Below are 72,089 nucleotides of genomic sequence, written 5' to 3'. Positions count from 1 at the left end.
ACATTCTAATAAAGTTGTTATGTCGGCACATTTTGATGCCTATTCTGATATCCAAACACAATTTTGGCTGTGAGTGTCATTTTCAGTTATGTATGTCATGTTTTGATAATATCAAAAAATTATTGTGTCAAAGTTTTGGAAAAAATCAATATCATGTGATGAAATGTGATAATGATATTGACATTTGCATTGAAATGTTCTCTATACTATACTACATGGCTTAATTGCACTTAGGTGTTGTCCAAATTACTTTATAGACTCCTATTATACAAAAATCAAATCCATGAGGTGAGTGAAAATTTCCATAATCGAAGGTAGAAACTTCATATAAATTTGAGTAGTACAAGGTACGAGGGAGAAATTAAATACAAGAAAATTTGCATAATGTTCCTCACACTAAAATATCTCCCAGCACACCTACAAGTCCTCACATCATGTCAGAGTTAAGATTGAAGGAATTACTATTATTGTTGCGGATTTTGCCAACCAACCGTAAATCCTTATCTTTAATGCGGTGACACGCTTGGCAAGGATGGCTGCCGATTGGCCATCATGCAATAAATCAACTAGACAATCTTAAGTTTGATGTTTGATAGTCATGAGTGATTGGGTTGACCACCAGCGATGATTGATGCTTGGGTTATTGTGGTATTGTACATAGTATCTACTTGTTAGATGTCCTTTAAAGATCTTGCATCACTTCCTTGACTAGCTTTGCAAAAGGTGTGTTTGGTATAATCAACTTTGCTAACTTTTGATACTTATCTCTCAGAAGGTGACAATGCATGGTCTCCATCTTCGTTTTCTATGAGGGGGGGCGATGGAGGACCCATTGGAGCTAGAGCTAATTGGGTGAGCCTCCCCTCTTCATCCCGAAATCATTAGGATTAAAGATGGCTGCAAGAACTGAGACCCTAGATCTTTTGGGCGAGCTGACATGCCCCTCTTCAGACTCGCCATGTATCGATCAAGTCCCCATTATGGGAACCAACTAGCTTACAATCTTCTACTCGGGCACGATGAAATTCTACAAGGATGGGCTAGCACACAAGGTACAAAGCTAGAGCTGGGAAAGCTCTTTCATTTACAAAACCTACTGATGATGGAGTAGCAACACCATTGTTATACGCTCACGATCCGTTTCCATTGTGAGGATTAGGAGGCAATTGTGGTCGTACTTTAACTAGGATTTTATGAGTAAACTTTTTTTAGCATGCTATACTATCCTAGGGCTCACAATCAAAGAGAGTGAAGTGGAATGGACTGAAGAAAGTGAGATGACTCTATCTTTCACGCTTTATATTCACAAGTTTGATAAGAGATAAGAGAGGGCATACATACATACATATAGATATCTATATATGTATGTATATATATATACACACACATACATATATATATCTATATATGTATGTATGTACACACACACACAGACACACATATCAATAAAAAATAAAGCAACATTCTCACAATTCAACACAACTACTAACATTAGTATCATTAAGTTTCTTGTTAATTATTGCATTAGCAAAGTTCTACATTTACTAAAGACTACCATCATTAGACTTTTTTCTACATTTCCATTTATTATCAATCCTTTCCTGAGTTGTCAACCAATTTGTATGGTGCTCTCTTGCTATTGAGTTCTCATTGGCATACTTAGATGTCTTGATCTGTAGACCGCTTTTGACTCCTCAAGTACCACCATTCGAGCAATTGTCTCATGGGATTAGCATCATGTATTCCACCTCCATGAGCTGCTGCCTTTTGAAATCTGCATCGAGCTTGCCAACATGATCTCTCCATACCTTGTGTAGACCATATTGCCAAACTTCCCTCATTAGCAAAGTATGGACCGTGAGCCTCCAAGATATGATGTATTCCCAGTCAACATATGCATAGTCAAAACACTAAAAAATGTATACATTTTTAGTGTTTTGATTATGCATCTGTAATGTGCTATTGAGCTCGCATTTGAGCTTGTCCCTATACCTATCTTTGAGCTCGCCTTTGAGCTTGTCCCTATACCTATCTTTAAGCATGCCTTTGAGCATAATTTACATTTTTTAGTGTTTTGATTATGCATCTGTAATGTGCTATTGAGCTTGCCTTTGAGCTTGTCCCTATACCTATCTTTAAGCATGCCTTTGAGCATAATTTACAAGTGTGTATGTGACAAGATGTACATGCTCACCAATGAGCTCTAAGATCTTATCATTCAATAAATTTTGTGCCTATAATACATGATAAGGTTATGGAAGTGGTAAAAATCTTCTTCTCTTTAACACATTCTTAAACCTAAAAGTTGAGGAGGCAGTTGAGTAAGAGGATCAAGTGGATATATTGATCTCTCTACCCAAAGATTATTTTTTTTAAACCTATGGTGAATAAGTGCTGAAGGGGAGGAACCAAGGAGGGGGTGCGAGGAGCAAGGCAAGGCAAAGGGAAGCTCACATGAAGGAAAAGGAGTGAAATAGAGGCAAGAAAAGGTGCACAAGAAGGCCTACAAGAGAAACTTAAAGGACAAGGAGGGATAAAATGGAGGCAAGGGAGAATAGGAGAGCTGGGGCAGGCGATGGGCAAAAAATAGAAAAAACAACACTGAGAAAGTAGGCTGAAGGTGAGGGTGCATTGGTGGAAGAAGGTGGCATATAGGAGAAGGGGAGGGAGGGAGAGGGTGACAACGATTAGAAGGGAGAATATGAGAGAGGAAAAGGTAGCTGAAAGGAGGACAATGGGAGAGGGGGCACAGGTTCACAAACCGGGGGAGGGGGGGGCTCATAGCTTCTTTTAATATAGGAAAATATTAATTGTTGGAATTAGGATTGCAGGAAAGCACACAAAGCTTGGAGAAGAAGAAGCAAAAATGCACACAACACACAGTGTATTAGATTGTTTCAATGTACAAAGATGAGTTAGCCCTAGAATAATGGGCGTATATACAAGCCGAGGGAAAAAACCTCCTAAAGAGGAAAAAAGTACCCCAGCGGTCCTAAGTGTGTTCACACACATCACTGCCTATATATATGGCAACAAATCCCCCCTGGGAGTGATGGTGTGAAACGAGAGCTGGCACTCATGTATAGGGAAGTGCCATGCCCGACGTAGATCAGTCCACAAAGGGGAGCAAGCCCAAAGCTTTGCGAAAAGCTTTGAACTTCTCACGAGGAAGCGTCTTTGTGAAAAGATCGACAAGGTTGTCCTGTGTTGGCACATAGGCCAAGCTGATCTCTCCTACTGAGAGTCTCTCCCTGACATAGTGATAATGCACCTCAATGTGCTTTGTGCGAGCATGAAAAATTGGGTTTCTCGCAACTGCCAATGCACTTTGACTGTTAGTGTAGATAGAGGTGGCAAACTCCTGTCCAACACCCAAGTCAGCCACCATAAGCCGTCTGAGCCACACACACTCAACCGTAGCTGTGAAAGCTGCCCTGTACTCAGCTTCACAACTAGAAGTGGCCACAGTAGGTTGCTTCTTACTCAACCAAGATATGCATGAGCTACCGAGCATGAAACAAAAACCACTTGTGGACACCAGGGATTTCATTAACGTCTTCACAATTTTGTGATCACGTTAACAAAACCTGTTGTTAACATATTAAAACTTGTGATCACATTGTATATTCACATGACCTAAGCAATGACCTGCCAAAACCTACTAGTCCCGTAACCCTGCCGGTTTCTTTGGTTTTCCCGGCGGGCCCGCCGGGATATTAGATATCCCGACGGGCCCGCCGAGAAAACAAAGGAAACCCGGCAGGGTACTGTCATGTTTGCCCGACACCCATCATGCAACTTTTGGGGAGATAGTCCTTGTTTTGGGGGCGTGATATCTCTCCTCAAAGTACTTGTAGAGCTCTCGAGTTGCTAGAAGTGTCCTCTTGGGAAGAACGTCCTTACTTAGGGGCTGTCGTCTTTCCTTGTAGGCACTCCTAAGGCCATTGAGCCACTCGTCCTTAGTTCTTTGAATTAGGGGCAGGGTGTGGTTCGTAGCTAATACTTGCGGAGATTTAGGGACAAAGTTGGAGTCATTCAGCTTTGCATTTGAGCTACGTAGGTAATCTACCTCATTCTGCTTTATGAATGGTTTGATGGAGCCAAGAGTCCTGCTTAGGGGCTTGTATTGGTTCTTGATACTTGATATAGTTTAGAGTAGACAAGGGTCTATTGTCCTATACTAGAGTATTGGGCAAGCATAGATCTTTGATTTTCTTTGTGAATGTTAGAGAAGGTCTATTGTCCTATACTAGAGTATTGGGCAAGCATAGATCTTTGATTGTGTAAAGTATCCTTAATTGGGTACAAAAGGCATCCTTCATTGGGGGTGCAATGTGCATGATAGTTTCGAAGTAGTTTTGTAGTCAGACCTTGCAAGATAGTTTCGAAATAGTTTTGTGTTATGTGATGATCTTTTGTGTTTGTCAAGATAGTTTCAAAGTAGTTTGTCTGCTAATGTATGTTTTGTAATACGTGAGTGACTTTGTTGTTTTTTCATTTGTGTATTCATTGTTATATGCTTGGTTGAATAGGTTATTTGAGATGGAGGACAATGTTGGATCCAGTGATACCTCCAATAGAGTCCAAATTCCAAATAGCAGGAAAAAAAAGGCGAGTGGCAATATGCAATTAACGTTGGTGATCGATTCATAGATTGGGAGTGTAAGCTATGCCACGCACTAAAATCAGGTGGAGCGCCTCGACTAAGAGAGCACTTTTTAGGCGGAGCGAAGAAAAAGTCATGTACCCACCCCTCTCTGCACCTGCAGTGGCCAAACGCATAAGAGAAGAAATTCAAAAGAAAGATTCAAGAAAACATTACACTCCTACCGTTAATGTATCAAGGCAGCAAGAACACTGTTGTTCTAATCATCAAACTGCGGCTACATCGCCTGCTTGTACTCCGAACGTCAATGTGCAACAAACCAGAAAGTAATCTACCCAGTGCATCTTCCTGCAAGCAGAACTTTGACGTAGGAAATATACCCATGCGTCAAACTTCATTGCAAGAAAGCCTACGTCAAGGTCGGCTCGATGATGCACAACTCGCCCTTGCTGAAGCGATTTACTTTTCTGGGAGTGCTATGATGATGGTGGACAGTGAGCATTGGAAGAGAGCATGGAAGAAAATTGGTGAGTTTGGACCAGGGTTTTCACCGCCTGCATACCATGCTATGCGAAATGATCTATTAGAGAAATGTTATGTGCAAGTAAAAGAACGTGTACAAAGAATAATTCTTAGCAATATAGAGCTTTCTGGATGTAGTATAGTAAGTGATGGATGGTCTAATGTACAAAGAAAACCATTAATTAATATAATGGTTATTTCACCTAGAGGTGAGACTTTCATCCGTGCCGTGGATTTTGCTAGTTCAAAACTGGGGCTTACATTGCTCAAGTCATTGGCTCTGTGAGATAGAGGAAGTGGGTGCCAAAAATGTAGTCCAAATCATCATGGACAATGCAAAGAATTGCAAGAATGCATCCAAAATCCTAAAGCGACACTATCCACATGTTTTTCCGATAGGCTGTAATACTCATAGTTTGAATCTTGTATTAAAAGATTGGTATAAAAGTGATGATACCAAATTATTTGCCTCAATCGTCGACACTGCTCGCCAGCTTGTGAGATTCATGCTCAAGAGACAGAGAGTGTTAGATATTTTTCGGCCTCGCATGTCAGTTATGTAAAAGCTTCCAGAGCGGAGACTAGGTTTTGCACTCACTTTTACACTTTTGAGTCTCTTCTTCGAAATAAAGATGCAGTTTGCGAAACATTTACATGCATGACATTTCATGACTGGGAGAGCACTCAACCTGAAAAAGTGAAAGAGAAAATCAAAGTCTTGAAGGCAGCGCTTATGAGAAGAAGTTGGTGGAACAGTGTGATGGATGCATACCATGTAATAAGTCAGTGCTCTTCAAACTCAGGCTCAGAAAGAAACTGGAGCATGTACAAATATATTCACAGTACTATTCGCAATCGACTTCTTGCAGATCGAGCAGATAAACTTGTTTACATGTATTGCAATGAAAAGATCTTACGAGACATTGAAAGCGAAGAGTATGAAGAAGATATGCCCAGATGGCTGTACGATTGTGATGATGTAGTAGACGAGAACTTTGATGTTGGACGTACATCGTGCACTAGCCTTGAGATAGAAGACAATTTGGACATTGACTTAGATGAGCTTAATTTAGCAGACGAGAGGGTAAACGGTGAAAGAATTTTGGAGCAAGATACTGACATAGAGAAAGAAGTCATTTCATTAATTTCATAAAAAATACTTGTACAAATGATTGTATTTGGAGAAATTATCAATACAAAAGTAGGATTTATGTCTTTCTTAGCTTTCATCTTGAAATAAATTGCGAATTGCACTAGGAGTTGCATCTAAAGGTCCTGGTGGTTTATATTCGCTAGCCATGCCGAACACTGTATAAATACCTTGATTTATTGGGACACTGCACAATCCACATGTGGAAATATTTTGTATTTGCCTCACTAAACATATTAAGTGGTAGTAGTGTCCACAGGGCAGTATATACTGGTCGCTCCACCCATCGAATACTTTGTAACATACAGGACATTGGGAGGTGGAGGAACTAGTAGCCTCAGCAGAAACTCCCACAAGATCAGGATGTATCAAAAAATGAGAGATGTGGTTCCCTTGGCGCACAGAAGCTATACGTGAAGAGATGGTCTGTACATCTTGGCTGATCTTTGTGAGCTGCTCTTGAATCCCTCTATTGGCCGGGGGAGGAGTTGACGCTTGAGATAATCGTACAGCTTCTTTCTCCTTCTCTGCTAGTTGTGCCCCTAAGCTTTCTTTGACCTTTTTTAACTCCAATCCAGCGCCCTCCACCATGAGAGCAAGTTCCTCCCTTGTGAATGTCACTCTCTTCACGTATGTCATGGGTGTTGACAGTGGCCTCTCTGGAGGCGAAGTCCACTGGAGTTTCTAGGATAAATTGTGCATATAGCATCTTAGCAAAATAGAGTGGAGCGTCGGCGTTATGGAGAGGACGACCGTACACCTCCAAGAAAATGCGCTCGGCATTAATTTTGATATCATTATGAGTGCAACGTGAAACCTTCCATCTTCCCTTCTTAATCTCGCCATCTGGACATGGCCATATTTCCTTTATCATCTGTGTGGTGGTTACGCGTTTATTTATGTCTTTCCATTGGGCATAAGTAGGATTTGTTCATTTCGACAGCCTGCATGCTGTTCTCGTAGCTTCGCGGGCTGTCAGTCCATGTGCAAGGGCCTTCATTCGCTCATATGCCTTCTTGGCTAACTCTCGATGCTCGTTTGCTTGCGCTTCTGCCATATCTGCATGAACGTAAATGACTTTAGGATTTTAATGAACTGTAAAGATCAACGTAAGATAAATTGACCATTACCCTCAAAAACTTAAAGTTTAACACCATGAGATGAGATATGTAATGCAAAGACTCAATGAGAAATATCCACTTGACTCAAAGAATACTTCAAACAATGCGCGCACATCAAATTTTGAAGAGAAAACATAAACTTAAACACCACAAGAGGAGAGAGATATTGCAAAGACGCAATGAGAAAATATTTCAAACAATGCGCACATATCAAATTTTGAAGAGAGACAAACAAAGAGCCATTCTTGAAACTTAATCTCCTGATACTGTATCATTACAAAATTGGGGTGAATGACACCGATAGCTCTACAAGAGGACGTTGTGCCCTCGTTGGGTCAGTATTTAGTGATCTAAAAAATTCCACTACTTGCAAAACAGATTTTCGCTCGTCTCGCGATTAGGTAGACACATCAAATTTTTGACTCTATAAATAATAGTATCCATGGTAACTTTGTCATAGGAACTATTGTCCATCCACAACTCTTGTACTTTCTGCCAAAAGTCATATAAAATTTGTAATAAATACCCTAAAGCACAAACATCAGATGCAGGAGTGTATGCATCTGCCAAAAATGGATCATAAATTTTCGGGGCTATCCACGGCCGTTTATTTTGCTCTCTGTCTGCGTAGGAGACCGCCTGTGTCACCTTCTCAGGGTTCTTGTCTGCTTCAAATACAAAATTGAGAGACATCCATTTTTTGGGCACTCTCAGCAGTAACCCCCAATCGATAATACCTATGCGTGGCTTCAACTCTTTTGTAAAATCCAACACTACATTGAATGGATGTAGATCAGTATGTACAATTCCTGCCAAATGTGCTGCCGCTAGGCCTTCCACCAGGGCATGCATAATATGTGGCATGGTTATTACTATTTGTTTTATTTTAGAAAGTTCTAGATGACTTAAAGGAATATTATCGGGCAAGGGTTTTCTCCATCCTCGAGATCCTCGATCCAAACGGAAAATTGCTCTGGTGAACTCACTGAATCTGAAGGGGACCTTCAAAAGAGTATCACCAAGCGAGCCGCCATTATAGTATGGAAAAATAGTGATCCAAGGAGATTCTTTTGTGAAGGCAATGCACCTGACAATTGATGGGTGTAGAACCTGCATGCCCTACTCTGCCTGGAAGCTCTCAAACTTGGCGTTGCCTTCTCCTTTGTAGTGCTTTCCGCAAAAAGTAATGTGCTCTGGCAAAAATGATATACCTCTAACTGTATACTCTTTTACTGTGCCAAAAACACCAGAGCCTATTGTTCGTCCTTCGAGCAGAGCCTTGTGCGAGAAGCCAATGAGGTGTGTGCACATAGAATTGTAGGATTGTGCGATTAATGGCACCCGTCCCACTCACATCTGCATGGCTGGATGTTGCGGTGACGTCCTGGGAAATGCGCACTCTTTTGGGGAGTGACTCTGCATCCAGTGCCTTCATGCGCTTGCTCTTGGCTCTTTTCTCGCTCCATACAGCGTCCCATAACTGTAGACGATGCATATTAGCTTCAGGCGGGGCAGCATCTCTAAGATCATTGCATGCTACACGCATGCTCCCCAAAATAGTTCGTGTTATATGTTGATGGTTGAAGACGCTGTGCATTTTTCCATATCTGCTCTAATAGATCTCGCATGAGTATCTCAGACTCATTGATCTTTTTGGCGATGTCTTCTGCACATTGTGACACTACGATGACTGCTTCAATGCAAATTGCTCGCAGAATGATTTTACGCTCTTCAGGGGAAAGCATGTTGGTCGTCTTCGCAAATCTAGCAAATATCACTAAACATAACAAAAACGGAATTTTAAACAACATTACTGAAATCAACATCAAGCAATACATCATCAAACATGAGAGAACAGCAACAAGTGTATCATTACTTATCAATGATCAAACAAAAATGGAATATCAAATAATATTACTGAAATCAACATCATCCAATACATCATCAAACGTGAGACAACCGCAACAAGTGTATCATTACTTATCAATGATCAAACAAAAACGGAATATCAATGATCAAACAAAAACGGAATATCAAACAAAATTATCAATGATCAAACAAAAACAGAATATCATTACTTATCAATGATCAAACAAAAACGAAATATCAAACAAAATTACTGAACTCAACATCATGCAATACATTATCGAACGTGAGACAACCGCAACAAGTGCATCATTACTTATCATTACTTATCAAGTGTATACATGTTGCACTCCTCATCTATACACCTACCGTGACAGAGAGAGAGAGAGAGAGTTGTGAAGTGTATCATGAGAGAGAGAGAGAGGGGGAGGAAGAGAGAGAGGTGTGACAGATAGAGAGAGAGGGAACATTAGATGACATTTTTAATAGTTTTGTGAGTTCCTAAAGAGAGGAAAATAATGTTTAGTATTCCTAAAGCACTTCTCATCTACACACCTATCGTGAGAGAGAGAGAGAGAGAGAGAGAGAGAGAGAGAGAGAGTTATGAAGTGTATCATGAGAGAGAGAGAGAGAGAGAGAGTTGTGAAGTGTATCATGAGAGAGAGAGAGAGAGAGAGAGAGAGAGAGAGAGAGAGAGAGTTGTGAAGTGTATCATGACAGAGAGAGAGGGGGGGGGAGGAAGAGAGAGAGTTGTGACAGATAGAGAGAGAAGAAACATTAGATGACATTTTCAATAGTTTTGTGAGTTCCTAAAGAGAGGAAAATAATGTACTGTTTTATATTTTAAAAAAATAGAGGGAGAAAAGGGAATTTATTAGAGATTATGTATATTTTAAGAGAAAAAAAACTCCTCGTCTACACACCTATCGTGTTGTGAAGTGTATCATGAGAGAGAGAGAGAGAGAGAGAGAGAGAGAGAGAGAGAGAGAGAGAGAGAAAGAGTTGTGAAGTGTATCGAGAGAGAGAGAGAGTTGTGAAGTGTATCATGAGAGAGAGAGAGAGGGGAGGAAGAGAGAGAGAGATATTCATTTTATCGAGTCACGTTATCATGAAATTAAACTTAAAGACAATATGATGTAAACTTTGATCTATGAAATACTCATGCCGTGTTACCAACCAAGTATCGCATGGATCATACACAATAAAAACAATACAAGTCGAATCAAGTAAATTTACGACATTTTTTCGACCGCGTTAACGATCAAATGCCGCAATATGCAAAAAACAATATATGCACTAGGTAGCGGACGACACCAACTTGCCGCGTTAACGACAAAATGCCACCCGACGATTTTATGGGAATACGAATAGGATACGGACATACACTGGCCGCGTTACCGACCATATGCCCGCATTTAACAAAGGGAAGGGAAGGGAAGGTGACATCGCCATAACGATACTATGCTTGCTGCGTTACCGCTATGGCGTGCCATACTTATCGTAGGACACAAACCAGCCGCGTTACCGACTATGTGCCCCAGGATAAGCACCATTTCGAAGAATGGCCTTACACACACACCCCTCGTGTGGCGGACCACCCACATCCTGCGGCACATTGCGACAATGGGCGGTTGCCCGTACGAACACACACACCCACACAAACACACACACCCACACCTATCATTACCTGTGTATACTGTCAATAACATGAACTCCCAAAGGGCCCCCCGGGCCTATATATATACAAAATTGTAGCCCGCCAGGCTAGGTGACGACCCCGTCTTGGGACCCGTCGGGGTTTTAGTATTCCCGGCGGGACCGCCGGGTATTGCAAAATCCCGATGGGATTTTAGCCGGTTACCAGGGAACCTCCCACCGGCTTTTTTGGGAACATGTTAACATATGTTATTAACAAAAAAAAATTTGTGATCACGTGAATATAAAATCATTGGTGGACACTCTTGTGTCATAGCAACCAGCCCAATCTGAGTCCGAAAAAGCATGTAAATCTGGCGACAACAATCCCCCCTTGGGATAAAACAACCCAAGATGTATGGTGCCACTCAAGTAGTGAAAGATGCGTTTAACTGCCTTCCAATGCTGAGACCTGGGCTATGCATAAACTTGCTCACCTGTGAGTACAAACTGAATGTCCGGCCTCGTAATGCATACATAAATGAGGCAACCAGATAGAGTGTGACATCAAAGTGATCTCCAGCATCATGAAGACTCAACTTCAAACCTGTCTCCATTGGAGTAGCAATAGGCTTGCAGTCTTCAAGGCCAAATCTCCGCAACAATGTCTCAATATACTTTGTCTGACACAAAGCAATACCTCCATCACACTACTTAAATTGTATCCCCAAATAATTATGCAAATGTCCCAAATCTGACATCTCAAAAGAGGCATTCAAATCAGCCTTAAAATCAGCAATATGACTCTCATTTGGTCCTGTGAGCAGCATGTCATCGACATAGAGAGCAATGATTAGATGTACATCATCCACGCGTTTAATATACAAAGTTCTTTCTGTTGGACTATTCTGAAAACCATGTGCAGTCAAATATGCATGTATCTTTTCATACCAAGCTCGTGGAGCTTGCTTTAAACCATACAAAGCCTTTTTCAACCTGCACACTTTGTTTTCCTGCCCTCTTTGACAAAACCATGAGGCTGCGATACATACACATCCTCATGCAAATCTCCATTCAAGAACGCAGTCTTTATGTCCAACTGATGTACATTCCAACCATTATGAGCTACCAATGCACAAATGCTACGAATGGTAGTCATACGACAAGTGGGAGCAAAGGTCTCATCAAAATCAATGCCCTTTTCTTGAGCATAACCCTTTGCAACAAGTCTAGCCTTATAGCGATCAACACTGCCATCTGGCTTTCGTTTCAACTTAAAAACCCACTTACATCCAATGACCTTTTTACCAATAGGCAAAGCACACAAAGACCATATACCATTCTTCATTATAGCATCATATTCACTTTGCATTACAGCCAACCAATTTTCTATTTTTTGTGCCTCATCAAATGAAAGAGGTTCTTCCTCTTCACACATACTAGACATAGCCAAAGCATAACAATCTGATGCATAAGAGGCATACTGAAAACCTGAACGAGTATGACTAGGAATAGGTGCATCAATTTTACTATCACGCAAGGTTTGCACCAGCCATTTAGGCATACCTCTAGCCTGCTCATTTTCAGCCCTATCCTCATAAATTACATCCTGTAAATTTGCATCAAAAATAGGCTGATCTATGATGTCGTTTGAAATCTGCATAGGCTGAATATTTGCCTCATTAGGACTTACATTCGAATTCCCATCTGTAAACAGAGGCAACAACGTATCAAATACATTCCGTGAGCTCACACCTGTCTCTTTGGTACATGATAACAAAGGCTGCACAACATATTCCACAAAAACAACATTCGACTAATCAAGATATGCTTTGACTACTGCAGATGATACAATCTGTAACCCTTGCTCTCAGCACTGTAACCAACAAAAATGCATTTGACAGCCTTATCATCCAATTTTCTATATTGTTGCATAGGCACTATAGCATAGGCCAAGCAACCAAAGACACGCAAGTGACCAATAGAAGGCTTCCTGCCATGCCAAGCTTTGTATGGAGTAACAGACTGCAAGGCCTTAGTGGGACACCTGTTGAGTACATATGCAGCACACATGCCAAAACGCATGTGGCAAAGCTTGGCTCTTGACCATACATCGTGCCATCTCCATAAGTGACCTATTTTTCCTCTCAGCAACACCATTTTGCTGAGGGGTATACGGCACTGTACATTGGTGTTTTATCTCATGACTAGCCATAAATGCATCAAACTCTTTAGACATGTACTCCCCCCCTCGATCAGAACGGAGGGTGCCCATTGTACAATTGGATACATTTTCAACCACCATAAGCAAAAACTGTTTGAAGCACAAAAACACTTCAGACTTTGCCTTCAGTGGATATACCCATGCATGCCTTGAGTAATCATCAAAGAAAGTCACGAAGTACAAGTGTTTACCAAATGACGGAGTTTGCATAGGCCCACATACATCACTATGTACAAGTTGCAATTTGCGAGTGGCCCACACAGAACCATCCTTTGGAAATGCAAAACGCTGCATTTTGCCCAAAATACATCCTTCACAAACATGTTTCAATGGTGCCTCAAGAGGGGGCAATGAAGCAACCATATCAAATTTCTACAAACGCAGCAAACTAGCAAAGTTCAGATGACCAAAACGAGCATGCCATAGTTTTGCATCTGAAACTACCTTTTCATCAGAAACTGCATTTGCTAAATCTTCCACACACTTGTCATAAGAATTGAGCCTATATAGCCCACGAAACAAGGTGCCAAATGTAATAATCGTATCACTAGAAGTCAAATCCTGAACAGTACATCTGTCATCCACAAATTTAACTACAAGTCCAAGTCTAGCAACAAGCGCAAAGACAGACAATAGATTCTTCTTTATCTCTGGCACATACAAAGCATCTGAAAGTGTGAAAGCGCTGCCATTTGTAGCAGTAAACATAATTTTACCAACGCCCTTCACTGGGTAAGAAGCATTATTAGTATTCCCATTAGGGACAACCTCAAAACAAGTGAACATATCATGATGCGAGGTAATGTGCTTTGTAGCACCACTATCAAAATACCATACATCAGAGTCAATAGAAACTGCCAAACATGCATCATGTACAGATGGGTCATACTGGCAATACACGCTAAATGCCCATTCTGTATCCTGCACAACATTTGCAGAATTTGCATTTGTAGAAGCATCTGCTATTGTGGCTGCATTTGACTCTTTCTTCTTTGCCTCTTTAGCCTTTAGCTTAGGGCAATTCTTAATGACATGATCATTTGCCTTACAATAGTTGCACCTAATCTTTTTCTTGCCTTTATCAAGAGCCTTCTCAGACCTATTGTTGCTACCTGTGGAAGGAGAAGAAGTTGCAGACCTACTAATAGGTGAAGAAACAATGGAAGGGGCTGCCTTACCACTTCTTCTCTACTGGGCAGCAACAACAAATACCTGATCAACTGCACGCTGCCTAGCCCTGTTTTGCCTGGATTGCGCTTCGCAAGAGCTTGTTGACTAAAGTATCATACTTGACAACATCAGGTCTGTCCTCAGTATAACAAGTCTCCACGTGGTGGAAGCAAAAGTCTGATATGACTCAGGTAAAGCATCAAGAACAGTCTGCACAAGAGAATGATCAGGAATAATCTCACCTACAGAAATCAATTGTTCCTTGAGATCTTTAATCTCAACAAGAAAAATATTCATGTCATCATCTTCCTGCATAATCTTCGATTCTAGCTCTTTATGCAGGTAAGAGATTTTTGCCTCGATACGACCTGCATACAAACCAGCTAGAATATCCCAAGCCTGTTTTGCTATTTTAGCTGAACGAATATGTGGAGTGAGGTTATGTTTGATAGAAAGTGCAACCAAGGCATGAGCCTACGCATCTTTACCATCCCAACGAGCTTGTTCAACAGAGTGGGTAAAAGCAGCAACAGTAGAGCCGCTAGAACCTGCAACATCCTCAACAGATCCTACATCCACAGAACCTAGACGTACATCCATATCCTGCACAATGTTCCACACTTCTTTTGCAACCAAAACATGCTGCATCATGTATGCCCAAAGTGGGTAGTTGCTGTCTCCATCCAATTTATCATCAGCAGGCAACATGCGAAATACATCATTGCTGTTATCAGCCATGGCCACTGACTGAAATTGATGCAAAAGCTACCTGTAATGGAGCAAAGACTGAACAGAAAACAACTCGTGCTATGTAGCACGGTCCACAATAGAATACGTATGCCTATTTTTGCAGAAAACTGCACTGTCAAAATTTCTCCATAAAATGACAAAAACACCTGTACAAAACTTGTAATACAAAATTCATCTTGGTTACTAAAGCTGCTAGCTTATTCAAAGCTATTCTAAGGCTGGTTATTTTCCTACCTAACATGGTAACATGACCATCTAGCTTGTCCTGTTGCACCTTCATTACTTCAATAGTACTTTTAAAACCAACACCGTAAAGATCTGATCCTCCTAATAAACCTCGACATGAATCTAACATACAAAGGTGTACCTCTTCCACAATCTCCTTGATTTGATGATTGCTAGTTACAATGAAAGCAATAGATTGTCTTGTAGAACTACTTTTACCATGTTTGCTACTTAACTGGTGACCCAAGCTACCAATCATACTCTCCTTATTAGACATGCAAAAGTTAGTATCACCAATTACCTATAGTCTTTTTTTGAAGTTGGAGACACAATATTCTTCACACGGCATGGCATCGCCTTTGCTGACCCTTTCAAGTTCCTTCTATATTGCCCATATTTATGCAATTTAATATGCTATAAACAAAACGACTTTCTTCTATCTCAGGTCACCTCACCTTCTAAGGTTCTACACACTCAGCAGTAGTAAGGCCTTTGTCCTCAGCTTTTGCAAAGAATAATTTCTTCTATCTCGGCTCACTTAACTTGCCAAGGTTCTACACAGTCTGCAAAAATAAGGCATTTGTTCTCAACTTACAAAGAACACTTCACATTATTTTCTTCGTTGTCCATACTATTAAACACATAAGAAAAATTAAGTACTTTTATTATGTTCAAAATCTTATTTAGTCCTTACAATCTTTATTTCATGTGTATAAGTGTGGTTTTATATAAATAAAAGAATAAATATATAATATAATTTTTTACATGACAATATATGAAATAAAACATTACCAACATACAAAATATCAAATTTTAAATTAAAATTTTTTACTAATTTTTGTATGTGTGTGTGCACATGGGACTGACCCATGTGTATTATTAATATTAATATTTACCTATACTATAAATATTGATATTTACATATATACTAAATATCAATGTCTAAATTCTTAAAAAATATCTTATTAATCTTTATTATTTTTTTATTAAATATAAAAATATCTATAAATTAGTATATATATATTAATATTTATTAATAAGTATAATTTATATTTTTATATACTAAATATTTACCTGTAGTATTAATATTAATGTTGCCATATATATAGGCAGTGATGTGTGTGTGAACACACTTAGGACCGTCGGGGCACTTTTTTCCTCTTTAGGAGGTTTTTTTCCCCGGCTTGTATATACGCCCATTATTCTAGGGCTAACTCATCTTTGTACATTGACACAATCTAATACACACTGTGTTGTGTGCATTCTTGCTTCTTCTTCTCCAAGCTTTGTGTGCTTTCCTTCAACCCTAATTCCAACAATTGGTATCAGAGCAAGCATCGGCTCCCAGGGCTACGCTGCTACTAGCACCCTCCAACTCACGTTCTCCAATTAAGGCGAGCTTTCACGAACGTTCTCAAAAATTGCATCTGAGGTCATTTCGAGCTCCGTTTTCTTAGATTTTAAAATCTCTTAGTTTGTATATGTGAGGTTTGAGATAGAGATAGAGGGGAGGGGGAGTTAGATTAAATTTGGTATATACATATAGGTACATAAATTCTTAAACACTCATAACATATGCATCTATATGTGTGCATACACAAATAGATGACTATGGATATATGTATAGACATATGTAATATATGCATCTATGTGTATAGACATATGCCGCTGTGAGGATAAGCTTGATGGGACCAACTACCCATTATGGTCCTATATGATGCGGCATTTATTGGTAGCCAAAGGGCTATAGGTAGCTAAAGGGATATGGAATGTTGTGGTTAGTATTGAGAAACGTCTTGGTTCCTCTAATGAACATGATGGTTGGTACTAAGAAATGTCCTGGTTCCTCTAATGAGCATGATGTAGAAGGAATATCTATAGACACAGACTCAATTTCACATGGTGCATTACCACAACCTAGCATACCTCCTACACATGAACAAACAAAGTGGGATGGAAGAGATGCGCAAGCACATGCGTTACTTGCTTTGTCAGTTTAAGAGGAGTATTATTCCTCACATTCAGTCATGTAGGACTGTTAAACATGCTTGGGATGCACTTGCATCATTGTACCAGGTATGTAATGAAGCACGTGTTGCCTATATATGAAAGCAATTAGAGTTAGAGCATATGGATGAGGGAGAATCCATGGATAATTTTTTTACAAAAATCAAGGATTTTAAGGAGCAGTTGGTCAATGTTAATGAAATATACCCTAACAGTTCTACTGTCTTGAATGCATTATCGGACTCTTATCAAGGTTTTGCTTTTCTACCCATCAGACTCTTATCAAGGTTTTGCTTTTCTACCCATCAGACTCATGATGAAAGGTAATCCAAATGCTTTGAAGTTTTAGAAGTTGGTTTCTGTACTCTTGCAAGAAGTGCAATCCAGGTAAAATAGATCTGTCATGCGTTTAGGAGATCAGGCTTTTGCTGCTGCTAGTCAACAAAGAGGCAAAGATAAATCCTTTCCTTAGGGTAGTTAAAAGCTGAAATTAGAGTCATCGGGTAAGCATGCAGACAAGGAAGGCGACAAGCCAAAGAAAAAGGAAAAATTGCAGGAAACGACTGGAGAAGGAGAAAAAGAAAGTCTCAAGTATGGCTGTATAGCTGATGCATCAACATCCAATGCAGAAAACAAAGAATCTATAAACTAGGCACATGATGATTGGGCTTTCAATGCAGTGATGACCCTTGCCATAAGGATCTATGCATGGTTATTTACAGATGTACATATCTAGTATTTTGACAGTGCTGCTAGTAAGCACATTACTTCTCATTGCAGTTTGTTCTTCTCATCACTTAAATTTGCTCCACAGGAAAATGTTGTAGCATGTGCAAATAACTCCTCATATCTTGTAAAAGGAGTTGGTAAAGTTGTTCTCACTACTGCAAATGGTGGAACAATCACACTTTTAGATGTATTATATGTATACCAGGGATCAAGAAGAACTTGTTATCCGTCTCTACCATTACTAGGCTGGCTTAGTGGTTTAGTTTGAGGATGATAGATGTATTGTTCATGATCGGCAAGACAATTGTTACTTTTGGTACTTTGTCTCATAAGGTAGATGCATATAAAAGACAAAGGTAAGCTATATGTATAGTTTCTACCACAAAGGTAATGGGTGGTGCTAATATTTGGCATGACTGTTTTGGTCACTTGAACTTTGGTAGTTTGTTGCATTTGCATAAACATGGCATGGTGTTTGAGCTGCCACATCTTAAAGCCCCTATTAAACATGTTTGTGAGGACTGTATTCTTGGAAAAATGCAGTGGTGGGCATCATTTCCCAAAGATGGTTGAGTTAGAGTTGTCCAAAAATTATAGCTTATACACAGTGATGTATGTGGTCCAATGAGGTCACATCTATATTGGGGGCTACCTCTATTTTGTCACATTTATTGATGATTTTTCCAGACATACCTAGGTATATCCATTGAAACAAAAATCGGAGGTTTTTATGTGCTTTAGGCACTTTGCTACTATGGTTCAAAATGCTTCTACATGTAAGATTGGTACCCTACATACTGATCGAGGGGGGGAATATATGTCTAAGGAGTTTCATGCATACATGGTTAATCATGGAATAAAACACCAATGTATTGTGACCTATATACCTTAGCAAAATGGTGTAGCTGAACATAAAAATAGGTCTCCCATGGAGATGGCACATTGTATGGTCAAAAGTCAGGAGTGACCTCCTCATGGTTTCTTGCTAGAAACAATCATGTCATGTGCAACATATATTTTGAATAGGTGTCCTACAAAGTCTTTACATACAGTTATGCCTTTTAAAGCTTGGAATGGTAGAAAGCCCTCTGTGGCTCACCTACGCATTTTTGGTTGTCTTGCTTATGCACTTGTGCCTGAGCAAATTCGCAGCAAGCTTGACGATAAGGCTATTAAATGTATTTTTGTGGGATACAGCTCGGAAAGTAAGGGTTATCATCTCTATCATCCTGCTACTAAGCGGATTCTTGTGAGTAGAGATGTTGTATTTATGGGGAGGATGTAATTCAACCCTTGCTTTCATGTAAAAAACAACAAAATATATGTTCGCAGGACATATTCAACACTCTCCTTTCATTGTTCAATGCAGGACACCTTGATGTAGAGCATTTGGGTAATCAAATAAATGATGAAAATCTACCCACATGTTACAAATCAATATGTTTTTCAGCCCACAATAAGCCTATTGATGAGGCAAATGTGGATGATGCAGTTGATAGGAAAGAAGGAAAATTAAGGAGTCTAAAAGTATGCCAAAATGGCTGGTGCAAACACTACATCACAGCAAATTGGCCACACTCCTTTGCCTAGTAGAACACGTGCATGCTCTCATCATGCATCTCTTGTTGATGTAAGTTATGCTCTTATTGCCAGTTTATGTGATGAAAGGAACCTGTTTTCTTTGATGAAGCAAAGGAATCCAAAAATTGGATGAGCGCTATGTAATTTGAGATGATTCAATACTCAAAAATGATATATGGGATTTCATAGACTTGCCTCTTGGCAAGAAGACCATTGGTACAAAATGGATCTATAAGCTCAAATGCAGAGCAGATGGCAGTGTTGAGCGATACAAATCTAGGCTTGTTTGTAAAGGGTTATGTACAAGAGAAAGGCATTGACTATGCTGAAACCTTTGCACCCACGTATGACTACCATGCAGACCATCATTGTATTTGTAGCACCACATAAAGGTTGGAATGTATGTCAGTTGGATATCAAAACTGCTTTCTTGAATGGAGATTTGCATGATGAGGTCTATGTATCTTAGCCTCATGGATTTGTTTAGAAAAGTCAAGAATCAAAAGTATGCAAATTTAAGAAAGCTTTATATGGTCTTAAGAAGGCTCCCAGATCATGGTACGAAAAGATACATGCATACTTGGTTGCACACGGTTTTTGCAACAACCCACCTGACAGTACCCTCTATATATTAAGGGGACTAAGGATGTTTTATTGGTCATCGTGTTATACGTTGATGACATGCTGCTCATCTCACAGGCCCTAATGATGATCATATTTCAGCTTTTATTAGCTGATTTAGAGGTGTCTTTTGAGATGTTAGATCTTGGACCGTTGCACTATTATTCGGGCATTGAGTCTTGGAAATGTAATGATGACATTATTATGCTGTAGAGGAAATGCATAGATGCATTGTTGAAGAGGTTCAATCTTGAAGACTATAAACCTATGGCTATACCTATGGAGCCAGGTTTATGACTAAGTCTTGAAGATGCAGGTGACCCTTTTGATGTTGGCTTGTATCAAGAAGCTATTGGCTGCCTTATCTTTTTGTGTAACACCAAGCTTGACATTCAATATGTGGTCTCAATATTGAGCAAATTTATACATAGCCTATGTACAAAGCATTGGCAGTCTATCCAAACGGGTGTTCCGTTACCTAAATGGCACCAAGCACTTTGGGTTATTTTATCCCAAGGGGGTAAATCATAGCTGTATGCATTTACAGACTCGGACTGGGCTGGATGTTATGACACACGAGTTTCCACGAGAGTGGTTTTTTCTTTCGCCTTGGTGATTCATGTATATCATGGCTCAGCAAGAAGCAACCCAATGTGGCCACTTCAAGCTGTGAAGCTTAGTACCGAGTGTGTTTGGCTTAGGTGCCTTATTGTTGCTGATTTGGATATTGACCAGTCCTCAACCACTACCATCTTCATTGATAGTCATCAGAGTGCTATGGCAATTAGGAATTAAGTTTTTCATGCCCACACAAAGTACATTGAGGTGCACTAGCATTATGTGAGGGAAAGATGCTCTACATGGAAAATGAGCTTGGCTTATGTGCCAACACACGACAACTTGGTAGATTTATTCATGAATGCTCTCCCATGAGAGAAGTTTAAAGCTTTTCACAAAGCTTTAAACTTACGTCCCTTTGGGGACTAGTCTAGGCTCCCTATCACAGTCCAAAGAGCCTGGCACATCTCTGTACTTCTAGTGCCAGCTCACCCCTTATTCACATCATCACTCTGAGGGGGGACTTATAGCCATATTTAGTAGTGATGAACACACTAAGACCAGCCGAGGCACCTTTTCCCTTTTTAGGAGGTTTTCTCCCCCGTGCTAGTATACACCCATGTTGGGGTATATTTATCATCTTTCGTACAACACACATTCATTATTTATTTATCATCTCATTGTGTGTTCTCTTGAGCTTCTCCACTATGTGTGTGTGTGTGTGTGTGCATTCCTGCAATCCTATTTCCAACATCATAGGAGTAGGTTGTAAAGGCGAAGAAATACATGCTCTGTTTCATGAGCTTGCAGTTTTGGATGAAGTTTCCTGCATGGGAAAGTTAATGGGCTCTAGGGAGAAATGGCTAGGCTTTGGTGGCAAAGTGAGATCTCTAACATGGTTATTTCTTCTTGCAAAATTGGAGGGCTGGCTTAGGTGGAATGCCTTCTAGGATTTAGGGGATACTTGATACGTTGTGTTTTGCATTATCTCTTGATGCTTGATAAGGGGACTATGGGCCTTTATGGATACCATGTAGGTGATAGTATCGACGAGTAATTTTTGAAAGTTTAATATTTATGCATTAAAAGTAAATTTTATTGAACATGATAAGTCTTTTTTTGGATATAATAAATAAAAAATTATGAATAATTTTAAAAAAACTATTAGATGGATTCAATAGACCAAGTTAACCCCTTAGAAAAAGTTTTATTTGTAGTGAGATTGATCGTTCTTTAGTAAGATAAGTTTGTTTATTAGTATAGATATCTTAATATTTAAAAACTTCAGAAGCTATTCGGACCTATCTTCAACAACTCAAACAAAGGACTTTAGAGTAACATTACACATATGAAGCCTAGTTTTGAGGTCCTATGGGGGAAGTGGGAGTTACACAGAATTTTCTTAAAAAAGGACAAATTTATAGGACTACATTCCATTATGAAAAGTAAGGTACATGGAAAATTCTGTTATGTATGAACAAGTAGGTGCAATTGAATGGTCAAGAAACTTGTTGGAAATAATTTCTCTACCATTGTAATTGCTTCAATGGAATTTAGATGAGCTAATTCCAACATATTTCTTTTAATCTCCTTCTTTGATATCCACCATACCACTGCACTAATCTTGTATATTGTCACTCTTATGTCTTTGCTAAGGTAATCCTTAATGGCTATTGGTAGCACAAACTGTAAGATTTTGTGCCAGTCATGAGACTTCAAGCCACTAATCTCTTCATCCTTTGTGAATGCTCCCTTCAAGAAATGCATACAACCAGTGGGAGTACAAAACTCACTTATGCACTTCTTTACACACCGCTTCTCTTCTTTGGTTAAGACCCAAGGTGCTCTAGGGAGAATCACCTTCCCATCAGGTTTGCTCCATGCCCATAAGTGTTGCATGCGATCCACCTCTTGTAGATCATCCCTTTGTGCCTTGCTCTCTTTAGCACATGTGATGGTTTTCCAAAGCATATTGGCTATGTTCTTGAAAATGTGCATAGAGTCACAAGATGATTGACTAGAAGATCACTCCAGTATGCGAGTAGATGCAAGATGGATAACCGCTTCATTCCGGGAGGTGAACAACTTGGATCCACTTCCCATGCCCTCGTCCAATCACTTGGCTTAAGCACACAAGGAGGCCTCCCTAGAAATCTCTCTCCCAACTCATGGTTGTCGGGGAGATACTCATCCCCTTGTCCAATCACTTGGCTTAAGCACTCAAGGAGGCCTCCCTAGAAATCTCTCTCCCAACTCATGGTTGTCGGGGAGATACTTTTTGTGGCCCTCATAGACAACCTTCTTCAAAGCTTTTGAGTACCGAGCCTCTAATCTAGGCCCACATATAGGGCATGCATTATAACCAGATATTGAAAGCCCTACAAACATGCTAATCATTGTGATGAGATATGCAAATAATACAAAAATATTGAAATCATGAAAATAAATCAGATCAAAAAATCTTTGAATAATTAACTTACCATAGCACAGCCAATCATGCATGGTCCACATAAGTATTTCTCGCACTGTTCTAGCCCTTTCTCCCAACCGCTTAGATGCATCATGAACTTGGATACCATCCCATAATGTGCGTAGCTCATCAACTAATGGAGCCAAGTAGACGTCCATGTTTTTAACCTTGTACTTCCCTGGAACTATCAAGGAAAGTAAAAGGTGCCCCTTATTTATTACTAACCATGGTGGTAGGTTATAGCTCACTAGGAACATGAGCCATGTACTTCATGATAAACTTTGTAAGCCAAATGGATTGAATCCATCCACCATCGCTAATCTGAGACAAATATGACAAGGCTCTTCCCTAAAGTCCACCCACTTCTCTTCGATATAACTCCATGCTAGAGAATCAATGGGCACACACATAATGTCATATGTGGATCTAGTGTTCCGATGCCAAGTTATTAAAGATGCAATGGATTTGCATCTGAACATTCTTTGAATACGTGGAATGATGGGGAAGTGTCGTAAGACTTTAGTAGGGACCCTTTTTCCTTGGACATCTTGCTGATATCTTGATAAACCACATTGTGGACACTCATGAAGAGTGGCGTACTCATGCCGAAAGAGAATACAATCATTTAGACAAGCATGGTGTGTGTTATAGTCCATCCCTATATGGAGCGCAACATTGATTTTGCTTGTGCATGGTTCGAAGGCATCTCATTGTCTTCTAGTAGAATTTGATCCTTCAATAACCTGTAGTATGATATAACAGAATGAATAGTAAAGGAGAAAGACAAGACATTCATTCATGGGAGCATGTGAAACATAGAGAGGGGAAGTGACACATGCTCCATAAGTTTTGAAACACTCATATCAGACCACCCATATATTGATTGTGCAAGTTCAATATAGAGAGGCGATTGCGGAGAATTGAAACATGTGCTCCATGGTAAAGTGGTAGACAGGCTTTTTCCATCGTTCTTCTCTAGTCTATGCATTACCCATTGCCCATTGTCTTGAATAATGGTTTTCCCGTTGATCATGATAACTCCAAAAACATTTCGCATGCCATTTTTTATGACAAACCCAAGGATTATCCCTTTATGCAATAGGCTTATGCAATAGCCCTTATGCATAGCCCATTATGCAATAGGCTTATGCGTAGCCCTTATGCAATAGGGTTTAGGGTTTATGTATAGACTTAGGCTTTAGTATTTAGGTTTATGCTTCTTCTCTTTTTGTAGGTTTATTTAAGACTGGAACTATCAAGCGTTTAGGCTACGGGACTCATACGACTTCTCAAAGAAGAGGTAAGCCCTATTTTTTTATTTTTTATTTATGCTTCTTCTCCTTGTGTTTTTGCGCCCTTGTTGCTGGGGATCATGCTTAGGTCAATAGGCTTACGCATAGCACTTATGCATAACCTTATGCATAGCCCTTATGCATATAGGCTTATGCATAGGCTTACGCATAAGGCTTATGCATAGGGTTATGCAATAGGCTTACGCATAAGGGTTATGCATAGCCCATATGCATAACCCTTTATGCATATAGGCTTATGCAATAGCCCTTTATGCAATAGGCTTATGCATAGGGTTATGCATAGACCTTATGTACAATAGGGTTTAGGGTTTAGTATTTAGGCTTATGCTTCTTCTCTTTTTGTAGGTTTATTCAAGCTTGGAACTATCAAGTGTTTAGGCTATGGGACTCATTCGACTTCTCAAAGAAGAGGTATGCCCTCTTTTTTCATTTTTTGTATATGCTTCTTCTTTTTGTGTTTTTGCACCCTTGGGTGTAGGGGAATAGGGTTAGGTTATGCATAGCCCTTATGCGTAAAGGTTATGCATAGGCTTACGCACCTAGCTTAGGCATAGTGTTATGCAATAGGCTTACGCATAAGGGTTATGCATAGCCCTTATGCATAGCCTTTATGCATATAGGCTTATGCATAAGCCCTTATGCAATAGGCTTATCCATAATAAGACCTTATGAATAGGCTTACACATAAGCCCTTATGCTACATGTTGCCTTGTTTGTTTAAGCTTTAAACAGTCTTCTTGTTTTGTTTGTGTAGACCATGGATCGTACACCTGGCAACACACCCGCATATAGCCCCAACCTCTCCACCTTCCCTATACCACAGGCAATGTCCCCAGAGAAATTTCACCATTTCATGTCGCAGATGAGCCCTACACAAAGGGCTATGGTGCAAGCCTACTTTGGGGGAGGTGCTGGCACTTCTGCACAGCCATCTCATAGCCCACCACTACACAAGCCACACCCTCAGATACTCCACGGCACATCACACAAACCCCGCCCACGACTCGCTCGACTACTAATCGTCATAGACGAGATCACTCTTTGGGTTGTTGTTGTCATGGTGGTGATTACACGGATGCTTCTTCTCCTTAGCGCATAGAGCATCCACCCACTGCCAATTGTGAGGGGACACCGCACCCGTGCTCATCTTGCCGCTTCAATACAAATCCGGCTACCCCCAATCTGGCTCGTTCTTGCTATGAAGTAGTGGATGGAAATATGGTCTTAGATGATGTTGGCAACCAGATAAAGTCTCGAATCCACGAGTTATGCCGTGTGGCCTTTTCTCATGATTGCATGATTACATGGCATAAACTTGATAAGGCCAAGAAGAAACGAGCCGTGAATCAAGTCAAAAGTGATTTTTTTCCAGCACCAGGTAATGAAGAGGTCCATCCTAGATGGATAAAAGATCACATGGTGAATGTGATGAAGCACTAGTACAACAATATCACACGTAAGGTAAAGTCAGGGGGACAAAAGCCTTGGAATTTCTCACAAGAGATTTGGGAAGAGAGGTGTAGAAAGCATAGTGCAAATCCCCAAAGATACAAGCAGCAAGAGCAGGCTGCAGGCAGCAAAGCGAATGGGGAGCATAGGGAGCTCCCATCTTGGAAGCAGTGGCTAGGATGCTTTCCACACCTACTTTGTAAGTGTTAATACACATATCACACACTTTTTGTGGCATAATGGGCATTTCATTTTTTTAAATAAGTACTCATGCTTCATGCTTTTAGCTCTGCGAGTGGTCGGTTATGCTGCGAGTGATGCGGAGGAAAGGTATGCCGCCCAAGTGCACGGGACGTATGCTCTCCTCAAGTAACTTGAGCAAGAGGGCCAGAACATGAATTGGATGGATGTGGTGAATATGGCAAACCTCTACATTTTTCACTCATCAATTAGTTTTTTCCTCAATTGTCATTTATAAGTTTTTGTCCCCTGAATACTCTTTTGTAGGGACCAGTGCTAAACCTTAAGGAAAACACTGATGATTAGGAGCTATGTATAGGAGTCGGGCCTCAGTGACGTTCTTCTTTTTATCGGTTCTATGTCTCTTTTTGTGTACTTTTTGTCAGCTCCATTATGAGCTATATAACTTTTGTTACTTAATAGAAATTATCGTTTTATGACTATTTAGTACAGAATATGGATGTAATTTGTAACAATGGTATACATGTACACCCAACTCCAAGATTGCACCTGGGTGTACCATTATTTAAAAATAAAATAAAACTTGCATCCATCGATATAAGTGTCAAAACACGCGTCAGAATATGTAAAAAAAAGTGATGTAAGCGTCGAAATGGGCATCTTAAATTTCATCCTTGTATTTCATCAAAACCTACATCGAAATAGGCGTCAAAATATACAGTTATTTTCGATGCTTTTATGGACGGTTATTTTGACTCATATATTGACACTTTTTTCGACATGCATATCGACGTTTTTGAGCAGTTTCTCTATGAAAAAGCATCGAAAATGAATCCGCCTCCTGTAATAGTGTTTATTAACATCCTTATTTAGAAATAACATATTAAGAAACTATTAGGAAAACACTATTGTTTTAAAATTGGTACACTCTAATAGGTTTGAATAGAATCAGATACATGTCAACTACTACATAAGTTATGAAATATAAATGTTTTTTTTTGTTCTCCTTCTTTTGTCTTCTTTCATTTTCCTTTTTTTTTTTGCTTTTGTTTTTTTTATCATGTAAGTTCATATGAACTGGGTCACCCCAAGTTTTGATGAGCTAGGCCACATCATGTCTAATCGAGCTCAGCTCACATGCGAGATCATGTCACATCAATAGCTTGGTTCGTGCGGGTCTTGTGAGCTAGGTTCATGTCACATTTGGTTGGGCCCTCACATGAATCTAGTGATGTAGGCTTATTTGGGTTTGGTGATCTAGGCTCACATACATTACGTCTGACTAGGCTTGCATCACGTCTAGACATCACATCTAGGTGGGCTTGTGTCTTGTTTGGTTGGACTCATATCATGTTTGATTAGGCTCACGTGTTTTTGGTGAGCTAGGCTCGTGCGAATCTAGTTTCTGGAGGCAAGTAGGGCCTATGATAAGGTTGATGAGAAATTATTGAGTAATAATTGGGCCTTTAAAGCTCATTATTTGTAAAGGAAAAAATTATTCCTTAGGATTTGATGTCGTACATATTTGATGATGAAAATGGTATTAAAAATATTTCTAGGACATGAGTAGGTGAGTCCTTACAAGTTTTCAAAGTGTTATTAATTTCCAAGCACAATATTAGATGCAACATGTCTTTGTATGTCTGGTTGGTCACATCATCAACCCAAGACCTATTTACACAAATTTGGGCCTGTTTTGGATTTTTTTAAAGTCTCTTGGACATGTATAGGGGTGTTTAATGTTATTAATCCTTATGAGGGATTTTACAGAAGTAATAGAATGTTTAATGCTTGTTTTTTTATTATTTTTTGCCACCCAATCTAAACAATGCATGAACAAGTGGAAAAACTAGGTTATGTAGAAACAGGTGATGATACTACGCATCTCGTTGCGCATGTTGGTAAAGTGCCATTGTTTATGCAGGATGGCAAAATGAAGTACTTGGCAGATGTACTTCATGTTTCAAATATTATAAAGAAACTGGTTTCTATTGGAAAGATGGTTGAGCAGGGTCTACAAGTGAGGTTTAATCCTCAAGGATGTTTTGTGGAAGACTTCAAAAATCAATGTCGCTTGGTTACAAAGGGTAACAGAAATGGTAGCATGTTTACTTTGGATGTGAACATACCTGAGGTAATGGCAACCATGTTTGTGCATGGAACATGTGTCATTGTAGATATTGACATATGGCACAAGCGTATCGCTCATATGAATATACAACAAGCTGAAGTCTATGCAGGCCTAAAATATTGTTGCAAGTTTACCAAAGTTTAAGGTTGATGGTATGCATAAAGTATGTGAAGCATGCCAGCAGGTCAAACATACTTTCCCACATGAAAAGCATGTTAGTACATGGCCATTAAATGTTATACATTCAGATGTATGGAAACCAACCAAGACTGTAACAATTACAAATTGTAGGTATTATGCTACATTCATTAATGACCACACTAGGAAAGTGTGGGCTACTTCATGAAGGAGAAAAGGGAGGTGTTTGCTCACTTTCAGAGATTTAAAGCCTTGGTTGAGAAGAAAAAAAGCATGCGAATAAAAGGCCTGAGATTAGATGGTGGGGGAGAATATTTCTCCAATGAGTTCAGCAATTTTCTGAGAAAGCAGGGAATCAAGAGATAGTTTACATATACGAGTACACCAGGGATTTAATATTCACGTGATCACAAGATTTTTTGTGATAATAACACATGTGAACAAGTTATTCACATGTTCTCATGTTACCGTTCACAAAATAACAGGTCACTTGCCATTTGGGAACCCCTTAAAAACTTGGCTACACATGGGAATAAGCTATTCACATGTTCTCATGTTACCATCTTCACATAATAGCAGGTCAGTGGCCACCTAAGAAGATTTTTTAAGCCCAAAAAAGATAATTTTTTAAGGCCCTTGTGAAAGCTTTGTGAATATAACATGTGATCACAAGATTTTTTGTGTTATTAACATATGTTATTAACATGTTCACATGTTTTCGTTTACGTCAGTGAAATCCCTGGAGTACACTCCGTAACACAACAGAATGGTGTTGTAGAAGGAAAACATAGACACATTGCAGAAGTGGCACATGCCTTGATGTTGACTGGAAAGAATATGCCACGTTATTTTTGGGAAGAAGCAATAGCAACTATTGTGTACATTATGAACATGACATCCACTGCAGCTATTCATGGTGTGACGCTTGAACAAATGTTTACAGGCATAAGACCGGATGTGTCTCACTTGAAAATGTTTGGGTGTGTTGCATATGTGCATGTTCTTGATGTAGTAAGAGCAAAGTTGGATCCAAAGGTAGAGAAATACATCTTTATTGGTTATACTATGGAGTAAAAAGATTATCGATGTTTTAACCCTACCACTCCTGAGATGCGAGTAAGCAAAGATGTTGTCTTTAACGAGATGAGTAGCTGGTATACACCTGCGGGGGGCAGTGAAGGCAACAGAAGATCCATATGTAAGAAGTGTTTATGTTGCAATACATGTAGAGAAACAATCATAGGTGCTTAGTGGACCTGGAGAGTCCTCTAGTAGTGGATCCAATGTTAGTCCATGGTCAGGCAGGTTAAGGACAAATGTACGTACACATGTATCACGCAAAGGGAAGGAAAAGGCAGATTAACCTTTTGTGCCTGATCTGTCAACGCAGGTCACTCATATGTGGATAGTGATTCTAGCAGCTCTGAGCAGAGCCTTGATGAGGAGCTTGACACTCCATCTGTGGCTACTCCTAGTGTAAGGAGGACCATGGCTGTTTTAAGAACACCTGGTAGTAATCCAGGTGTACACAAGTCTAGGAGAGTTAGCTACCCTATTGATAGGAGAGTTAGCTACCCTATTGATAGGTTTAGATATGATGGATATACAACCCATCATTATTCTTACATGGTTAAAGCAATATAGAAGTTGGAGCTCATTTGTTTTTTGAGTAGGCACTTGGAAATAAGAAATGGGAAGATGCCATGAATTAGGAGATGGCAGCACCACTCGATGCAAATGCAACATAAGAGTTAGTGCCTTTGCCTAAGGAAAAGAAGGTAGTTGGATGTAAAGTCAAGCATAATGTTGATGGCTCAGTGAGTTGGTATAAGGTAAGATTGGTTACCAAGGACAAAACGCAAACTTATGGCATTGACTATGAGGAGACATTCAGCCCGGTTACAAGAATGGCAATCGTGAGAGCTATCATTGCTATGGCTAAAACAAAGGGTTGGTCTTTACATCAAATGGATGTAAAGAATTCCTTCTTGTATGGTGATTTGCAAGAATAAGTATACATGATGCAGCCACCAGGTTATGAGAGTGATGCACAACGAGATTTTGTGTGTAGGTTATGCAAAGCCTTGTATGGCTTGAAGTAAGCACCCAGAGCATGGTTAAACAAGATCGAGGAGTATCTTGTTACCATTGGATTTCAGATAGCCAATGCACATTTTTTACTTTATATGAAAAAGACAAATAGAGGGATCATGCTATTAGTCATCTATGTGGATGACTTGATTATCACTACTGATAGTGATGCTGACATACATGATGTTAGGAGGCTTTTGAAGTAGAAGTTTGAGATGAAGGATTTAGGTGAGCTATGGTATTTCTTGGGTATAGACGTGGTAAGATTATCTCATGGCATTTTGTTATTGTAGAGGAAGTATGGCTTGGACATGTTGTCTAAGTATGGTATAATAGGCTGTAAGCCTATTTCAATGCCATTGCAGCATAACACAAAGCTTTTCGCAGATACAGGTGGGCTTTTGGAGGACCCCACTACGTATAGGCGCATAGTTTGTATCTTAATCTACATCACCATTACTAGGCCAAACTTAAGCTATCATGTTGGACTTGTGAGTCAGTTTATGTAGGCCCCTAGGAAGCCACACTTGGATACGACTAGACGGATTCTCAGGTACATAAAGTCCATAGTTGATTATGGACTTTTCTATGAGGCTGGTATAGAGATACATCTACATAGGTACACAGATGCTGATTGGGCTAATAGTGTTGTAGACAAGAGATCTACCAGTGGTTTTATGTTTTCATCTGGGAGTACTCCTGTGAGTTGGAGTAGTAAAGAAGCAGCCCACAGTTGCCTTATCGAGTACAGAGGTAGAGTACAAGGGTGCTGCTATGGCAGTTTATGAGGTAGCTTAGTTTTAGAGGCTACTTGTTGGTGATATGGGTGAGCCCGTGGGGGGATAGGGCAGTTTTCATTTATTGTGACAACTTATCAATTTGTGAGGGAGAAGGTTTTAGCAGCAGGTGATGTAGATCTGGTATATGTCAGCAAAAGAACAGGTGGCTGACATCTTTACGAAGTCACTAGGAACAAAGAATCTCCATAGGTTTAGGAGCTTACTTGGAGTGCAATGTGTGGAGTTGAGCTCGAGGGGGAGTGTTGAGATATCGAGATCAATTAGTGCTACGGGGCGGACATTGATGACCTGCCTGGGTGTGATAGCTTTCACACTTATGCCACTAGCATGGTTGGTGAGATTATGGTTGGTGTGTTGCCAGTGGATGACAACCTGTGAGACAGCCACTTTCGAGTACTAGAATTATGGCATAGTTATAGCGTCCAGTTTATATAGTCGGGTACACACTATGGACCAACCATTGTATGTTGTTGTAGGAGAGTACTTTCCCTTTATATCTGTACTCTTATCTTTTAGTTATATGGTTGTAGAGAAGAGAAGAAGATAGATGAAAATTCAGCCATCCATCTCTCTCTCTCTTGTGTCTTGCACTCTCTTGTGTGTGTGAGTTTGCTTGCAAGGAACTCAAGCTCTCCCTCTCCCCCACATTTTCTTTAAGTGGACACTCAACAACTTAGTGAGGTCCCTTCGAGTGGAAGCATTACAACAACGGTCTCCTTGACAAGGAGTTGATGTCTCTTTCTCTTGTTTGCACCATGTGCCTTAATATATACTATACACATTCTTGCCATCCCTCTTGGTTGCTATGTGGCTTTGATAGATAGTGTATACATTCTCTTCAAGTAGTTGACTTTTTGCAAAAACTACATTTTATTAAGCTTTGAAGGTTGTGCTATTGATGTAGCTCTATAAGCATTGAAGATAGAGGATGTTGGAAGAAGCACCATGTTGTACTTATACCCTACCAAATCACTATCCTAGCCTTGATCTTCTTGAGAGTGTAATAAAGCTACTATCATGACATATTTGGGCTAGAATACATATATGTACTTATACCATACATGTATGTTAGACTAACCAAAGAAAATTACTAGATTCAGGAAAGTGATTGAAAGAGTAGGCCATCAAATGTGCATGTTACAAATGAAAACTTTTAAAGATTTTACAAAACAAGGACTATCTTGATGAAGAATCGATTATTGTTCCAGTGGAAAGATTGTAAAGCATTTAATTGTCATCTTATTCATCATCCAAACACTAATCACCTTCATGACTCCTTGTGGTTGAGCCACGATAGGAGTAACAGGAGCAAGGACATCCATCTTTTAAATGTACAAGTAAGGTAGAGGTGTCTAAGATTTTGCTTAAATAAGTGCTTCTCTCATTGATTTTTATAGAGTGTACCCTATGATTTTTAGGGTAGTAGTGGGAGAGAAGTAAACATATTATCATAGTAGTGGTGGAGTGAGATCATAAATAGCTTGTTTTTCCATTGCATGTTATCATAGTAGTGGTCGAGTGGGATCATAAATAGCTTGTTTTTCCATTGCATGTTATCATAGTAAGGAGTGGTGATGGAGTGCGATCATAAATAACTTGTTTTTCCATTTCATGTTGATGTTAGAGGAGGGGAGACAGTACCACAATTTGCATTATCTTCAATGCATGCACCCACATAGAAGATACTAGACACAACCTTACAAAAACAAAGGCACCCAAAACACCCAAAGTTTCTATTCAATTAAAGGTGGATGATGTTTGTGTGTGTGTGTGTGTGTGTGTGTGTGTGTGTGTGTTGGGGTAAGGGGGGTATCATAGTGTCTTATGTCTTTTTATTTAGCAACTAAAGAATAAGTTAATAGATTATTCATGTTTTGTTTACAAAGCATGACGTATGATATGATTTGATGTGATTTGCTCATGTAACACTTATCAACGTACAAATTTTTTCTCTTTCTTTGTGAAATGTTGTCTATAGTTCTACACATTTTAATTTTGATGCTTGCTGGCAACTCAATCACACAATCATATAGGAGTTTAAATTATACTAATAGCACGATTTAACTCAAAAGATTCTTAACTTCCAATCAACTAATGAGAATAGTGTGTCCAATCTTTTATTTTGTTTTGACATTCATTAAAACTTCCTATGGATTAATATGCTTATTTTGTTTTTCATAAAATTAAGATGTTATTGATACTACCTATAGGAGGGCGTGGTTAATGGCACTAGTAGGAGACCAAGCTTACACATGTGAATGAGAGGAACGAGAGAGACCTATGGAAACAATGGCTATTGATAAAATGCAAGCCCCTTGCTTGTCATTAGCGAGGGGAGCTTGTCTTTGGTAATCGGGAACCCACCAACTTGAAATAGGCACTTTTGGCCCGTTAAAAAAGTCAGTATATTTAAAAAATACAACCACTTCAAAAATGGAAAGCAACAACTAGTCTTAGTGAGTTTAGTGCAAGTAGTTGTAGAGATGGAGGTGTTGGGTTCAATCCCCATGAGTTGCACTCACCCCTCATACACACCCTTAAATAATGGACCTTTTCAAACACACAAATTTCAATACTCTTTCATCCTTACACTGACCTTTTCAAACGCACACAAATTTCAACACTCTTTCATCCTTACACTGAAAATAAATTTCAAGTGTGAGGGTGTACATAATGGACCTTCTCAATTCAACATTGTTTCATCCTTACACTTAAAAGGAATCCTAAATGTGAGGGTGTAAGGTGTGTGGATAAGGGGCTGTAAGAGTTTGTATCAGGAAAAAAAACTCTAACCACCCCCAAAAAATTCCCAATGGTCATGGGCCTCGTCAGTTTTCACAAAGGACAAAGCAAGGAGCTTGGGATCTATCAAAGGCCAAAAACAACAACACCCCTTGCCCCCCGAACCCCTTGAGATCAATAATTGTGTGTGTGTGTGTGTGAGAGAGAGAGAGAGAGAGAGAGAGAGAGAGAGATGCCATAGAGTTGAGATCGAGGTTTCTATTCGACAATGCTTGTTCCTTCAATCTATAGTCTTGAGTTGTAAGAAGGAACACAAATCATTTTCTATCCACTCATTCGTGGCAAAAAAAAAAAGAGTGTTTTCAACATTTCACCAATAGACATAGTAGAGTTTTTGAGATTATTCAACTTTTGAAAAAACAAATAAGAGAAAATATGGTAGGATATTGAGGGGCTTTACACACTTGAAGTATGGTGAAAGATCTCACAAACAATATTTGCCGCGTACACCACCACTATTTTCCCTTACCTTTGTATGCAAGTGTGTAAAGGTCCTCGGGTTTACAAGAACCGTGTCCGAGCAAGCGAACCTCCTGACAACGGGCGGGGCGGGAAACGTGTCCGGGCCATTTGCATTGGCACACAAATGTGAACACTAGGCCAAAACCTATAAAGCCTAAATGCTTCAAAAATAAACCCACTATCAAAAATAGATTGTGCTAGAGAGATTTGGGCTCGAGTCCGTGAGAAGACCCGCTCAAAATCGCCCATTCAGCCCTAACATACCTGGAAATGATTCTAATGGCTCAGGTAAACTACTGCTTTTTATGGGGAAAAAAGCTGAAGCTTTTTGATGATATACTGATGGTATTGACAATGATGGTATGTCCATGATGATATATGATATACTGATGGTAATGCTAGATGGTATGTTCCATTGCGTTTAGCATAGCTTGTATGGGCACACATCATTTTGCAGGAGCTTTTGGATATAGCCACTGCCCCTTCAGCTCCCATTAGGGATTCCTGACATCCGGTTTGCCTCCTCTGTGTACTACCTGTGCTGGAAACTCAAGTATTTGATGCAGAAGGCATACATCAATGCAAAGAAAACTGAGAATCCCACCAGGACTGTTGCTACCACACCAAGAAAGTCGTGATTGTATCCCAGACGATCCTCCACGTACATCTTGACCGTGGTCGTGTTGCCGTTCAACAGATCTAGCTTGTCATTTACATCTCCGTACTGAGCAGTGATGATGCCATAGACAGTCCATGCTACTGGACACATCCAGTAGTACCAAATCCACCAGCCAGGTATCATCTGCACATAATAGGTCTTGCTTAGCCGTCAGTAAATGGTGTATAGAAGTCTAGCAAAAATGCATGTGTCCAGGGCTGCCACTGCACAGCCATGGGCTTTGATGACTGTTAAGCCTGCCCAGCTGAAAAAGGAGCGAGGTGCTTAGAAGGGATAGCTTGACTTACTGGTTTTGGAATGTAGAATCCCGAGAAAAGATTGAAGAGAGAGTAAAAGGTTGAAGCCACAATCGCAGCCACTTCTATGTTTGGTGTGATCGATACAGCCATCATGCCGTAGTATGTGAAGTAGAGGAATGTAAAGTACATCATGAAGAAGAACCAAAGGAATTTTGTGGCTACCCAAGGTAAGTTCATCATGGAGTACACAATGGCAGCATAAAGAAGCGTTTGCAAAAATATGAATGGGATCTCAATGACCACCTGCAATGTTGGGTAGTCAGTTTGCAAGCACATGCAAAAACAGGTCATCTTGCAAGCACATGCAAATAGGATTGTTTGGTCTTCAAAGGGCTTACATGGGCAAATGCATAGGGAAGAGCAGAGTACATTCCCGCAGCTCTTTCCCTGTAGAAAACAGTCCTCTCAACTGCCACCACAGGTTGTACGGTTGAACAGTTACTTATACCAACAAACATCACTGCACCATACATTGCCCCCATGACATTCAGCAGCCCCCCTTCTGTGTTCCTACACGTGTATACAAACATTAACTCCACATGACCAAATTCTTAACACCTGATACTTGGAACCATCATGGCATATAAAACTTACTGTTTCTGGCCCACGTTCCAAAAGATTGTGCCAAATAGCAAGGCACATATAAGTGAGAAGAAGAACCGTGTACAGTTGTAGTCCGGGCTACGCCAATATGTCAAGTATTGCTTCCATAGGCAGCACTTTATTTGACCAAAACGAGACTGTGAGTAGAGCGTTTTGAATGCGATGTCCTGGGCATCTAGAGCCGGCCGGCTCAATTCCTCCACGAGTATTTTGTTCTGCCTGTCAACAAGAATAGCAATGTATGAGTGCCTCATTGAGATGTTGGTATCATGAATTTCAAGGGTTGTCATTGATACATACTGGAAGAGATCAGAGTTTTGGTACAACATAGCAAAGTCTATGTGCAGGTGGGTTTCCACGGAAGCAGCAGTCACTTCTAGAATCCATGTGGCGGGATTATGGCCGTCTTTGATCTTTGGCACTCCAGGGATGGCCTGCTTGTATGATATCAAATGCATTGTTAATCTTTGGTGATGTGGAACAACACCAAAGGTTCTTCACATGTAGTCTTCCTTTTACCTGAAAATACTCGATCACGTTGGATGATTTGTCACCCAGCGGTCCAGCATAGATTACCTGACCTCCCCTCTTTAGTAGCAGCAGCTGAGATTAACGACAATGTAAGTCTAAATCAAAACAGTCATAGCAATCATATCTGTTTGACATTAGATAAGGACCAACCTCATCAAAAGCTTCAAAGATATCAATGCCTGGTTGGTGGATGGTACAAACGACTGTCCGGCCAGTATTCACTGTATTTCTTACAGTTCGCATAACAATTGCCGCAGCTCGTGCATCAAGCCCTGATGTGGGCTCATCCATAAAGATGATAGAGGGATTAGCAACCAGCTCCACTGCAATGGTAAGGCGCTTCCGTTGCTCAGTTGACAAACCAGTCAGTCCTGGAATCCCCACGAGAGTGTCTTTCAAGGTGTCTAGCTCAACAAGCTCCATAACTTCATTGACAAAGGCCTGACAAAATGATGGCATTATATAGTAACTCAAGCTTGTAGATGTTGCAAACCAAGGTTTTGCAGATGCAGACATTTTTCTCAATAGTAATGGTTTACCTTCTTTTTGCTTGCATTGACATCAGGGGAGAGACGGAGCCATGCAGAGAAGAGAAGGGATTCATTGACTGTTACTTGTGGAGAGTGGATATCATTTTGCTCACAATATCCTGAAATCCTAGCAAATGTTTCTTGTCTCTTGGCAAAACCCGAGATACTTATGTCCCCCTCAATGTAACCACCAGTCTTCCGGCCAGCGAGCACGTCCATAAGTGTTGTCTTTCCTGCACCACTAATGCCCATCAATGCAGTGAGGATGCTAGGTCTAAAAGCTCCGGTAATGCCTCGGAGAAGCTGGAGTCTGGAGTCTGTTACACCTTGCTCTCGTAGTTCCTGCATTAACCATTTGGGGGAGGTCAAGACTATTAAATGCAAGCCATGTTTGACCTACTTGCAAGAAGAGAGGATTGTAGATATACCCGGGGCATGTCAACGGAGTAATTGATGTTGGCAAAAGATATTGTTAATGGCTGGAAAGGCAAAATCATTCCTTTTTTCTGAGAGACTTTGATTGTGGTATCGGCAGCAACCTTCAAGGAAGTTGCATATGTGGTGGTCGTAAGCTCACTCATTTGATACCACTCTGGGACCACGTCTGTCATGGAAAGGGTAAATAACTTGTAGCTTTGTAAAGATTATACAACTAAAAGCATGCATACTTTTTTCTAAATTGTGGAACCACTAAAAAACTTGCATTGGCATGGGTCTAGAGGGATACCATAGCTTTCTTTTTCAGGAAGTGACTCCTCATTCGGGTCCACTTCCTTACTTTCTTGATTCCTTCTAATCTCACCAAGGGTTTCTTTTGAAATAACGGCTTGTGACCTTCCTGGTGCTGCAATCAAAGAGTTTGGCGTTAGTGCAAGGCTAGTGCTGCAGCTTATGCTGACAGAAATCTGTGCTTGTTCTCCAGTTGAGTTGGAACATGCCTTTTATATGTGCAAGTGCTACAGTAAAAAGAATATTGAACAATATTGCCATCCCCAAGAGAACTCCAGTGCCTAGCCAGTACCAATAGCCTTCTGCAGGTATATCATGATTTCTCAACACTTTAACACCGAGCATTGTGTTATTGCCTATAGCCTGTAAATTTGTCAAGAAACAAGGAGAAAATTTAGACATATAGTGTACTTTAGAGCATAGTTGTCTACAATCCTCATCCTTAATCCTGTGTTTTAAACAGTATGTCCGGCACTTTACATGCCTGTGGATTCTTGTATTAAAAAGATTTCGACTTTGAGACGATTGGATTTTCGTATCTTTTTTTTGAAGGCACTCACACACACACACACACAGTGAAGGAGTTGGGCAAGCCGTCTGGACATGTCCCACAAGTATGTTGCTTGGTGGATTGATTTGTACCCATGACCTCTAGGGGAAAGCTCAAACCACTGGGCTAATGCCTTGGGGATTGGATTCACAATTTTATGCTTCGTCTTGATTGATCAATGGACACATGAGATTAAGGCCTCAAAACAAGTGTGCATACATAGGTGTGTACGAGTGCATACCAAGATTGTTAGAGGCATATGGTATGACGCGGGTATGGTACGTGCCCGGAAAGACTCGTATTTATTAGAGACGCTAGAGGCGTGTTAGAGGTTTATATATATATATATATGTGTGTGTGTGTGTGTGTGTGTGTGTGTGTGTGTGTGTATTTAGTGATAGATAGATAGATTATGAGAGAGAGAGAGAGAGAGAGACTAGAGTGTGTATGTATGAGCCTTGAGGGAGGGAGAGAGAGAGTGGAATGACAAGTGTGGCCCGTGGGAGAGGGTGTGTATGAGAGAAAAAATGTGAGAGAGTAAGAGGGCATGTGTGAGAGAGAGAGAATGTGTCGTGTATGATGTGAGAGGGGGAGGGGGAGTGGTAGGGGGGCTGCCTTGGCCCCTTAAAAGCCCCCCATAAAGTCGTCTAGAGACTCAAACAGGCAGAAACGGGCATATCAAACGGGAGAAGCGAGCAGAAATGAAAAAATCGCTGATTGTGGATGCCTCGATCAAGGACTCGAACATCTCGAACCGTTGGAGGCGTGCCTCGTAACAACTATGGTGCATACATAGGTGTGTATGCCTGCGTACATGTAAAGCAAAATAGTAGCGTACTTAGTACTATTCCCAATCAGCACTTTCAAGGACTCACAAGAGTTTATATACGGTAGAGGGTATTCAATGTCCTTAATTACTATGCACTATATTGATTAATTATCTTTGGTCACACATGTGGCTCTACTGGTTCTTTTATATCCATCAAGTATGAGGACAAACTTGAAAGGGAATTCAGGATCAATGGATCCATGGGGCAGAGATGCTCTATGTATTTGCAAGTAATAGAGTGGAGTCTCGTCCCTCTATGGGAGTCTTCACAAAATGTTGGATAGTTTGACTCCGACTTTTCAGCCTCCTGAACGTAAATGCTGGCAGCTATATGCTGGTTGGCTTTCCTGCACAGCTGCCGATTATTGTACGCAGCCATGTTTGACCAGGCCTTTGATGACCTGTCTACAAAAACTAATATATGACACAATTGCATAAGATTTTTGGATAGCTTGTCACAGGTAGGCATAGTCTGTGTTTGGCTGAAAGAACTGAGACACCCCTGCTTTTCTCCAAGGGACCTGCAATCATGTCCTTTATTCATTCCACAATGCCCGTAGTGGATAATACTTAACGTGAATGCAGTTCTGCATGGAAGAAATGAGTCTTTTGCGTCGACATTCTTAAGACCTTTGCCCAAGGAGAAGAGAGTGCTGAGATGGCCAAGGGAATATACTCACCCAGAGGCCTTGAATTGTAGGTGGCTGATGCATGGGTCAAGGAAAAGAACATGATCATGACCTCAGGGGTGTCTTTTCTGTTTGATAAGCCATCTTCAAAATGGGAGCCTCTACTTTGTGGATGTAATGATACCTGCCATTATGGTTGCAGAACCCACAACCGACCTGTCCTGCATGCCTGTGAGCTGGGCATGCATCTAAGCTCTCTGGGAGGAAGTCGTGCAAGTGGTTACGTACAATTTTGTCTGCAGCAACTCGAGCTAGTTTGCGGCAGAATCTAGAAGGGTTCCTCTCTGCAGTCATACAGTATGCAAGTGGGAAGCTGAGAGCGTAACATAAAGCCAAGCCGCTTTTCCCACATCGGGTTGGGTTGGTTGTCCATGCTTTTAAAAAAGATTGGCATGAATTGACAGTCAAGTCTGCACAGGTGCATGTCTATTCTATAAAGTGTACCAGCCTGCCATGATATGCAGCCAACGGCCCTCTTGTTAACTGGCATGTTGGATAGGTGATATAGTAATGTTTTCAAATTGGATTTTGTCCTTGTGGAGAGAAAACACGGTACTAAGGAAATGGGGGTATACACAGAATGCCAAAAGATCAGAAGTTCCACGAGACCAAAAGCGTTGTTATACATTCATGAAGTAACTATGCCATGGATAAAAATTAAAAAATCTAGTTAGCAAAACAAAATATCCACGAGTATGACAATGTTACAATGTATTTATGTGGTAGCTGAAACATGTGGTGAGGAAAGCAGCCCAGCTAAAAGAAAGAGAGGACTACATTTCAGGAACAAGCCCTCTGTCTAGTCAAATAGAGAGAGAGAGAGAGAGAGAGAGAGAGACTTACATGATTCCATTCAGGTGCAAGCAGCTCATTGACGCTAATGGCATTTTGTGCATATGTGAGAGGTGATAACCAGTATCCCCATGACCACCATTTGGGAAGTTGATCTGTGGGATAAACATGCTCTGTGAGGATTCTAATTTTCTTGGAGTTTGGAGTGCAAATTTCACTTAGTTGAACTACAGATTTTAACCTTTAGGTACAACATATCCTCCAAGCAAGAAGATCATGAAAAGGCTTATTGAACCGCCTGTCCCCGATATAACCATTGTTCTGCAAACCCCTCCGATGAGTCGAAACAAAGATGATGACATTTGATGTAGAGAGAAAAGCAGAAGAAATTGCTTGAAAAATCTGCCGACAAAATGGTGACAATCTGAGTATCTTGTTCCAATAGCACAGTTACATTTGTAGGCGCACAGCACTGGCACGGTCTCTCTCTCTCTCTCTCTCTCTCTCTCTCTCACACACACACACACACACACACACACTCACACAGTAAACGAAAGGCCAAAGAGGGCTTAACGCCAAATAGCTTTCTGGGTTGTCCTATAGATTCCTGACATTTGGAGGCTGTGAATTTGGTGGATGAATCGATATTGTCTGAGTTGTCTATCCATCCTATTGCTGTCTCACCTTATCTGACAACTTGCATGTGGATCTTATTGGAAGAATGATGCAAGCAGTGCCTACTCCTAGTGTGCTACTTGAGCATTTACATGCGTTTGCATGTATAACAGTCCTCATAATCAATGATCTGCTGACGGGTTTGAAGAACAAGCAGTGATAGTGGTTGCCTATCTTATCATAGGCCGGGCATCTGAACATACCATGCTCCTATATCCACTTTTTGTCACATACTCTGCTATTCAGGGCTCTCAGTATTTCCCTCATCTACTCCACCTCTGTACAGAATGATGACAGTCCTATCTGCCCAATCCAATGCTCCAGTGCATGACATCTCGTTCTGGTACAAAAACCTTTCATTGGCCAGTTTGGTGAATGGTCTCTATAAAGATGCACTGTATATTGGAGTTGTCTTGCTGTGAATGGATATATGTCTAGCTGGTGGAACTATGTCTTGCTGTGAATGGATGTAGGTCTAGCTGCTGCAGGTCACCATAACGGCTTGTCTCCTGTTTGTTCCTTGTTTGGTGTACCATCACATTGGCATATCATTCAGGGTTGGCTGGGGCATGCTCTCTCTCCCCTTGGATGTTTGCCTTACATCCATAATGTTGGGAGAAGCCCTTAGGAGACTTGGGCAGCACTGCCACATCATCCATTACAAAACAATTGGTAACATTGTCTCGGCCAATATAGAGCTATTTTCAGCCAGGTGTCAATTATGCAGCAAAGAAGAGTGAGAACCAAGTACTCTGTTTTCACCCAAAGAGTGCAGTGTAGTGTAGTATGAACTTGGTAAGTGACTACTCATAGAGAGATGCCATGGATGAAAGAGAGAGAGAGTTTTATTAAGCGTCTACGAAAGGCCTGGAGGATCTATGAGATAAAAAAGAGCTACAATACTTCCATGAGATAACTAGATCATGGAAAAATAAAATAAATCAACCAACTACATACATAATATTGATCATATGACTAGACAGGATAATGCTATGAGTACAATAAGTAGCCAGATTGCTCATATCATGAATATACTGTACCACCTATCGTATGAGCACTCTGCAGAGGCAGCATCATGACCTCATATAGACTCTCTATGTCCACCTCTGGGGGGGGGACTTGATGTGCTGCCTCAGGATCTCATGGATCTGGGCTGCCGCATGGATGGTCACCTAGGGCATGAGGGAAGGGGATGTCTGGTATGCTGCAGCTAATGTGCTCCATCCAAGGTAATCCCAGGGGCTGTGGTGCCTCTTGTGCCGCCTTTGTGTGCTGTCTAGTCCCTCCAAAGGGGCTCCTTAGAATCCAGTGGAACAGAAGGTTGTCACCTAGTGCTGCTCTCCTGTATCACTGAGAAGAATCTTGTGATGGGTGTCTGAGGTATGCCTCTTGTGCCAACTTTGTGTGCTGTCTAGTCCCCCCAAAGGGCCTCCTTGGAATCCAAGGAACGCAAGGTTGTCGCCTAGTGCTGTATCACCGATAAGAATCTTGTGATGGGTGGCTGTGAGGTATCCTGAGTTTGGCTCTACCCTCTCTGAGAAGGAGATCTCTATGTTTGCATAGCTCAAGGCCCCAGGCACCACTTGTCTAGAAAGCCAATAATCCTGGATAATGGGCCAAAACTCTCCCTAAAGTGGCATTGATATCTCCTCTGAATCTCATAATACATCCGGCACCTCTAGACATAATGCTTTTCCATCTCAACCACGAGGATGCAAAGACTGCATATCCTATCCTCCGAACAATACCTTCCTTGTCTCCACTATCAGTCGGTTGGTACACATAGGAAGAGGTCCCCAGTGTAACTGCACCAAAGGTGCAAACCATGCGGTGTGTGTTGGCACACAGAGAGAGAGAGATTTCATTAACGTATACGAAAGACCCAAAGGGTCTGAGAAAAAGGGTTTGTGTATTAGGGGGGGGGGGGGATTCTATTACTAGTTCTAAAAGTTAATATGGATAAAAATATTCCATCACGGTATTTTATTGCATTCAAACTAAGTGCATACCTGCTTGCCTGAGGAGCAAATCCCATAGTGTAATATGTCATCAACACCCAAACACCAGACTCTAATATGGACATGGGAAGCCTTGTCAAAAAAGTTGGTAGAGTGAAGGCCCAAGCAGGATAAAAATGCAGGGCTCTTTGTTTGAAAAAAACGGGGAGTCGGAACAAGATAAAAGCGATCTCGGGGTAACCATTGAACATGTTGATAATGAGTCCAAAGAAGAGGGCCCCCAGGTAGTGATCCCCATCCATCTCATTCTTGTGATGCATTTGTGTGCGTAAAAATACAGTCATGGCAATGAAGGCCATGATAACAATCTGCGAAGATTTTTGTGGCTGTTAGATGGATACATTATGTACACGCACACACATACATACATAAACATAAACACGCATGCACACCCACATACACGTACACATACGTGTATACATATGCATGTGCATTGATGTCCTTGTGAAGGTTTTCCAGAGAAGGATAGAGTGAAGCAGTCTCACCTGTGTAGTTCGGAATATGAATACAAAGGAGTTGCGTTTTATGAGGAGAACCTCCCTAGCAAAGCACGTCTTGAGGATTTCTATCCTGCTGACAGAGTATTTGCTGAACGTCAATGCAGCTTTGTGACTTTTTGATTTGTCAAATGGGATCGACATGAAGTTTTTGTAACTCTTTCCAACATGATATTGCTCAAAGCGCTTCGCAAACACCTTTGCAGAAATGTACTGGTAGTCCTTCTGTCTGTTACACCAATACTGTTGCTGGTCTTTTCGGGAGGTAACCTGCATGGGAAGGTGTCAAAAGAACATTCAAATTCAAATCAACTAAAAAAGGTATCGTCGTCGTCGTCGTCATGGTCATCATCAGCTAGAGTGTCATATATTTTGTTATAGAGCGCTCACGGTCATAGATTATGGACATCCTGATCCCTCACCCTTCAAAATAAGATTTTTTTCTAACCAGTGAAAAAAGGATGACCTTCAAGCCCAACTAGTTTTTATTGAAAACATGCATAGATTACTCAGTTCATAACTAAAATGTCAAAAATTTGAATCTTTAATTCAAGGTTAGGCAAAATTATAATTGGTTTTTCTCAATTTCATCAGTGAAAAGTACACTAAAGGATGATTTTTAACTCAAACAAAAAATAAAATAAAACTTGTACTGAGCTTGCAGGAGATTTAATATACTTTAACTCCAACAAAAAATAAAATAAAACTTGTGCTGAGCTTGCAGGAGATTTAATATACTTTTAACTCCAACAAAAAATAAAATAAAACTTGTGCTGAGCTTACCTCCTGCAAGAAGTCTGCAACCCCTTTTCGGTCAGGGCATTTAAAACCACAGCTTTTGAAGAAGTCAAGGACATACTCTCGAGGGCCTTGGTATACGATCTGCCCCTCAGAGAGGAGTATGATGTCATCAAACAGTTCATATGTTTCAGGTGCTGGCTGCAGAAGGGACATGAGGATAGTGTAGTCAAGATGATGAGCAAATTGGCTGAGGCATTTGACGATCTGATACGTTGTAGAGCTGTCAAGCCCTGACGAAATCTCATCCATGAAGAAGGTTTTTGTGGGGCCCACAATCATCTCTCCTGTTAAGAACACACAAGTGTTTTTTTATCATTAACGTCATTTGAAATAGCTTTAGTGGCCCAAGCAAATGCTAATAGTGGTGACTTATGTGCTCCACCAGTGTGCTTGATAATACAAGGCAGAAAGATGCACATGGAAAAACATCTACATTGCTCTTTGATGAGAAAGTCCATGGTGCTGTTCTCCTGATTCTCACAGAGAGGTCAATTGGTGGCCGCCTAGTGGTTTCTGCACACACTTTCTACATTTAATTAACTATTCTCACTCTACATTTAATTGTCAAAGCAGAAAAGCTATTGGCTCGGCTCTTGCCAGCTCATAAACCCACCGGTGTGCTGGTGGGTTAGAAATACCACCAGTGGTGCATCTCAATAGTCCTGGGAACAGCTCCCATGTCTTTGCACAGTACATTTAATTGAACTCTCTATGTTTCAGACATGCAGCTTCCACCATTGTTGTTGGTCCCTGGAAGGAGAACGTGGTACGTGCAGTTGTTACAACTCCACAGAGTGAAACATGCAGAGCTCTGACTAATCAGAAGCTGTGCAACTCGATCACGTGTCATGTCCATGCTGATGCTTTCACCGTCATCTCTTCCTCCTCTAACATGATGAAAAAACAGAAAAGCCATTGGTGGTGAAATATTGATCCTGGGATATTCACTAGGTGCATGCATGACTCCTTGAGAAATATCCATGTATATGCAGTACGATATATACACAGTTTTCCACGTGTAAAAACCCTCCTACCCATTGTGTATACACTATTTGTCGAAGCTCACAGAAACCCATATTGCGCACCCATGTGCTACATACACAAATTGCTCATGTTTTTGGAGGGCTCAGGAACCCTTAAGCTCATCCGATGATGGCCTTCACAAGTGGTGTGAGGTAAAATGTGGATCCTACAGGGTCCCATTTAGAGAAATGGTGTACATAATTCTTTTTCCTCACCTTCGCATTGCTCCTAGCTGGATCTATCCCCCCCTCCTTTCCTCCTCATTTTCCTTGCATTTGTCCTACTGTGCTGCCCTGTTTGTGTCTCCTTGTGTGTTCTCTTCCTTCAATCGTGCCTAGTATTACTTTCCCCTTTATTGCCTATTGCCTCGTCTCACAGTCAGTCTTGTTTCAGGCCATTGCTGCTAACATAATGTATTTGAAGTCTTCCTTACAATCGAAATTCCATGCCTCATGAAGCATCCATATGTATGAAAGTAACTGTCGGTGCTGTATTTCTCATCTGAATGCTATGTGCGGACAGATGAGGAATTACTGTGTTAAAGTAAATACCTGTTGTGACGCGTTTTTTCTGCCCTCCAGAGACACCCCGTATCATATTGTCTCCAACGATTGTGTCCGCACACATCTCAAGTCCAAGCAGCTGCAAGGTTGATCTTATACATGAGTTGGATGGTTTAAGGTTCATAAATAGATGCATACATAAGCCAGCATGGGTATGTAAAAGAAGAGTCTGACTCAAGTAGGCACTGGACCTTCAAGATGTAATCTGTCTGGAGGCTCTGTTTGACCCCTTCAATGGCAGTCGCCTGAATTTCACAAGTCAGAGCCAAATTAACCGGCCTTTCAACCATGAGAGAAAATGGCATTGGCTCACAATATCTTACCTTCATAAAGACATCCAGATCAGCATCCGGGGAAATGCCTGCTTCTTTCTCTCTTCTAGAAAGTTCTGTTAGCAACTCTGTCATCCACACCTTGGTAGCATCAGTCTGTAGTGTCTCAAAAGTTGCATGTATGGTCATACACTGTCACTAGAGAAGAACTCACCATACTTGGAACCAACGCCTTGGCATCTTGATGAGAAGTCTAGAGTTTCTCGAACAGTCAGCTCACCCAAGTGTAGATCACACTGGCTTATGTATGAACATGTCTTTTGAGGCACAAACTCATCAAGTGTGTGTCCGTTGTATGTTATTTCACCTTTCACCTGCAAGGACCAAAAGTCAAAGAATGAGGAATCTCCTACAAGGAATGCGTGTACTTCAAAACGAGGACAAGTAATGAATGTCTTGTGTGGGTTTCATGAGCACCTTCAAGCTTGAGTCTAGCTGCCCAGCAAGGGCCATGAGCATAGTTGTCTTTCCAGAACCAGGTGGCCCTAAAAGAAGAGTCATCCTGCAACATACCACTTAAAAACTAATTAGGACATGTTTTTGAATTCCCGGAAACTGGGCTATCATGTGACCATGTGCTCTTAAGAGGGTACCTTATACATGAGGTGCCATATATACATTCACATAGACTTGAAAGAGAAGCTAACCACTGGAGCACTGGTGTAGATGGTGTGATTGTGTGTGTGTGTGTGTGTGTAAGAATAGAAGCTCCTATAGAAAAACAGAACACTGCCGGTTCATTGCAAAAATGGAAAAGTTATCCACCTGGAAGGTCGTACTGTCCCACTGATGCTCCTTAGTATGTTAAGTGTTATCTTTTCTGTAGGAGACAATCCAACGAGACCTAGAAGTCCCTGCAAAAAAAGAAAGCACAAGGAGGTTTCTAAGGCTTAGTGAAGGCTTATGCCTTACATATCGTAAGTGATCTCAAGCCAAAAAATAGAGCTTAGAAGTCAATGTGGGCATATTGCACATTACCTCGCACGAGTTCCTGATGGCATTCCAAAGTGTGGGCAATGCTCTATCGCCAACGTAGCAATTGGCATTTACACATAAATTTCGAAAGCGCACTTCAACAGTGGGCAATTTCACGCCAACCCTGAGTTCAAAATCAGTACAAGACGAAGGGTGAGATGGCAAGCAGCGCATATAGCTACGCTGAGACTAGCTGTAGAAGTGCAACAATGTCTCTGTCGTGTGTGTGTATGTGTGCGCGCGCGCTGCATGCTGGAATAATCCTCCTTTGATCCTCCAATGGTTACATCCAATGCCTTCTTAGAGAGAAATATACACACATGAGACACGTAACGCCTGCATGTATATCAATTAGTGGCCTACCTGTCGATTCGGCTTCTGATTTTCTTCAAGAGGAGGTCGTTGTCGTCCTGAGCTACCTGGAGGAGCTGATGGGTGATGGATTGGCGATCGGACGGTAGAAGGCGGCGCACGTCGACTTGTCGGCGGAGTACGTGGGCGCCGTTGGGAGAGAGCGTCCGGAGCACGCTAGCGCGAATGCGGTCGTATGTGGGCAGCCTCTCAATGGCCGCCCACCTCAGGGCCTCCTCGTCGTCCGCGTCGGGTTCCAGGTCTGAATCCATGCTCGCACGTGACGGGCTCTCCGAAAACCACCCATGTGCGAAGCTCTTGGTCGTCTCTGACCGGTGGAATCCTTCAACATGCTGTGATGAGATTAACTCATGAGCCATTGCTAATCACGCTTAATTAAGCCCGTTAATTGTCCACCTCTGAATGGTGGGTATTAGCTCGATGAGATTAACTTATGCGAGGCATGGTTAATCAACCTTGGATAAGCCCTTGTTTGCTAATTAAGTTGCTCAATGCCTTCAGCTCCACATCAATAAAGCGCCCTTGCTAATTAATACTAATCAAGCATAATTAAGCATATGAAAGTTCTCACTTCATGGCTGGCCTGCATGGGCTAATCTTACTACCTTTTACTGCTTTCAATATGGCACAGTTTGTGCCCTTAGTTCGAATGGAAATTAGCCACTTTTGATGGAAGATCTCCTTAATACATACTCAAAGCTTGATTAAATTCTCACCACCAGCTTCTCCAATGGTTTGCAAAACTTGACCGTGATCAAATCCTCACTACAGATTCTCTAATTGTATGCAAAACTTGCTGTACTCTCTAATTACATTCCATAATTGCTCCGTCAAAACTGCATTCAAAACATTGATCAAGCCCCACTGATAGAAAATCTTGTAGTAATTATCCAATTCAACAATTGAAAACCTTGATCAGTAGCATCTTCTAAGGGTATTCAAAACCTTGATTAGTAGCTTCTTTTAACAGTAGTTGCCACCCCTAGTTGAATCTCACCAGTAGCTGCTCATAGAAGTGAAGTAATAATTATGTTTGAGATCAACACCAAAAGAGCTTTGCTGGCTATTTTGCTTGCTTTGCAAGAGTTTTGCTTGTACTTTGCTTGCTATTCTAAAAGCAATTTTAGCCGAAGAGAGTGCTTGCTAGAGAGTGAGATGTAAGGAAAAAATAGAAGCAAGCTATGGGGCGGGGGGTGATTCTCTTTATTCACGTAAAGAATAGAGAGAGTGAAAGATCTTATGGAGGCGAAATTTTAGAGTGTAGAAACAATAGATAGTAAAAGCCGAGAGAGAGAGAGAAGCTAATTATCTTTTTAGCGTCCCAAAGCTAAGCTTTGATGGGAGAAAGAAGAATAATTTCAGCTAATACTACGCTCGAGAAAAGATTGTGTGGGAGATTTGTGTGCGCATAATTTTGTGGTTGATTTTTTTGCTTTTTAAATTGTGGGTTTGCAGGAGGAGTGGCTCACTGGCTAGGCTGTTATATGCTAGAGAGAGAGAGGGAGGGGGGGGGGGATTGTGTGTGTATGAGGGAGGGAGGGAGAGAGAGAGAGAGAGAGGGAGTGGGTGGGTGCGTGGGGAGGGAGAGGGAAAAGTTACGTTGTGTGTGTGTGTGTGTGAGAGAGAGAGAGAGAGAGAGAAGGAGAGAAGCTATGTTATTTGTGTGAGAGAGAGAGGGAGAGAGAGAGTGGGTTTGCAGAGAGAGCCCTACTGTTACAGCCCCCTCTATGTTGAATTGGAATTTTGGAGAGTCAAAGACACAATTCATTCCAAGACAGTAGAAGATAATGCCTCGTGAAGAGCCCATTCAATGAAGAAGAAAGCATTGTAAGAGAGTGACCTTTGAAGAATGTTTATACATGGTAAAAAAAAATGGATGACATTAACAGTCTACATCCCTCGAGTTTCGAGAAAATTATTCTTAATCTCTTCTCAGCTTAATATATTTTCTCATGGAAAACATTGCTATTTCTGAGCATGCATTTCTAAAAATCTGATTACGTTAAAAAAATATTTAGCTTTTTAGAAAAACACAAAACAAAAGCGTACACATAAAACCAAAAAAAATTCGAGATTTATTGGCACAGAAAATATGAAAGTTTTCTCGAATTTTAATCGGAAGTACAACTCGTGTTTTCAAGCATAATCAATGTTTGGTTGTTGAAAGCTCAACTAATTATTCCATTAATTGGGTAGTTAAGCACCACGCGGCACGAACTCATGGGGCACAGTGCACGTGAGTTTGCCGTAATAAGCCGCAAAATTAGGGCTTAATCAAAGCTAAGAAGCTAGATTAGAGTAGAGGTAAAGATAAGACGGCGTAAAATTTACTCCTGGAGTCCTTGTGGCTGCTTCTGCCGACTTTTATTTTTTGGATTAAATTCTCTCTCTCAAATCACGATGCAAGCTTAGAACTGGTCGCCATTCTTCATCATCACCACCACCACACCCTCTCTCGATCTCTGAACTCCAACACTGATGAACATTGTCACTTCCCAAATAAACTACATGTGATCTTCATTTAAATATACTTCTGGTCCTTATTAAACAAATATATATATGTATCCTCACATTGATATACATATACAAATACATAATATATACCTACATACGCACATATCCATACATAGATAGATACAATCATATACACATGTGGATCCGCGTATGTATCTATATTATATCATGTAAGAGAGTGTGTGTATGTATGTACACATATATATATATGTACATACATATATACACTTGTATGTATATACATGCTTGTGTCTCTTGAAATATGTATATATATATATATATATATATATATATATATATATATAATATAAGGTGCTTATAGAACTCTGCATATGTATATCTTTAAATAAAAAAATCGGAACAAGATGTATATCATTAGTCTTATATGGGTGGGTTAACATAAGGTTAACATGTATATGCATATGCACATACATCCATATATATGCTTTCATGTATGTATAATTTTCAAACACGTGTACATAATTCTGTACAAGGATTTCTTCTTCTTTTTTTTGAAAAGGCTGGAATTATATTAGAAAGGTTAAAGGATTTCTTGCAAAACTGTATCATAATACATATACATAATTTGTTAAATGCGATTATACTTCTTGCTTCAAATCTCTCACCTGCATATTATTGTGCATGTAGGAGGTGTATGCAGCTGAATTTCGGCTCATTTCAAGGCATCAAGGCTGCACGAATGCAATTAATTTCAAATTTCCACCACCTTTGATATATATATTTTCCCCAAGAAAAACAAATAGATATTTTTCTAGTGATTTTTTTTTCTCCCCTCCTCCTGTTCATGAATATTTACTATTTGCAATCGCTTTCGTACTTTTGCAGTTTATTAATTTCTAGTCCTTATCCCAGCGCACTAACCCAGCGAAAAGCCTTAAATGCTTTTCCGGCACTAATCAAAGCTAAAGCGATTTATATTCTTGCCTCACGCTAAATATATTTCCCCCCCACCAATCTCAATCCTCATAGATCCACTTGGCTTTCACCTCATTTTTAAATTCACCATTATTGATTAATCAATTAAAGGATCTTCTAAACAAGACATTAATTACATTACTTGTCAATTCATTTGCATTTGATTTTGGCTTTTTTTTAATAAAAAGAGTGAATTTACGCTTCAATATTCTTCTCACTCTATATAACATATATGTCCATTATTTATTCTCTTTTTCAAGGTAAATTTCAATGAGAATGCTAACCTTTGCATTAACGTCATCACAGTAACATCAAATGCTGATGAAACGCATTTGCGTTGACCTTTAATGTATTCCCACTTATAGAAACGACAACAAGTTTAGCTATCTAGGGCTACACAAATTATTTGATACATTATAGACATAAAAGAATACTGTTCATTGATTTATAGGTAAATTAAAAACAGTTACTTATTTCGTGATATATTGGGTCTATAAGCACAGTTATTGGGTCTATAAGCACAGTTATGCCACATATAAACTAAATTAAAAACAGTGTACTTATTTTCGTGATATATTGGGTCTATAAGCACAGTTATGCCACATATAAACTAGCACTTAGAAAGCTATTACATAATTTTATGTACATATATTTGTTATAGGATACTACCAATAAAATACCAATATTTGTTATAGGTTACTACGGATAAAATACACATATAAATTTACCCTTCAGTATATAATATAGATAAAAACACAATGAAGATACAATAGTGACTAAGGAGAATAGTAGAACATATCAATTGTCATACTTTACAGATAGATGAGTGTGTGTGTGTGTGCACGCGCGCGCGAAAAGGTTGATCAAGCTAGTATGTATTGTGTTTGTGTGCCTCTCATCTCTAAAGCATGTAACTTCTTCTTAAACATGAGCCCCTCTCTCTTGGATACAAGATGTGATGCTGAGAGGTCTCCCTCCGTACAGATCTCTTTGTAGATGCGAGGGTGACAAATCTCTATCCTACATGGGTAAGGGGAGGGAAAGAATGGAGAAGCTAATAAGCAATAGGTGACATAAGGGCTAGAGAGTGGGTACAAACGGGGGAAAGAAATTAGGGGGCCTATTGCCTAAGCAAGGCAAGGGATATTGCAATATGGGGGTGGTAAAGTAGGGGGAGCTCGGGGTGGGAAGTGCATGAATATAGGGTTTTGGTATCTTATTTCACAAGGTGTAGTCACAAGGTCACCTCGAGTAATGAATATGCATCATCAATTTAGATTGACTATACATATATAACATTCATAACACCGAGTCCCCATCTTTTTGTCCAAACATTTTCATCCATGATAAATTGCACAACAACATCACTACGTGAGTCAACTCTTCTTCCTCTTCTTTTTTGAAAAGACTAGAATTATATTAGAGAAATGGGGAGATTTTTACAAAATAGCTTTTTATAAAGAAGCTTAACTTGTTACAACGTAGCTTGTAGCTCAACTGGCTCAAGTATAAACTGAATCATCTTATTATCTCGGATGTTGAGTGCCATAGCTTCTTTCCTTTTTCACTCAAATTCCTTGGCCACTTTGATTACTTCCAGTTTTGCAATCTCCTTCATCAATCTTGACTTGGCCTCCTTTAATGCTATTCTCATTTGCATCGATAGACAATGCTTCAGGCCATGCATCATATTACCTAGCTTATGTTGGAAAAACCACTGATTCCTATTTATCAAGACTACCCACCATAGGTACGCAGCCCTACCAAAATTCCAAAGATCTGAGGATAGGCCATGACTTTCTCCTAAAAGTATCTCTTTCCAACTAAGGTTCTTCGGGTGGACGGGGGCAATTATGTTGGTCAAGAATTTCAAAGCCTCCAAGTTAGAAGGGCAGGTTATAAAGAGGTGAGGGATTGTTTCCGGGGTGCACCTACACGTTGGACACTGACCGTCCCTCTTCAAGCTTGGTCGCTTTGGTTTTGGGATTTTAGTGAGCATCGTTAAAGACTTGTATTCATCACATGCCTCTCTAACTACCATGCAAGGTGTTCACTCCAATTGGCCAAGTAACATATCTGGATGGCTTGCCTACCATTGTTACTAGTAAATATTTGGAAGGGTGAAGGCCCTTTGGGCCATTCTTTGTGTGTGTGTGTGTGTGTGTGTGTGCACGTGCATGTGTGTGTCTTATATTGAAAAATACAAGAATTATGTCCTGATTAGTGCATTCTAGATTGATCTTTGAAGACTTAGTCTTCATAACACCTATGAAGGTTGTTCCCTCCAATTGGTTGAGCGACACACTTGTGGGACATTCCCCAACGGCTGGCCTGGTGCCTTCACTTGTAGATGAATTGGAAGGCTGGTATCACTTTGGGGTACTCAGATGTGTGTGTCGATGTTTGGTTTTAAAAAAAAACAAGAATTACATTGTGATTATAACACTCTAACTTGATTTAAGAATATGGAATAGTGAGTATGTTTAGAGAAGCACATTGTCAAACCAATAATAATGAAAAGCACAATCAATAAGTTTAAGATAATACAAATGGAAAATGTAATAAGACTGCAGCGATGAAGCTTGGAGTCCATGTCTTCAACTCAGATAACTCAGCAAATTCAGGAAGTGCGGAAGATGAGAGAGGCCGTCATCTCCAAGGATGTGGTGCTCATCAAAGCACTCTATGCCTTTTGAAAGCCACACTCACTAAAAGAGGGAAAAGCTGGTTTCACAGCTAGAGAAACTTCTCAACTAAGTCAAAGGCAAGCTCAGGGCTTGCGGATCTGTATGTAATATGCATAGACTCTGGTCTCCGTAGAGTTGTCAACACGTTGTAACCTGTCTCCTTCCTTCTTCTTAATATAAACAGCCAGTTTTTTGAGAAAAAGAAAATGTAATAAGTCTATAATTTGGGTACTAGCAAGTTCCAAGCGAAGTATAGAATTAGTGAAAACAATATATAATTATAGATATGTATGTATAATTATTATGATGATTTATAAAATACAAGGGCCGACATTCTCTGCAACATGATCAATACTGTTGAAGTTATCGAGATGGAGGTGAACAGTGGTCTGAATTTAAGAGGAATATTTAGCCGTATCTTCTATTTTGAATGGAGAGAGGCTTCTTGCAGCCAATGTGATTTGAATGTGCCTGAGCTCGATTAATGTAATTACGGCCACGAAAAGGATCGTTTTTGGACAGATATGTGACCGAGGGGGGCGCCTGGGGGCCTCTGCATTCAAACCAATGAAATCAACTCCCCTTTTTCAGTTTAGCAGCTTTGGGATTAGTAGTGCTCTTAATCCGAGGCCCCATTTTTTTAAACCTCTCATTATACCTTTTATTAATCCTCGTCATAACCATCATTAGCTTTCGTTAATTGATCATCAGCTCTTCATTCTTATTTTTATTTCTACATCAACTCAGATTTACACGAAAATATGTACAAGATGGCTTTTAATTTTAATTTCTTCCTTTCCTTAAAAAAGAGAGATTTAACTTACATGATTTATGCACCTGTTATATAGCTACCTTAACATATCATCAAATTTAACGATTAGCTCTGGATTGAGTGATTAATCATCAAAGACCTTGCTGACTTATTTTAAAAAAAACCTCTATTATACAAAAAAAAAGGTATCAATATATATTGAAAGGGTGGTTAATAATTTTTATAGGCAGCATGGAACCCATGCAGCTTTATTTTAATTTTTTAATTTTTTTTTGTGGAAATAGATCGGCCATGAACGATTGAAAAAATAGAATCCGGGCAAATGTGTAGATATTATAAGGTAAGAAAAAGAGAGAACTAAAATTCCTGCTTTCGTTAAACAAGGGATAAAATCTTTAACTGTCGCCACGTTTTTGCGCACTATTCACGCCAACGATACTATTCCGTTATATAACATAGTCCCATGATACCGGCCCAAAAAACATTCTCGTGGATCGGAGCGCTCCTTTGAGTGCTCCCACATATCTCCCTATATCGATACACATTATCATAACCCCAACAACCATCTACACAACAAAGCAAGAGCAAGAATCCATGGTGAATATGTTCTCTTCCCCTTTGCTCCTCACGCGTATCTACACTTGGACACTTGCCCCTCTTTTTACCAACACACCCCCCCACCCTCCTTTTCTTCTTCCCCTCTCTTATTATTTTTAAATTTATTAAAAAAAAAGCTTCCTAGAGAATCCATACATCCATATCTCTTATTTTACCACAAAATTTTAGGTTTAAAATGTTATCACTAAAACTCTGCACCAAAATCTTGCTAGAGAATATAAGCTTCGTATAATTTGATCTCTTATTTTAACATAAATTTATCGGTATAGAAAGTTATCTCCGAAACTTTGTACTTTGTAAGTATGGATGTAAAATATGGACAAGATAAGCATTTAAAAAACTATATTGTGTGTGTGTGTGTGTGTGTGTGTGAGAGAGAGAGAGAGAGAGAGAGAGAGAGAGAGAGAGAGAGAGAGAGATTGTGTGAAGGAATATGTAAATACTTTTAATTTGTGAGCTATTGGAAAAAAAAAGGGTTTTTGTACAAACCACTACAAATTATTGAAAGTTGTAAGAAAACCATGTTACAAGGAAGGAGATACGTGTAATGTCCTAAGCTTAAAAGCGAGAATTAGAGAAAGAAAAATGCATGCCACATGTGTAGGGGTGTGTGTGTGTATGTGTGCAGGTGCGTGTTACAAAATGTTAAAATAAGGTACGCAAATTCAAATGGTTGCATGAAAAAAATCATGTTAGTGCAAAGACCTTGGACAATTTAGTATGAGGAGCTAACAAGCGAGCACTAATTGGGAGGTTGTGTTACTTGTGTAGTTGAGCTTGGGTCATTGTTGCGAGTTTCCATTGGGAAGAGGACGAGCATGCATTTACTGGCAATGTTACTATTACTATGAGCTCCACAATGTAGAGATCTTGGCCAACTTGGTATGAGGAGCTAACAAGTAGGCCCTAATTGAAAGGGTGTCTTACTTGTGTAGTTGAGCTTGAGTCATTGAGAGTCACCCACTCGGAAGAGCACGAGCACGCATTTAATGGCGATGTTCAAACCTAGCTATTCCAAAACCTTGACAAAGCTCTTTAACGAGTAATTATTTGGGATTAATATTGTTTAAGAAAGGTTAATATAGTGTAAATTGAGCTCTACAACTAGTAATTATGAAAACTATAAAGATTAGCGCAACATGAAAAGAGGTTAGTCCTAGTTTTGTTGTTTGAATTAGCATTTGATCACTTTATAAAGAGAAATGACCAAGAAGGTGTTATCTAATGAAGGGGAAATTGTTGAGTTCTTTATAATGGTTAAAAAATATTCCTAAAATTATCACTCAACATGAGGGTGGCTGGGAAATTTTGTTGTTTGAATTAGCATTTGAGCACTTCTATAAAGAGCCAATGCCAAGAAGAAGTATGAAGGGGAAAGGGAAGATTTTCGATTTCTTGTGATAGGGTTTAAAAACTAGTTCCAAAACCATCACTTCAGATGAGGGTGAATGGGGAAATTTTGTTGTTCGAACTAGCATTTAAAACCACTTTATAAAGAGCAAAGGCCAATAAGAAATCTAATGAAGGGGAAATTGTCAATTCCTTGATAAGGGTTAAAAAATTGGTCCTACAAGATTTCAGGGAAATATCATCTTTGAGAAGTAACACCAAAAACTTTTCTCTACACACACACACACACACACACACACACACACATGTATACATATATAGAGATATATATTTATATACACATATATGTATACATATATATGTATGTATGTATATATAAATATATATGTATATGTATATGTATATGTATATGTATATATATATATATATATATGTATATGTATATGTATATATATATATATATATGTATATGTATATGTATATATATATATATATGTATATGTATATATATATATATATATATATATATATATATATGTATATATATATATATATGTATGTATGTATGTATGTATATGTATATATATATATATATATGTATACGTATATGTATATATGTATATATGTGTGTGTGTGTGTGTGTGTGTGTGTGTGTGTGTGTGTGTGCATATATTTATATTTATAGTTACGCACACATACGTAATCCACATATACAAACATACATACATATGTGTATATACATGTGTATTACACATTCATCCATCTATGTATATGTATGTATGTATGTATGTATCATGTGTGCGTGTGTGTGTGCATGTATATATATGTATATAAACGTATGTATGTATGTTTGTATATGTGTATTACGTATGTGTACACACACACACACATGATACATACATACATACATATATATAGATAGATGGATGTATATGCAATACACATGTATATACACGTATGTATGTATGTTTGTATATGTGTATTACGTGTGCATGTGTGTGTGTAACTATATATATATGTATATATATATATATATATACACATACATACATACATACATACATACATACATATACATACATACATATATATTTATGTATCACACATATATGGTGGATAAAGGGCACCACTTTTGATAGTTGGGCCCTATGAAGGCAACCTTAAAACAGACATCTCCACAACTTAAAGGTCCAATCTCTGATGGTTATATTTGGAATTTTGTGGCATGGTATTTGGGGCACATCATACATATAGTGGATATTCCAATGGCACTCTTTGATTAGAAATCCAAGTTCTTTTAAGGCATGTTTCATTGCATGGAATTTTCGGTGTTTCCACTATCCAACTTCCTTGACTATAGTATATATAATACATAAAATGCTTAGTACTTCTACATCCAAAGTCCAATGATCATCCGAATTTGGACATGAAAAGACACATTGCATAGAGTTTAACTTAATTTATTAGAAAAAAGGTGTTTTATCTATTTCTTGAAATTATTTTTCTCCAATTAATTTTATAAAACAACATGTGATTTTGTATTCAAGATCTTAGCAAATGTGAATCTCATCATTGAAGATCCAACAGTGAGAAGTTAGACAAATATGTTTAGAATGTGGCCATATGGTCAATTTATAATTTTAATGGTTGAATTTCTTTTGATCTTCTACTAGAAGGCCTACATAAGTTTAATAATTTAATTATATAAATTTAATATGAACCTCATTGTACTCCGATTTCTGAGGAATCAAAGTGGTTGCCATGATAAATTTAACAAAAAACATTTGAGTGAATTTGGGTAAGGAAAGCCCATTTTCTAGACATCTTAATCAAATTTTCTCTCTTTGTTCGGCCAAAGTCTGAAACAAAGGTTGCATATTAGGCTTGGTGTTTCACCAAACCTGGAGAGTATGCCATTTGTCAAGCAATTGAGCTCTCATCATGCCCTGTCATCATGCCACCTCAACAAGGTCAACAAGGTTGACTTTCTAAAGTCTACATGGCACATCACATCACATGCATACATGTCATTGCCACATAATGAAGAATGTCCATGTCATCTTGCCACCTCATCATATTTAACTTGGTGGACTACCCTCTGTCTACATGGTATGCCACATCATATACATGCATGGTATTGTCACTTGACCTTTGAGCATGAGGAATGCCCTTTGAGCATGAGGAATGCCCATGTGGAAGTTCCATGTCAACAAATATTTGCCATGTGGCAAAGCGCTCGGCATCTCACCATCATTTTCTTGGTTTTTTATTAAAAAAATTAAATAAACATTATTAAATTTTATTTTTAAATATATATTTTAAAATAAATATATGTAAATTTTATTTAGAAAAAAATAATTTATTCATTAATTAATTGTATACTATTTAGTAAATAAATAAATATTAGTAATAAAATAAATAAATATTATTTATAAATTAATTAAGTATATTTATAAAATAATAGTAATTAATTAATTTATAAATAATTGGAGCTTCACCAATTTTGGACCTCTCTCTATTCCAAGCATATCTTAATCTTATTCTAGTATTACTTTAATATTTAATTATCTTCATATTTTAATCTCGTTGTGCCTACCTCTTAGTATGGGTTCACAAAGTCATAGGAGTAGAAAAAGTAATAGGCAACGGAATCCTTCCATTCACCTTATTCATGAGGAGTAGTATGTAATAAAGAGCAGTTTTGGGTATGACATCTAGACATCTGATGGGGGTGAAACTTTGCAAGTGGTTCCATGGGGCTGCTCTCCCCCTACTTGCAAAGTTTCATGCCCATCGAATGCTTGATGGGTGTGATGGTGTGTTGCCACATGACCCGCTCTTTTTTTGCATAGTGCCCAAGGGATCTTCTATGCAAAAAAGAGCTAGTTTAAAGACCAAGACCATAGCACCTTACATATACAAACTTTTAAAAAATATAGAATGGCAAAATGACATAGTCCACTATATAAAACAAAATGTCAGATACATTTATAGTGGATGTCATATACAAAAACATGAGGTCACAGATTCAACTCCCATATACAACTGGCTGTGATATAAAAACATGATGGTGTATACATCTACATGATGTCTAATTCTCATCTGAGAGGACCTCGTAAGCTCTAGGGAGTCTTGCCAACCAGGGAGTCTAATGATAGGGGATAGATCATCGCGATGTTTTAATCATCACACAATGGTGCATGCTACATCTCTGCCAAGTCTAGTCCACTCCCTCATATAGTTCTCCACACACGGTATTAGGCGATCCATCTCTCCAAATCCACCTCACGGATCAACTCTCACTATAGTGCTCCAACACCACCTGGTCACGCTCCTATAACTCCAAAGTGCATTGAGACATGTGTTAATGCACCTCATGTAGCTTGGCATCCTGAAAAGTGAAAGTAATCAATATTAAGAAAAATACAAGAAAGCATACTTGAGCAAAGGGAATTAATTAAAATAATGCACTCACATCGCTAGGAGATGATGCTGCCTCAAGTCTCTCCATAGCTTGGCCTGAAGTAGAAACCTGCAAGTGAAACGATGTGGGGTTCTACACAAACAAGATAAAATATTGGTGGATAACTCCCCAACGTAAAAATACACATCATAATTGAATTAATCTAGAAGGGTTTGGTGGAATACCACAGTAGCAATCAGCTCCATAAATAGGCCCACCATGTGTCGAATGGACTCTATAGTATGATAAAACTAGTGAACTATCTGTACACCAATCTCATGCACTATGGAAAAAGGGAGCATCTCCAAACCACGTGGTGTGAAAAGTGTAGGGGGGAGATGCCTAGCCTGCTCCACCCTAGCCTCCTGTTGTGGTCTTAAAGATGGCCTAGTGCCATGGTAGTCTATCTTGAGCCCCAACACGAATTCAATGTATAACTGCTATGGAAAGTATATAGGAATCTCGTGATCATGGGGCATGGCATCATAGTACACTACATATCACAGTAGTATGTGGGCCACCACTATAGCTACATGGGTGCACCAAGCTGCCTTAAGCGGCCTTGCAGACTTACCCATCCTCATAAACTAACAGATGCAATGACCTCTCTCTGATAGCGGGTAATCTAGAAACCTCTTGGTGAGATAAGCCATGATGCACACACTCCCACCATGCAACGCATGGTTGAGGGATGAGGATCTCTCTATCGACAAAGCTGACTATAGGAAGTCTCTAAGAGTGCAATCATCTCGGGGATGGTATTTAGGCATGCCAAGGTGTGCCATGTAACCGTCATCTCTCTCTCTCTCTCTCTCTCTCTCTCTCTCTCTCTCTCTCTCTCTCTTTGTGTCACGCATTCTTTCTCTGTCACATTTTTCTATCATTCTCTCTCCCTCTCTATATTCCTCTCTCTCTTTCAATCTCTCTTGCTCTCACATTATTGCTCTCTCCCCTCTCCCACTTTCTCTCAATCAATCATTCATTCATTCATTCTCTCTCTCTCTCTCTCTCTCTCTCTCATTTTCTCTATCATTCTATCTCTCTCCATGTGACGTAGCTAAGGAAGACCTCTCGGCCATACTCATTAGCCCCATGCTTGATATTTTAGAGAGTGGTATACCATATAATGGGGGCTAATGCTCCTCTTATGTTTCATGTTTCTTGGTATTCCATGATGACATTTCATGGATAGTTTTGTCACCCAAGTGAGATAGCTTTGTTTTTTTTCTATTTTATTTTCTGTTCGATGATGAGATATGCCATGGACATTATTGTATCACTTTTGTCTCATAGGCCCATTAGGTATTTAGTAAATGCTTTATATATATATATATATATATATATATATATATATCATTCCCACTCTCTTTTGGTCCCCTAGGAGATGAAAGGCAGAGGGAGAGAGGGTGGGGAACCTAGGCACCGATAGCTTGGGGCGACAACAACTCGCTAGCTTGAGGCAACGACAGTAGCTCGGCAAGTTAAGATAAGATTGGACGAGATCGCCACGATAGCCAAAAAAAGCACAAAGAGAAAATGTGAGCAAGAAGAAAACAATTGGGGTTTTTTAGGGCCCAGTTATCTCAGATGACGAGAAACATGGCAACCGAAAACATTTTTTTATTTTGGTAGCTTGCCAAAGATATATTTAGAATAATTATCTTGCGCAATATATATTTTTTATTTAATTATTTATCTACTCTCTTGGGCAAGTTTTGTTTTCATTTTCGTATCTCGACTAAGAACTTTTTTTATAAAATTATGTCTCGCGTGAGATAATTTATTTTCATTTACTTATCTTGCCTGAATATAATTATTCCTATTACGTTGGATAGACAACATGACCGGGCCATCTAGTCAACATCTCCATGTATCTTGCCTGAGATATGTGGAGATGTTGACTAGATGGCTTGGTCATGGTGCCATGTATCTCACCCGAGATATGTTGTGGCCTAATCATGGTGCCATGTATGTGGCTATTGCCATATATCTCAAGCAAGATATATAGGCATGACAATGTGGCAATGTGTGATTGGCTATGTGTAACTCACCCAAGATCTTGAAACTTGAAAATGTCCCACACACATACATACACACACGCATGCACTCGTGAATGCATATATATGTATGTATGTATGTATGTATGTATGTAATTTGTGTGTGTATAAACACACACACACACACACACACACACACACACACACACACACACAAAGCATGTGTGTGTGTATAAAAAAGCACACATATACATATGTATACATATATATATTGTGTGTGTGTTTATGTTTACACACACACACACTGACACACACATACACACATACTACACATACATACATACATACATACATATACATACATATATATATATATATATGTATGTATGTATGTGTGTATATGTGTGTGTGTAGTATATGTATGTATGTATGTATGTAGTATGTGTGTGTGTGTATGTATACACACACACATACATACATGCATACTACACATATACATATATGCATATACACACATACTACACACACACACACACACAAAACACACACACACACACACACACACACACACACACACACACACACACACACACACATATAATCTATATAGTATGTGTGTATGTGTGTGTATATATACACACACATACATGCACGCACACACACACACACACACACACACACACATCTATATCATAAAAATATATAAATATATATGATATACATACATACATACATACATACATACATACATACATATATATATATATATATATATATATATATATATATATATATATATGGTGTGTGTGTGTGTGTACACACACACACACACACACACACACACATTGGCTCTTGGGTTTTTGCTAAACCAATTCCTTTTAAGCTACAAATGACCATTAAAGCCTTCTAACCCAAGGCTAAGGTGTCTTGGGAAAAACTTCTCATCTCTTTTCTACAACTAGATTTTTTGTTTTCACTTACATGTAGCATGTTTAGTAGTACACTAAAGCTACCTAAGATGTCTCTAACCATCTAACTTCAAAGGCCACCACCCATTGTCTAAAGTAGGACTTGTTGTTATGCATTGTGGTAGGCCATGGAAACTCCTTATATAAGGGACCTTTCTACAAAATTTAGCTAAACTCATGTAGTAACAAGTAAGAGGTGGATGTTTAACACGTTTCCATGTCAATGTCCACTCATGTACTACCTCTTTTATTTAATAGATTTCATGAATCTAGAAAATCTCTCCCACATGCCTTTCTAAAGATGCCTGCACAAGTCTTTATGAGTAGATAAAGTTGATTGACCTTTACATCCATCATGAACTCATGCTTAGTCATAGGTGGATCTCAATGTGCTATGTGGAAGCTTGATGGAACAACATAGGAACTTTGTAATCACCATGTAGCCTTGGTTATCATATTACAAGTTTGTTCCTACTTTGTACTAGTTCTAATTATCCTTAACCATACTACCTTGGATGAAGCAAAGCAAGCTAACCTTGTACTCAGCCTATAGGTTGAGTACTCAACCATACTATCTGGGATGATGAAGCAAAGCAAGCTACCTTGTACTCAACCCAAGCTGAGTAGAAGGTAGCTTGGTTTTCTTCATCCAAGGTAGTATGATTGAGAAGAATAAGGAAGTCTAGTACAGAGTAGAGGTAGCTTGTACTCAACCTACTTTGCTTCCTACACTCTCAATTCTCAACCATACTAGCTAGGATGAAGCAAAGTAAGGTACTTTGTACTCTACCTTTGTAGATGAAAGGACCATGGTAGGATGGTTTTAGCTCCTCTAAGACACACATCCAAAACCAGGGGAAGTAGAAACTTGTCACTAAGTGCATGGAATTTGAATAAACTACCTAGGTCTTTCCCAATGTAGGTGATGCAATACTCCAATACACGATTGTATCTTTCATGTGTTTCAACACCCACATTCTTGTCTTCCAATAGTGCTCTTATGGCTTATTTGAGAACTTTCTCAACACCTAGTTACAAAGTCGATTTATATCTATGTGTTGCATAAGATGATAAGGATTTTGCTTCTAATAGTTCTGTTATGGCTTATTTGAGAACTTGCTCAACACACTAGTTATAAAGTTGATGTATATCAATCCGTTGCATAAGAAGATAAGGCTTCACTTATTTTTTCTATAGTTACCCATCCACCAATGCAGAAGTGTCTTTGACTGATATCTATGTGTCGCATAAGAAGATAAGGCTTCACTTATTTTTTCTATAGTTACCCATCCACCAATGCAGAAGTGTCTTTGACTGATATCTATGTGTTGCATAAGAAGATAAGGCTTCACTTATTTTTTCTATAGTTACCCATCCACCAATGCAGAAGTGTCTTTGACTGATATCTATGTGTCGCATAAGAAGATAATGCTTCATTTGAGTTCCTTCTATACCTACTCACCCACCAATGTGGAGAAGTGTCTTTGACTGATAGGTTTGTACCAGCCTCCTTTTGGGGAGCCGATTAGCTTGCACTCAACTATGAGTTAAAGATACTATTTGTTTGGTGTGAAACACTCTTTACATGATGCTTTCAATCCAACTAAACAAAAGTGCACGATCCCAAGGTATGTCATTTTAAACTTTTATTCAAAACTTCCTATGTTTATGAAAACTTTTATTTTACATTACCCACCAAGACATGGTAGCAAGATGAGGTAATCCCTCAAGGGTTCACCTAAAAATATGTAAGTGTAACACGTGAGTTCATCAGGAGGGGTATACTAATGAAAAAAAGTTATAGAATTACATTTACAAGAGGGGTTTTTAAAACCAATTTTAAAAACAAAAACTATAAGTTTATGAAGAAAAAGGGGTCATTTTATTCATAAAAGTATGTAAGTGTAAGGTACCCCTTAAACACATGCCCTTAAACACATGTGATACATAAAATTTCTTAGAGGTGAACCTCCCGAGAGGGTAATCTACGTACAAGATAATGCTCATACATTTTCCTTTCTTAGAGAAATTATTTTTCCCTACCTGAGAAATTTTTTACAAGACACACTTACAAAAAATGGTTACATGCATATATAAAATTTGGTGAAACAAACACGTACAAAAAATGGGTGTATCTTATTTTTGTGAGTTTTAAGGAAAAGTTGTAACTTACTTAACCCAAACTTATGTATTAATTAATAGAATTTAACAAACTTGGTGCCTAAACTAAACTTTTTGAGAAAGATGGCCATGACCAAGCTCAACTAGTTAGCTTATAAGCTTTAGATACCCAAGTGTGAATAATAATCCATAACTTATGTATTACTTAATAGAATTTAATAAACTTGGTGTCTAAACTAAACTTTATGAGAAAGATGGCCATGGCCAAGCTCAACTAGTTAGGTTATAAGTTTTGGGCACCTGAGTGTGAATAATAGTCAAGTTTCTCTTTACTCTTATCTTTGTGTGTGTGTGTGTGATATATATATATATATATATATATATATATATATATATATATATATATATATATATATATATATATATAGAGAGAGAGAGAGAGAGAGAGAGAGAGAGAGAGAGAGAGAGAGAGAGAGAGAGAGAGAGAGAGTAGAAGCTAGTTTAATTCTTAGTAAATGATCCTACCTATCCTTTGTATGAGAGAGAGTAGATAGTGAGTCCTTGAAGGAGGTGAAGTAGCTTCCTTGGTGATAACGTAGAAGCTCAAAGGAGGAGAGGGGCTAGCAACCACCACCACTAGATGATCTTGGATGGCTTCAAGAGATCCAAGCTTATAGGAAAGATAGGTTTCTCATGAGATATTTGTTTCTTGTTCTTGATTTTTTGTGAATGGGAGAGTTTTGGAGAGGGCGAAAATGGGCTATAACGTTTTGGCACCACTTTTAGGGAGGTGATCTTGCTTCCTTCAGTCTTTTTAGAGCCTTTTCTCCCTATACAAGTAACTTTTCCCTTAGCCATTAATCTATGAACAATGTTTTGGTTGTGAGTAGTGTTGTGGTAGGTTGAGAAGTGGATAAGGTTGCATTTGTTGAGTGAGAAAGAAGGAAAAATTGGTTGTTTTTTTGTGTTTTTGTTTGATATTTTAGCTTGTGAGTAATTGGGAGACTTTGAGGAAAGAAAATCAGTTGTTTTTGCTTTCATTTACATGTTTTGGCACTGCATTTTCACATTATGGAAGTGCACATATTTGTTCTTTGTGTCTTGTAAAAAAAACCTTTAAATCATTAAAATTTTATAAAAATGAGTCTCATTGATAGTAAAAATTATTAAAGTGAGTCTCTTTGATAGTAAATTTGAAGAATTCATGCTTAGGGGACTTGATCTAGAACTTTTAGATAGGACAACATTCATTTGCACCTCCAAATCTAAGAATGTGTCAAAAATTATTTTTCATACCGAGTGGCTTTTCAAGCCATGAGTGGCTTTTTTAACACCGTGAAAAGCAACACTGGTTCCAGTGTTTAAAACCACAATCTAGAGATATTAACTCAACTATTCTAAGAGGGATCCATTTGAAATGTTTCCATTGCAAAGGACTCCATCGATTGGTGTAATCCTTGCTTTAAAGTAGTTATGCTAGCTTAATTCCAAGCTCATGTACAAGCAACAAGATGATAGTTCCATCTTATAATCGTTTGATTAAATACTATCCATACAAATGAAGTAGAGTGGCACCAAATTCTACCAATCCTGCCACCATAAGCCTTCACATGATAGTGTATAATAACCTAGATGTATAGTGACCCCATTAAATGTTTCAATTCATGTTGAAGCCTGACAATAGAGAAAGACAAGGTAGATGTTCAGTTACTAGTTTCAGCCTCTAAACCACACCAAAGGATGTGCGTTAAGAAGGTGTGCAAGGGTGAAACTGTGATTTGAATTTGGGATGGTTAGGACAAAGGAACCATAGAAATATGGCCAACATGATGATTTGTTGCTACAAGAAATGATGGCAGATCCTAGCAAAAAGAATCAACATGCCAATGACAAACCTACAACTCCTTGAAGAGTCAAGGAATCATGCTAAGAATGAAATTAAAAAGCTTGAAACTACCAAAGCCATAGCTGAAAAGTAAAGAGACATGAGGAAAGACTTGTGTCTAACAAGGCAATACATACACTATATCCATGCAATGAAATTGTGAAGGGAAGGGGATTGAATGTTCCTGATCTAATCCTCGAGTAAAGAAAGGAAGATTTTAGCTCTAACAATGATGAATCATGGGATAATCTCATGACATGAATGTTTGCAAATGAAGATGAAGTCCCTTCCCCAAAACTTATTTTCCTAGAGGATTACTTTAAAAAATCCAACCACCATGGAATAATAAACCACTAAGAGACCACGAGATGTGGCTAGTCTTATGTCATTCCTTTCATCATAGATAAACATACCAATAGGGCCATTACTAGTCCTCTATGATGTAGGAAGATGTTGAGCAGTGGGTAGATGGTAGCTCAAAACCAACTGTTTCTCGATTTATTAAGATTCTAGTAAATAAATTGGGTCATTACTATTAAATCGATGAGGCTAATGTCATAATTTCAATCCTCCACAATGTATATCAAGAAATTGCAATCTTAGATGTAGGGGGTGAGAGAATATTATCACCAAAAGATGTTGGGAAAAATGGAGAAAATATGTGCTAGAATGAACGGATATAATAGTAAAGATTGCATACATAACATTAGAAAGACCCATGGAAGTTTTGCAAAACCTAACAATAAAATTCTCTTGTTACATTTGTGGTAGTGATGAACTTCTTACACCAATTGGACTCATATGATGTCATTCTGGGTAGATTATTCATCATGAGAGAAGCTAAGTTGACTAGGCATTAGATCACATAAAAGAAACCCAAGGTCTAAAGGTAGATCTTCAAACATGGAAATTCTATCCAATGAATTTGGAAACGAGTCTAACAGTGTCTAAACTAGAATCAAATTAGGAAGAGAATAGGATGTATGCATCTCTCCCTCGTCTAGACTTTAGTGAAAGCTAGATGTATGTGCTTGCTACCATCAATATAATTCCAACAAGAGGAACAAAATACATAGAAATGGATATAACAAAACCTAGGTCCTTTGACCTTTGAATCAGGAACCGTTGATGATTTTGAAAGTGCATCATCCCAAGCATAAATAGTTATGATAGTGAGGTGTAGCCAAAACGTTTGCGTCTTCACGAAAAGGTTTACATCTCACAAAATCATAAGCAAAAGCAGCCCTATTGTGCTAGGTGCAATGACACTCTACAAATAAAATATACGAATGCTCAATGGTTGAAACAAAAAGTTCTATCATGCTAGGTGCAATGACACTCTACAGAGAAAATGGATGGATGCTTAGTGGGGTAAAGATTTGTTCAACTAAGGGACACGAGGAATTCTATGTGGTGAAACTCTAAACAGGGTGGTTACCAATGTTGAGAAACAAATGATAGCCAAATATAAGGGAAAAATGGAGCCTTGACTCACAAAGTTGAAAATGAAAAAGTATTAAACATTGGCTGAAACAAAAAAGGAAGCCAAGAGGATCATGGCTTAAAAGGAAGAAGAAGATGATGAAAGTTAGATCTAAGACTAGTCCTTGAATATTTCAAGTCATATACTATTGATGAGAGAACTATGGTTAGAGTGTAGAGTGTAACTCTCCAAAGAGGGACATATACTATTGATGAGAGAATGATGGTTAGAGTGTAGAGTGTAACTCTCCAAAGAGGGACATGAAGACATGTCTTATGATGGGGGACATGCTGAGGTCAACGAAGTTGATATAGCATAACCTAGTGAGGATCCCAAACTAGTCCTCATGCTAGAGACTTGACCCTTGATGAATAAAAATAAATAGTCAAATTGCTGAAGGAATTCAAGGATTTCTTTGCTTATAGGGAGTTCTACTAGGTGCAACATACTGTAAGATTCCTCCCTCCAGCTTTTGAGATGAAAAGATGTAAGAACCTCCCCTTCAGTCTCTGTAATCATCCCCTATTTCAGAATGCAAGAAAACATTGTTTTCCTTTGTTTTTGGCCTAGAGAGAGAAAATATTCTAGAGAGAGGTAATAGAGCTTTGAGATATTTTTGGATATAAAATTATCCCTTTTATTTGAGATGAACTCCCTTGAAACATAAGTTCAAAAAGAGTTTTCTAATATGCATTAGAAATTAATTGAATATGTGCATTAGACACCTTAGCCTAAGGGTCCACATTTTTAGAAAATTATGGATTAAGGTCCAAAGAGTGTTCTAAAGGGCCAATAGGGTTAATCCAAGTGTTGGAATAAGAAAAATGCAAGAATAAAAGAAAATCCCCCAAAAATGAGTAAATTCTCACATAAAATAAAGAGTTGACTAGTACAGGCACTTAATAATAAAAAAATGAGGGTTTATTAGTAAGAAATTAGAATTTTGACACCTCAGGAGCTCATGAAGGAGGCCCCTAGAATCCTCATGATTACTCCAAATTTTTAATTAAAAAATGAGATATTTCTTCTCTCCTCTCACCTCTTTCAAAACTAGATTAGAAAAGTGGGCCTAACTAGTCCAAAACTTGTCCAAATCGGATCAAATTGAAGCTGGAAGCCTCTAGCTCCAGTTGGACTTAGTTGGTGGCCTCCCTCACCTATAAATAAACCTCCAATCCTTTTTATTTTCATCTTAGAGTAATTCTATGCTAGTGTAATTTTCAATTTAGTGTATTTCTTTTATCCCTCTTTCTTGCCTCTCCACCATTGTGAAGCTTGGGGCTTCATTAAACCTCTTCTTCTCTTGAAGATTACCCTTTTCCCTTGGTGGCCAAGCTTCTTCTTTGAGGGCTAAACAATTCTAGCAAGGTAAAGAATCAAGCAAACCAAGGGTAAGCCTAAACAATGAAGTTTATGCTCTCTTTTTGTTGGTAATCTTCTTCCCAACCTCCCTCATGCTTGGGAAGCATTTTATTTTGTGGTTTTTCTCTTAAAACCATGTTTTTTAGTTTATAATGAATTAATGTTTATGCATAAACTAATCTTTATATCAAAAGTGAAATTTCAACCATTTTCAATTCATAGAAAATGTGGGAAAGTTATGGCAAATATCATTAGAAAATGAAGGTTTATGCATAAATAATTTTTATTCTAAAAGAGAAACTTTGAGTATTATCATTTCATAGAAAATGCGAGAAAACTATGGTAGATTTTTTATCATTAGAAAATGAATTTTATGCATAGTTAATTTTTATGCTAAAAGTGGAATTTTAACATTCTCATTTCATAGCAAATATGGGAAAGTTATGGTAAAATCTTTATCATTATAAAATGACATTTATGAATAAATAATTTTTATATTAAAAGTGGAATTTCGAGTGTTATCATTTTATAGAAAATGTGGGGAAGCAATGGAAAAATTTATATCATTAGAGAATGAATTTATGCATAATAAACTTTATGCTTAAAGTTTTATGCTAAAAGTGGAATTTTGAACATTATTAATTTACTAGAAAAATAACGAAGGTTATGCACAAATTTTCTAGATTCATTCAATTTATGAGAATTATGGAAATGATTATGAATATAATTCATTTAAATAAAAATGAATTAGTTTGGGTGCATAAATGTTTTATGCTGAAAGAGAAAATATGGGTATAATTGATTTTGTAAATCCCATGAAGTCGTATGCATAAATCTTTTATTAAAAAAGAAGAATATTGAGCATATTTTATTTTGGAAAAATTGAGAAAAGAATGGAAAAATATTCATAGGAATGCATCGAGCAATCATGGATAAATTTTAATCAGAAAGAGGAATCACAAACATATTTAACTTTTGGAAAAATGAAGTATACATCTCGATTCTCAAAAAATAGAATCTTGGGTACATTTTGAATGGGAAAAGGATTTCCCACAAAAAAGACCAGAAACATGCGTAGTTGGATGAATGTAAATAATTGTGATTGACTTATTCCTAGATTCCTTGGGAAAGGAATCTGTAATTCTTGGAAGGATCGAGGATCCAAAAGAGAACGGAAATTTAGATTTAATTGAGTTGAGAAAAGTTATCTTTAACTGAGCCAAGTAATCATTTTTCAGGATTTGTGAGATGGTATAATTAAGAATATATACCCTACATTGTAGATCTGCAAGATACGCACCTATAATCATACTGTAACCAAATAAAGAAGTTATAATAGAATATAGATATTCAATAACAACTATTATTAAACACGTAGGTTAACCACTTACTTCATAAATATACCCATGATCTATTCATTTATTTCTCTCAATTCATTTTGAAATATATCAATTTTATTGTTCTGTACTGTAAACCATTGCGGGCTAAGCAAACAAATCCATCCTGACATGAAACAGATGCCTCAGTCACATCGTCAAAAAGCCTCATTATTTACTGAGGCTACTTCATATAAGGGCTCTCCTCCTCCTCTGAACTTTGGTTGCTTGATCCTCTTGTCTTTTGGTTTTTTAGGCTATCTTCGATTTTTTCCCTCCTTCTTGCTTTGTGGTGGTGGTGTAGAATCTCTTCTAGGTGAACTTCTTCTATCTTGATATAGTTTTTTTTTGGTTTTCTAGTCGGGGGGGACTTCTAAAAGGTTTCACTTTTTTGTGTCTCTTATGTAGAAAAGCTTAAGCCATTTATTCGAGTGACATTTGATATGGC

At 39.0% G+C, this 72,089-nt stretch overlaps 1 protein-coding gene across 1 annotated transcript; it reads right to left on the bottom strand.

The window, feature by feature from the left end:
• Positions 1 to 34,468: 34,468 nt before the first annotated feature.
• LOC147631926 (ABC transporter G family member 29-like) lies at positions 34,469 to 49,936 on the bottom strand. Its single transcript, XM_086808463.1, has 24 exons — positions 48,101 to 49,936; positions 47,741 to 47,861; positions 47,528 to 47,616; positions 47,180 to 47,264; positions 46,917 to 47,076; positions 46,754 to 46,830; positions 46,622 to 46,675; positions 46,419 to 46,509; positions 44,827 to 45,128; positions 44,032 to 44,313; positions 43,538 to 43,854; positions 41,095 to 41,255; positions 40,905 to 41,008; positions 38,203 to 38,356; positions 37,992 to 38,108; positions 37,693 to 37,868; positions 37,274 to 37,606; positions 36,885 to 37,175; positions 36,723 to 36,806; positions 36,504 to 36,637; positions 36,195 to 36,422; positions 35,939 to 36,110; positions 35,589 to 35,843; positions 34,469 to 35,424 (listed from the first exon to the last, which is right to left on the bottom strand). Exons 1-24 carry the CDS (start codon positions 48,466 to 48,468, stop codon positions 35,155 to 35,157), a joined length of 4,425 nt encoding a protein of 1,474 aa, XP_086664589.1. The 5' UTR covers positions 48,469 to 49,936; the 3' UTR covers positions 34,469 to 35,154.
• Between the last annotated feature and the right edge of the window lie 22,153 nt (positions 49,937 to 72,089).

Source organism: Cibotium barometz, chromosome 14 (genome assembly GCF_041138505.1).
Source record: "Cibotium barometz isolate CiBa-2024 chromosome 14, ASM4113850v1, whole genome shotgun sequence".
Taxonomy (NCBI): Eukaryota; Viridiplantae; Streptophyta; class Polypodiopsida; order Cyatheales; family Cibotiaceae; genus Cibotium; species Cibotium barometz.
This window is presented reverse-complemented; position numbering and strand designations above follow the sequence as displayed.

What these genes read in the sequence shown, in the direction of transcription:
- LOC147631926 (XM_086808463.1), bottom strand. Translation starts at nt 48,468, where the DNA reads ATGGCTCATGAGTTAATCTCATCACAGCATGTTGAAGGATTCCACCGG. An exon ending in ATCAGAAGCCGAATCGACAG is followed by an intron (nt 47,862 to 48,100) that starts GTAGGCCACTAA and finishes TTTTGAACTCAG; the next exon opens with GGTTGGCGTGAAATTGCCCA. An exon ending in AGACAGATTACATCTTGAAG is followed by an intron (nt 46,510 to 46,621) that starts GTCCAGTGCCTA and finishes TCAACCTTGCAG; the next exon opens with CTGCTTGGACTTGAGATGTG.